Consider the following 72,089-nt stretch of genomic DNA (forward strand, 5'->3'; position numbering starts at 1 on the left):
CTTGCCAAGTTCTTCAGCATTCGATTCGGATTTAAGAAACGAACATATTTCTTATGGAACTCGTGCTTTGGAAAAACGATGGACCAAGTATTTCTGCTTATGGATTTTTCCTGCCCTACAGCGGCTTTGACATTGATCTAAATGGCGCCACCATGTGGACTGAACGTCCTTTTGAATTAATTCATTGTCACAGTTCTCTGGTGTGGCAACACGAAAACGGAGAAGGAACCGGGAAAAATATCCGGCATAACAGAGCAGCTACAAACGAATTATTAGATAAAGTTCGCCACAGTTGGAATTCTAAATAGATTGCGGTATGCTTGGAAATATGCAACGGACCACATTAAACAGGCTTTATGGCTTGCCCTGCAGTTAGTAACCACAGCAACAGAGACGATCCCGTGTCATTTGCTTTGAATGCCACAGCCCCTTAATCCGGCACAACGCTGATCTCAACTCCCTCTTCCACACAACTAAAAGCTACAGTCAAATCTTTATTCACGGCCAGTATCATCCATGATTAAAGCAACCCCGCAGGCAACATTAAACTTCCATGATACCAGATCGTAACTCGCTTGGAACTCTCAATCGCTTAAAATCTGTATCGGGTTCCGGCTATCTCCGGTGGGAGTCTAACCAGTGTGTAGAAGCTTCAGGCCTGATTATCCCCTCACCACCCCCCCCCCCACCCTCCCTCGCAACAAGGTTAGAGGTGACGTCCATGGCGCAACAGAAGTTCAAAGCCAGGAAACAAGCAGGAAAAGAGAATGCAAACTGGTATTAAAAATATTGTTGTACAAATGAAAGCTGTAACAGTTGGTGCTAAACTAGATCCCTACAAACCCAATCAAACGTAGTAGCGTGTTTACCAATCGGGGAATTAAATTCGCCATATTAACCGAATTGCAGGGTCAATTTTTGCTTTTACCAGATGAACTGCGTTGTCAAGTGAGTTCTGCAATTCAACCAGTTTTGTTTCTGTCGAATTGTGTTCAATTCTGCCATTGAGAAGCAAAACTGGTGTTGCAATTGCCCAAAGTCTCATTTGAATTTTCCAGTGTTTTCAGAAAAGAACTAAAAAGCATACCATGCATCTAGAATGATGTGAATGTTATTCCAGCTTTTAATGATTGTTTATTACGTACATGGAATGCACAATAATACAGCTCTTTGCAGGTGCTTTACCTTTCGCCTTGAATATCCGGCAAAGTTGAAGAAACCTACATTGATCGTCCGCAAGAAAAAAAGCAGATTTTCCGCCGTGTATCCCACTGTGCGCTCTCTCAACGTATACATGCAAATCTTACACCCTTTTTGTCAAACCGATAAATATAAATTATATACAAATGTTAAGCAAACGTCGGCATCACATTTAATTAAACAGCATTTGATTAAGACCTTCCCTTCAAGGAATTCGTAATTCTTTTCAAAATCTAAATGTTTAATGTAAAAAAAAGGCACCACGATATGCGGTGCATCTTCCAGCCTCTTTAATACATTTCAGTGTTTTGCAGATTAATCTGAAATTACCTCCAAAAGAGGCAAAAGCAAACACTCGGCCACTTTCATCTGTCATTTTATGTGTAACTCCAAGGAAATCGCCTACTTTCGTGAGGGTAATGACGGAGATCACAACGAAACATTTAAATTAAATTGGTATAATAGGGGAAACTATTTTTAAAGGCTGGTATGCGTTATCAGGTAACGGGTAGGCGAGAGTTGTACAATGCGGCCTATAGGTATATCGGCCTATAAAAAGATTATACGGTGAAGTACAGGAAATGTTACCATTGTGCAATAAAACACGTATGTGTTCAAGGAAAATAAGTTTCTGTCTTTGGTTCACACGGATTAAGATGGCTTCGATATTGTAAGTACTGCAAACTTGTCATCTCTTGAAGGAATCCGTGAAAATAATAGATGCATGAGCAGCAGTTTTTAAACCCTAATCCTATTTAAATCTGTAAATACACATTCATACTGTACCAAAAGAGCGAACATTTACAATACTTTGTGCTCAAGTATGCCATCATGGGTTAGTGTCTCCTCTTTTGAAAAGTTAAAGTAAACCTGCATTTGCAAATTACGACGCACAATATGTCAAGTACAAGTAACACTCACGGATTGTTCAGCAAGCATAAAATAGCCTGTTTTCAAAAATCGCATTATTCCAAGCTATGTTTTTAACGGTAAAGTGTTTATACAGAGAGTACCACGGCAAAAAAGGTACAAACTTCACATTCGAAACAGAATTGAATCACACTTGCTTATTTTGGCGGCGATTATGAATTTAACACAAAAACGCCTTTGAGTCTCATCAGCAGCCATCTTATGAGAATGAAATCCAGGTTGGGTATTTACATGCATGCTCTCCGTTTGGGACAGTGAAGGTCTGGTGGGGACTACTCATCGTTATTTATGGGGTGAAAAACACGGATTTATTGTAGAGATGCAGGGTTTTATCTGCCTTTCCTATGGACAAGTTTCAGTGTCCTAAGCGGTGATGAGCAGGCATTGTTTAGAGAATTGTCGCGCAAATTTCCTCCCTTTACAGAAGGTTCAGTTGCAAAAGCACGAGGCTGCTTGTTACTCATTCTAACTGAAAATAAAAAATATATATACCCAATAGTTGTGATTGATAGTGAGCGCCACTGAAAGCTTCCTAATCTAAAGCATGCGCACATTTTATTACTTTGTTTTTATATTGCAGCTGGTCCACAACAGTCCACTCGTTCTCCTCGGGCTCCCATATACAGGTCCGTGTTCACATCGAAGCTGCATTCTTCTTAGAATTAAGACAAATCTGTTTCGCTGAACTAAATCCAAACATTCACCTTGGCATCCCAACAATAATCTCTTGAGACGCCCTTTGTACAAAGCATGGAGATCACACGAATGGGAATATAATAGTGTGTGTGTGTATGGTTTGTGTATGTGAAATAAACGATGAACATTATTTCCAGTTAGTTTTTTTAAAAGTTGAATCTAGACGTCCCATTTAGTTTTGCAAAGTTGTCCGGCCTGTCAAAACTGTACCAAAGTGTCTGCTCCCAAACTCGAACTTGAGTTCTGTTTTACCTCTGCATTCTGCCCTGGTCGCTTTCTTCGTAGAAGGCGAAGTTAGAAGGAGAAATGCCTCTTTGGAATCTCAGTCTAATCTCAAAGCAATGGATTTGTGGTATAATATTGAAGGCGGTCCCTGTTTAACTTCTTTTCCTTCATCCTCCTGTTCTGAAACCAAATTTTAACTTGCCGGTCGGTTAAATTGAGCATCCGGGAAAGTTGCAGCCGCTTCTCTTTGTTGATATAAACACTGAAAAAAAATTCTCTCTCCAGCTCTCTGATCTGGTACTTGGTGTAGGGACATCTCTTTTTGCGTGTACGCTGGCCACCTGCAACAGGTAAACAGCACGTTAAACTTTGATCGTTGGAAGTGAAGGGGAACCATCACCTTCCCATGCGTTATATATGTTTTACTGTGAACGCATTCACAGGGGTTGGGGGGGTTATTGGGTGGCTCTCCATAGCTCCTGATTTTCACACAAGAGTCTCCCCCCACCCCCACCCAGCAGTGCCAAAGAACCCAATTGTTCGCTCAAGCGTAAAAACCTCTTTTCATTCATATTTCACCAGTCCTTGGGACAAAAGATGGCTGCCTCGATCTGTATTGGTTCTAATGGTTGTGGAATTGTTAAGTTGAAGCTGGAATACTCCCGTTCCAATTATATACTTTAAAGTTGCCAATGAGCTTCCCGCAGCCTTGCACTGGCTACACGTTCTTTTTGAAAAGGCAAAACGTTTTGTCTCAAAAGGTGAACCGTTCTACTGATCGTGCATTAAACCCAGAAAATGGGTGAAATGGAGGAGGAGAACAGAAAAGTGTTATTTTATCTGAGGAGTTCAAACTAAAACTCGGGAATGGGAAACTTCAGCTGTCTCTTTTTAAAGAAGGCACTTAGAAGGACAAATCAGTTCCTTAGGAGAGGGGGGCTTAATTCTATAGTCATTCTGGGCTGTAAAACTCAGCATGCAGCAGCCTTCAGGAGCAATATTGCAGCGTTCAGACTGACTCGATCAAAAGTCCAGCTATAAAATGCGATTATTAAATAAAATACGGCCACCCTGCTCTGAAATAAGTTTTTATGATGGAAAGCTCCATGCTAGAGGTATTGCAGTATTTATATAGCTGTTAAAAATGTCACTTTTCCCACATTATGTTTTAAAGCGGTTACTTATGGAACGGAATACAACCTATAAATAGAGTTTCTGTGTCAACACGTGTGTTTTTATAGAACTGCTGAGTGCATTAATATACGCAAATATCGCAAGCCGCTAAAAGCCAATCTTCATAACTTCGCACCTAATCCTAAAATGATCAGAATTTCTAACCCCAATGTCACTTTTTTGAGGTGCTGCTGGACGTATTTTAATGCAGCGATTGGCTGGAGTTATTTCACGGCCAATTTCAGAGCTGAGCACGTGATCCTGTCATTTATATAAAAAAAGTTTTGTTGGGAAATCTACAGGCCATCCATAAACCCTCTTATATGCTTATAAAACAGCACATAAAAATTTTAACAGCAGCGCGCGAGATCGCAAAACTTTCCCTCACAACTGGGCTCTGACTCTACCTACTGGAGTTGCTGCCTTTCTCCTCATTGTTGCCGGAAGAGGACTCCGGGCTGCTGCTCCCGGGGCTCGTCTCTTTCTCCACGGACACCCTGGAAGTCTCCGAACTTGAAGTTGCCGCAGACGGCACTTTATCCGGACTCTTCTCCCCGCAATACTCCGACTGCTGATTCTCACTGGAACCGTAGGCAGTCTCGAAAAACTGATCAAATCCTTGCGGTAGGACACCGTTCCTGCCCACCGGGTTGTAGAAGCTGGAAGACGCGTTGGAGCTGGGGTGATAGACGCTGGCGCTATTTTTCATTAACATCTCGCCCATAGTGCTGGCAGGAAGACACTCTCTGTGCATCAGCTCCTCTGCGGAGTAGCAGTGGGGCAGATTGCCCCTGTGATGCCACTTATTGGAAGGATCGATGGCATAGTCTCTGAAGGTAACTTCTCGCACAGGTTGAACCTGGGGGATATTAGACGAGTAAGAGTATGTCATGGGGCGAGAAGCCGGGGTTTGGGGTAAAAAAGAAGGCAGGCTGGAGAAATCCGGACCCGAGACATAATAGGTGCAGCTAGGCAAATAAAGATTCGAGCCACAAGAAACCCGCTCATCAAAATCCATCATCGCTTGCTTGGGGTCCCCTAGCGCAAGAATAGCTTGCATTCGCCCAGCTAAACATGGTCCTTAGATGCTGCTGCCTCTTTGAAGCTGATCCGCGGAGTAAAAATTTGGAAACGTAAGCTGACGTGGAAATGTATCTCCATACATCGCAGGGACAAGTTAGTCATGTGACCAGATGCCTGGAGAAATTGACATGCATCACTTTGGATTCCCCCCCTCGCGCCAGGAGCGCAAAGCTCTTTACATCTAAGCCCTGCACATTTCTAAACAGGGGAATGAAAGCTCGAATAATACTGTGAAGGTGTTCAACCTTCACACCAGAGACGCATTTGGCACATTTACTTCACGTCGCTCCAACATGCTGATTAGAAGCGAGGGTGGACGTGGAAATAACACGTAACGATTTCCGCAGTGGAAATGTAACAAAAACTGTATATTTTCCAGAGAGCACGGTTTGTGACCTCTCTCACATATATTGGTGCTGCCGGAATATTGGTCGGCATTTTTTATTGGCAAATAATCCCCTTTGCTTTCTCTTTTCTTGCTATTGTAATGTAAGCAAAAGGTGCAATAGACACAGTTCGCTTTCACAGAATTTGTGAAATGATTAATGAATAATGACTAAAGCTCTATAAGAAATGTGTATAGAACGACGAGAGTACAATCTTTAAATGGCTTTATGCAAAACAATCTCCCTATCTTGTTTGAAGTGGATGAGAGCACACAATGATCTCCAGACCGCACTGAGCCGTGGAGACGCAAAGTTAGACCGCTCCACAAGTTCGACCTGGATTAACGGTTGTTTGCGTTTTTGTGAGTGTTTCCAAATCAATATTAGATCATTTATCCTCTAAAAAAATTGAATCCGTACAAATCTGACAGATGTGTGAGGTGCCTTGGATTTAAAAAAAAAAAGATTATTATGCTGCCTCTTGCTTGTTACAAGCGGGCATGGTCACGTTCAACTCCATCACATGCAAACCCTCCGGCTTCTCAGCAAAATTAGATAAACCACTTATCCGCTTAGGTGGCCACCGAGAAATATTAGCCACGATGCGTGGGCCAATTCTACATTTTAGACAGAATTTGCGCGAATGCGTTATTCCAAAACGAACACTTTCTCTCATTGAAAATAAGTTCAGGATGAACAGCCAGACGTGGCCAAAAGCGGATAAAGGGATGTTTTATTTGACATTTGCCATGGGTGCATTTCTCTCTCTCTATATTTCTATGAAGTGTCAACAAGGACAACTGAATAAGCACCATATTCGGATTTAGTGCAGGTTGAGATGTATTTTTTAAAAATAGTTTCAGTTTAGCGAGGGTTATATTCATTGAAGGGCAACCAATAAAGTGCATTTTATTTCCGCACACTATCTTCGTGTAGCAATCTTTATGATTCAATACACGCGACGCGCCTTGCGAGGAATCCTGATGTGTCGAAAGAATGGGACTGTGGAAAAAAGCTGAAGTTAAACTTTGCCTTAGGATTGGTCACAAATTAGCTTTTTGATGATCCAAAAAACAACTGCGCAGCGCCAAAACAAACATGTTTCCTGGGAAAAAAAGGACCTTTGCCATCAACATTTGCCAAGAAGACCTTCCATTTAAATTAAATCCCATGCAGTTAAAATATATTCTGCACTGGGAGCATTATTGGGTAAGGAGTTGACAATTTAATCTTGCTTTTCCAACTCTTTCATTATATAGAAACCAATGCGATGCAAATATCTTATTCATTTTTCTAACCTACTGTAACTGAATTCAAACGCTATAAAAATAAAGCCAGCGCACAATTCAACAATTGTGGACCCTGAAATCACTGAGAATATTACTATAATTTGATATCAGCACATTATTTTATAATCAGGCTTTGTAATATGCATTATAGAGATTATTATGCAGTGCAGTCATTGTTCATTACACTGACCTATAGAATTTGCATGGCCCCACTCCTAGTTATTTAAAATCTCGTTAGAAAATACATTTATTTGTACTGAACAGACTGGCACAGTAAATGCATAACACGTGAGTCGCTGCAAATTTAACTGTTTAAGAATAAGATCCAATTCAAATAGTGCATAATGGTTTTGCAACTGAATAGGTGCACTGAGCGAACTCCGTGTTCAGAATTACTGCAGGGCGATGCAGGATTTGTTTAAAGGTTTGGGGTTTTTGGGGAGAAAGAACATCCGAAAGGCAGTGGCACCATCTGTCGCTGTATGAATGGCCAAATTCCGACACATGTACAGTAGTCTTTATAATATAATTAAATACAAGGCACCTCTGAGAACCGAGAGCGGGCGGTTTAGTTTGACCTGCGGTTTTGTCAGCACTTTGACAACCAGCTTCACCAGAATCCCGCAATAGACATTATAGTGGACCTGGGGTAAGCTGAAGACGCCACCTACATGGAATCCCTGACATTCCCAGCTAACGCGAGCAACCAGGCGCCCCCCAAAAGAGACAAGGATGCGGCTTTGTTTTGATAAAATCAGGCTGACTTTTAGGAAGAGTAAGGCTTTTTTGTTTCTAACTGTGTATTGCGTCTTTGCTGCGCGTTAGATTTGCAAACTCTAGTTTCTTGTCTCCGTCCTCTCGCTCCCACACGGGTGCACTCTCAGTAAATATGTCGCGGTGTGTTCTAACCTAGTTTGCCGCTGATGTTTCAAAGGCAACAAAAGAAAGGGACGGATGCATCGATTCAATAGCCACCCAAAACGAAAAGGGAAGCTGGCGATGGTGCTTTCGATTAAATAAAAGCCGATACATGAGCCCAGATCGCTTCACTACCTCAGTCGCTTCGCCATTTTCTATCCATCTGCATTTCCCAATTAACAGCCCTCTATTCAAGGTTCGCTTTTTTAATATACTGTGACTCTCAAATACCGCTTCTGGATCAAATTGACTCGTGTCCTCATTTTTAGCCATCACTCGTATACTTATTTCCAAGAATGGGTCATGTAATACTAAAAGAGATGTTTCCAAAGATGTAATGGCCTACCTTGTTGCTGTAAGATCAGGCATGCATTGCAGACATTCGGTTGATATTCGATGTGAATGAAATGTAATGTAAATACAGAAGTTTAAGGAGATAGTGAATTATTGCGACGCAGGCTATTTTCCTGCAGGAGTCCAACTCCACGGGAGGGCTGAGACCCGGATGAAGCTGAATTTCTGCACACTGATCTGTACTTCGAAGCCTGGTCGCTAAAAAAAATCAGAAACGCAATCGGATATCAAACTAGTCTTAAAGTTTGGAGGAAAAAAAAGCAAGCATTAAAATAAGATTGTGGTAAGAGAAAGCCTTCACTTGAGTTATTTGACAGCTTTGCAGTTTAAGGGCGAACAGCCTGCTTAACATTGAACTTCAACTCGGCAAACTGCTACACAAGCCGAGGAAATGTATTTTTCAAAAAAGATGAAAGCTGTATCGTGTGAACTCAAATTGAAGCCATATTGAAACTTAAGTCAAATGTTCATCCAAGAAAAAAAGACAAACATTTGGACGAGCCCAGTCGACACTTGTTAAGTCGATCGTGTCATTAATTGTAATGTAATGAAGCAGTGAATTAAAATATAATTGGTCGTGCATGGATTCATTCATTCATTCTAAACTATCACTATCCAACAGTTAGAAGTTGATAACTATATTTGTGGCCAATAGATGTTTTTATTGTCACCCTATAGGTAATCAATACGGCATGAAAACGGCCAGCCATATTGTTCTTTGCACATTTTTGCAGGAATTTGTATTCGGATTAGTTCTTCCCAGGAATTGCACTGCACATTGTTTATTGCAGTGCAAATGAAGGCACATACGTCTCAATTGCCTGCAAATGCAAAGGCACTTAACTGTAGTACCCCCCCCCCCCCCCCTCGCCCACCACCCGAGCCAATTTTCTAACGTGGAATGATTTAACTACACCGCCACTTTTTGAGGGGGAAAGATTGCAAATGAGAAGAGCATCTCCATGGATAAGTGAACTTGAACATTTCCTGATCAAGCCTCTAACTATAACATGGAAAATACCGCTGGGGTTATTGTTACAGAGCTGTTGCTGCCTTTTAACGGAACCCCTTCACATTGTTGCAATACTTTTATCACAATTATCAATTCAAACATTGGTTGACTTTGAAACTAGTACGGCTGCGTGCATTGAAACATTCATATATTTTCGAGGCGACATTATTCCACGTTTTCAAATGAATGGTGTGAAATAAAATAAACTGCAAACTAAAACCCTTTCTTGGAGGCGTTGACCGTGGGGGTGGGGGAGCGCTAGCTATGTGTTGATTTTTTTTTTGGGGGGGGGGGGGCTCTGCAATGATTTGATTTTCCCCTGATTACCCCTCAAAATATTCACGAATCTCAGAATCCAAACTGCAAATATTGGCCTCAGCGAAGTGCGTGTCTTTTATCGAAATCCATGTGTTTGTTTTATGTGGGTGGCTGTTTAGTGGCCTTGCTCAGTGGCAAGGACAAGACAACTGTCGGCCATTTTTATGCCTAGTGTCTCGGAAATTTCGCTGAAAGTTCATTCAAGAGAAAGTACTTCAAGAAACGAGCACCTTACTGAAATAAGAAGGCTTTGTAATGATCAAGAGCGTGTTTCCAATAAGAATGAAAGGACACCCCAAGTAATAATAGGCATCGCCCCCAAGTGAGTCACATTTGAAGATGGAAACTGAGCCAGAGTTTTATCTTATTGTTCCATTGTTATATTCTTTGCTGGGCCACAGTAAATGTATCAAAATGATCCTGAAATGAGAGATTCTACATGAAGCACTGTGATTTACAACTAAGCCAAATTAATACTTTTAATTTGTTTTTCTGATCCCTTTGTGCCCCATAGCTCAGTAGTAGTCTCGCAGGGGAGTGCGTATTTAGTAAGGATTGGCATGAAGGCCACACGGTTTGTAAATTATAAGCGAGCATTTTACACCTTTGAGAAATTTGAGAGGACCGATCCTTCTTTCTCTCTGAAATGATATACCAGACTACAAGTACATGCCAGGATCTTTGTCTATGTATGTATGTAGGTATGTGTAACTAGGAATGGGTCAGTATTCCTCCCATTCCTGCTTCTTTTTAGCTGCTGCACATCTTCCCAATAAAAATTGTTGAATTTCCTTCGCGTATTTTATTACAAAGTTTGGTGCAATCATTTAATAATTTCCGCAACCTGGAGCCCAAAATGTTAAGCTGCCCAACATGTCACGTGGAACACGGGGCGTCAGTGCCTTTTTAACACACTGCATGACAAAATAGACGAGACATTAATTAATCCTGAGCCTACCCCTCTGAATAATTTAGGCATAGCCCTCCTAATACCGGTGTTTTGTTTACAAATGCTCATGAACAATGCTCCACTTCCCGGCATTTTTGAGGCAATTGCGTGGGGTTGCATTTCGAACTGAACATCCCGTTCACACTTTTATACGAAATGTCAATTTGAAGATAAATTGGGAGTTCAGGTCATGTTTTTGAATTTGGTTTGCACTATGATAAAAATAAAATGGAGCTATACCCTTCACTGCGGCAACTCAGGGCCGGGATTCAAGGAAACAGAATATCAGATTGGAACAAACCCAGTCATAGTCCGATGGTGTTTTCGGCGGTGTTTCCTTTCATGAAAACAGACACTAAAATACGGTTGTATGTTAGCAGGACCCTCTCCTCGAATGGGACGAGCGCCAGGCCAAGCAGTCATGAACATTGCATTAGCGAGAAAGGACGCAGAGATTCACTCGAAAGGGCCGCTTTTGAACTTGGAAGATCTTTACTTTGAACTTGGCTCGAAGAACACAGCTTGGAATTTCAGAATGGTCGTCAGTAAAATATGATGTACTCACCTCCAAAGATAGCAAACATTGCTACACGGGCAGGCGAACTATTTTCCTGCATGTTTCGGATAGATTCTTCCAGCTTTCTAACCCTGAATCTTTCAGAAATAGCCGCTGTTCCAAAATGCACAGGTGCAGTGCGTTCCTAATGCCTTTTTAAAAAATCTTTTCGATGCCCAGTGGGCGCACTCACATGAACGCAAAAGCGGCAGTCTTCTAATTGCACCTAATCTCTGTCAGGTTAGCATATCCCAAGCCGTGGTGTGATGCCGTTGTCTCCCAGATGAACATTCAGGACCCACACACGTCGCATGTGTGCGCACTAAACTTGCAATGTGACAAAATGACTGAACCCCTTTCAGCTGAAAGAGCATATGGAATAACAATGCAATACTGAATTTGTGTTCAATGTCAACAAGAAAACTAACCGCGTCTGTGTACCAGAGGAGACAGAGAGAATTGCATTTTAATGAAAGTTACAATTAATGAATTGCATGCGCGTCCTTTCTGATACTTTATTAATGAGTTATGTAAATTACTTTGGATGACAGTGACTCAGAATGCGGTTACATATATTTTCTGATTGTGGGACTTAATAAATGTTTTGAGGTCAATGGGCAAAGTTCAGGTGGCGATATGCTGCTTCATTTTTTAAGAGTGTGTTTTCACATAACTGTCAACAAATTTGCCACTGGAACGTATATTGTATCTGCCCACGTAGAGCTGGAAAACTAACGTTTTACTTCTAATTCATTAACTATTAGAAACAAATCACATTAACAAAGGAGCAACATCCATTCTATGATATTGCATTCTGCAGGCAGATAAATAAATAAGACCTCCGATTTCAAAAATGGACAAGTACCAAACTTCGAACTTGACGATAAACAACATTTTGGCCCGCACAGTTTCGGTAAATCATTAACCAGTACGGCACCACTGAAAGACAGTGCTGTAAGCATGCGAAATAAATAGTTCAAGGCGATTGAAAACAACACAATTGGTGACAGAAATTAAGCGTGCTCCATTGAAGAATGAAAATATATATATTTTTCTTTCGTGACACACAATCATTATTGCAATCTCAGACTTTGAGGTGTAATTACATGTAATGTTTGACTTTATGTCTACATAGAAAGTCCGGTAAGTGAAATGGATCGACGTATAATTTTAAGGAAGTCTCAAGTTCTATATTGTACAAAGTGTATTAGGTTGCATCCAAAGATATTTTTGGGCGTGTGATATTATATGTTAAGTGGAATTATAGCGGTATATGTATGCACAGTTACCTAGAATGTACTCAAGAATGTTTGCAAATACTCGCAGTTATTTTTTTTAGATTTAGATTTAGATCTAAAATTTAGATTTTAGATTTTTAGATTTAGAAATGAAATATATTTCCCCGCGAAATGCAGCAAACTCTAATATATAATGCTTTAATTATCCTTTGCTTTATTTTGTAAATTGAAGACTGATTACTCAGATAAAAGTGAAACATTGCATGCACAAAATGTCCCGTGGCACAAACTAGCCTAAATATCATCTCAATTGTTATTAGCTTAATGTCGTATGTGTGTGTTTGTGAATATACGTATATATATATATATATAATGTATGTGGCAATGCGAAATGAAACCGTTTATTACATATAATATATAAGCATGTATTTTGCCTGTTTAGTTTATGTATATGTAAATGCACATATATATCAAAAAATATTTATATACATCAATTAATATGCACACACAACGTTAATATTCGCAAATATACGTTGGCGGGTACGTGTAAATTCAATATTTGAGGCTGCATTAATGGCCTTAGATTTTTTTTTACATTTTAGCATTTGTGCTTTATTTTAGACACATAACTAAGTAGGTCACCTGTGCTATATGCATTCCTATATATCTAATTTCTGAAGGGTTAACTTTTCCGACCCCTGATGTCTTATCTAGTGTACTCTATTATTGATTTGCAGGTATATTCTATTCTTCATGCCAGGAAAGCAACGAGTCAATTACCAATGTACATCCAGGCAGATTTGATGTAAATGGAACCAGATATATTACGAAGAAAATCACTCCATTTAATAACATATGTTCGACGCGGCTAAATAGCATTTGGTTACACATTTTTAAGTAAATTCACCAATTGCATAAGTTGTCTGGCGAAATTTTGTTTTAAAAATTATAAAAAGCCTTTTTACAAACGTGTATGTGCTGTTCTTTGGGGGGCGGGGAGAGGTGGTGAGTGCGGATAGTATTACACATTCACTTTAAGCAGCCCGTGGCTCATCCTTGAAGTCAGGTCAGGTCATTTCGCTAAATGTTGGTTTGCAGTAATCACACTAATCATTAAATGCACACTTCCATGTTTCCGATTATTAAGAATATCAAATTGTGAATAAATGTATAATGTAATACGAAGTTAACATGGAACGCAAACACATAACCCGTGTTTTGCAGTATATATATATTACAGTATCCTACACTGATTGATTTGCGACCTCAGAAATGATTGTATGACGGCAACCGCGTGAAAAGAAGCAAAATAAATCAAATAAACTATTTTTTTAATGACGATAAATAAACACATCGACTACAAATTGAACAATCACTCCAACTTCATTTACTAGAAATAAAGGCACATGGATGTGAATATTTTTATTTTTGTTTCTAAGGAAGTGGAGTTAAAACCAGCGAAATAAAATTCAAAACGACACAGAAAGGCACATCAGGTCTTAAACGCCTGTCGACAATGACTTCTTTGTTTCTTTTTCTAATGTTGACTTATACATCAATAAATAATAGGCAATGCTATAATTATAGATGATTCAGTGCATACATTTAGTCCCTAAAAGTTAGTTTAATAATGTTTCATTTGGTGTATTTGTATCGCAATATGATGTATTTTATAACATTCTAAAGTGACGTGCTGACTTGCCCGTGAGTGCGGCACAGGAGACCATTACTGAGGCTGTTTCCAGCGCGAATTCAATGATCCAAATGCATTATTGTTTTTACAATAAACTAGTTTAATCGCTCGTGATCGCCACTGTACTCATAAAAGGTACGTTTATTTACTGTAAATAGAGATTCACAGTTCAGGATGGATGCATTGGCACAGAACGATTGGCAGAATCGAAAGCTCAATGATTATGTTGGAGAATGTCTGTTCCAATTGATTGCACTTTCTGCTTTGCTGCCCTTACATCATGAGGGCAACATTGACAATATAATTAATTTCACTTGAACCGTTATCTTCAAATAAATTAATAACACGAAATGACTCTGGTAATCGGAGATGTGCCGTTGGCTGCTCAGTCTCATCTTTTACCTTTAGCTTATTTGATCTAAAGCACAAGAACGACAAAAAAAACAGGCTGAGAGAAGGTTCTGCACTGGATGAGCCTCTTTGGAAAGCATTGATAATTGTCAGCTCCATCTATAAAACCAAGCAACAATGGTTACCCCTAACTAATAAACACTGATTAACTATTTTTCTTCAATTTCGTGCAAATAGAAATCTTACGATATACTTCGACTCGGTGGACCTAGGAAACAACGACATTGGACCATTAGGCCTGCCTTGATCAGAGTGAATGTGGGTGGTTCTCCTCAAATACTTTCCAACAAATATTTCAACGGATTTTACTAAAGGGTGGCGTGATTGGCTCGAAAGAATCATGTGACGAATGTAGAATTTTTTAATCCCACCACATTTTGACAAATCAGCTTTCATTTTTGGGATAGACATCTCCTAGTTTGCGGTTTGGGCTGTGTTAAGAACACAAGGGAGAATAAATGAATTAACAGTGATTAGAAATAAATGGAACAAAAAAATCTATTGTTTACATAAGCAACTCACTTAAGCTCGTCGCAACTAATAAGTGCAAAGAACGTATTTTTACAACATCCACGCTTAACACAGCACTCTTTGCATGTCTGTGGGATTTATCTGTAATTATGTATTTTTAAACGAATGTTTGGTTGATGCAAAAATACAAATGCAGATGGAGGGATGACTAATTTCTACAGAAAGAAAACGTTTTGGAATTTCCCATTCAATTACCCACACGTTAGATTTGAGATGATGTATGCTTCATAAATATCTAGGTACAGTTCTTAAGATCTCGGCTTATTCCCAGCCAAATTCCATGATACGACTGGCACGAGAAAGAAAAACAACTGAGAGCCTGCCTTAGTTTTGTAAAGTGCAGCATGTTGAAATATGCAACTTAATGATCAGGAGTATGAACGTTAATTGATAAACCCGACCAACAGATTATCAGGAGCAGACAAACGAGCTGCAGATAAAGACAGAGTGATCAAGTGATGAAAGAATGAATGTGGACGGGTACGTATATAGGCTGATCAAATATATATATTTAAAACGTCATTAAAGTAAAACTATGCTTTTCACAAATATGATCGTGGTCAACTTTATCTGATCAGTATGGTTGCTCTGAGAGGCTGAAATTTAAACCAACATTAAACCATTATTGTGCAAAGCACGTCACCATAGGCCCTTACTTATATCGATTCTACACCTTCGGGCTTGTGATCCTAGTGCAATACCCGAAGTTGGTGATTGTTTTTGAAGGTTTTTTTATTTATGATAAACAAATGATTCCCGACGAGCCGTTGAAATGGGAACATTTAAAATAATTTCTCTGAGCATTTGCACAATTTAGACAATGGATAATTAATTGTTAGTGTCACTGACCTACATGTGACGGTCCCAGTTCACCCTTTGCTCTTTTATTGTTGAAACAATTATGTTTGGTTGCTTGCTTGTCCAAAGCCCGTATATATGAATATCCTCAGATTTAACAGTAGATGGCGCGCTTGCTCTACCAATACACTTCATGACTATTCATGAGCTGTTAATAGTCAAGGTCAAAGACTATCTGTTTTCGTCAAGGTCAAGGTTTAAGCCCCCCTCCTAACGCCCTGCCTCCATATTAAAACGAAAAGGAGAGCTTATATTTCCAATCAGAATATGGAGAAAATGTATTGTCTTTAAACTTTCAGCAGAACCTAATACAAACTTAGGGGTATACTTCCAAAAAGCGTTTCTATCATAATTATCGTGATACGTTTACTGGTTTCGATTAAAAGCAGCGGGGAATACTCTTGGATGCCTTTAGCTCTCAGCAATTTTGTTTTGAATATTTCTAAAACTTTAGTATGGAAGCATGATTTCAAGGTATTTTAAACGTCTAAACCAATGGCCTGGGTGACATCAAGAATAAGTCTAGCTGGTCCATACATATTGCTTTACATTTTGTATTGAAAGCTGTCAGTTGGCGTCATGCTTCTTAACAAAAAAAAACGACGCTGTTGTTTATGAACATCTTTTATTCGTGAAATAATTTGTTGTAATGCAAGTAATTCACTAGATGAAAAAAGACAATAGGGTATACAAATTAAACAGCTGCATAATAATAATGCAAGACATTTTAATTTCATGATTATCATTCGTGATTTATTTTTTTAACTATTATTGGTATATATTAACTAAGCAGGAGGGTGCATGCAGATATAATAATGCAGTATTTAAAAAAAATACAATTGCAGGCAGATGTTATCATCTTTAGGAAGAAAGCTGTGCGCCTTAAGTCTGCGTGGAGACTCTTGCTATGTGAAGTGGGTAATATAACAAGCAGACAGAGAAGACTTAATATTTAGTTCATTTACACGGGAGGGGGTGATTCTATGTTTGCATACAGATTTTTCTTCCGCTCCGTAGAAAATGGCAATCTACTCTGCTATTTAATTGCGAGAGTCTGGATGCTCCTAAATATATACAGAAGACGAAATGCAGAATGCTAGAATAGTACGTGTTTACTTTCCCATATACACTGCTGTTTAGAATATAATCTTCTTTCTACCTGTACATTAATATCTTTAGAGATAGCGCATCCCATCTAAAGAAAATGCAGTGCGTAAACATACATTTTATTATACATTTCACGATATATCCCATAGTTTACCTGAGGAAAAAAAATGATCATGCACTCTAGCTTTTTGCTAACCAGAACCTTTTCCAGCAAAACACATTTTCTTTAGGTGCTTAGATAACGTTTGTGTGAAGGTACTGCACAAATCAAATTGGTACATTTACTCTTGTGAGGTGACATCTTTTTATGCAGTAGACAATCAGCCCCGCATGTTTTCTACATTTCAAAATAGCAACACCTTCGGGTCTTGATTAATGTGCTTGGTTTACTTTTTGCTGCACATTAGCTTGATTTAAGATAATCTTTATACAATATCTCTCCGGGGGATTCACTTGTGATTTTGCCCTTTTAAAAAAAAGAAAAAGCAATGAGCAGACAGGGGGAAAACATCTAGCATCAAGAAAATGAGCTGTGGTGGGTTTTTTTTTCTTCAGGCTGAAATCAGTTATTTTTTTTTCAGATGAAGTCCGCACGTTTCTCGGATTGTCGCACTAGCTGTTACTTTTCAGCTTGGTCAGAACTTTCTTTTCTTTCACTCGTCTGTTTTGAAACCAAATAGTGACTTGTCTCTCAGAGAGGTTTGTTGATGCCGATATCCTCCTTCGCTTGTCCTTGGTGATGAATTTATTGGTGGCATATTCCCGCTCAAGTTCTTTCAACTGCACTTTGGTGTAAGGCACTCTTTTTTTCCTCCCACGACGAAAGGAACTCGCGTCTGAAGGATGCGAAACCACGTCTGTGAAGAGAGAAACACACCTTATTATCCGTGGCATTGAGCACCCGTCACCGGGCAAAACACGGTAACTGTCGCCGGGGTCCAGATAACCATTGTGCCAAGAATATCGAGTGCACTTTTTGCAATGCATTTTACAGCAGGAGATATAATTCTGAACATGCGGGAGAATGGAGAAGTGCTTCTGAAAAATCATGCAAAAATAATATTAAGCCATTAAAGTTTGTGGTAACATAGCAATGCTGGTAGTGCGGAATTACGCATGTAATTTCTGGATGCTAATCTCTGTTATATATTATCTCAGTTACCCGTATGTATTTACACACCGGAATGCTTTGTTCTATTCATTGTGTTACTTTCTCCTGCGAATTGAAAGCCTCTTGTGTTCCTCTATACTTACCTGGCAGGCTTGATTTCCAGAGGTGGGTAGCTTGGGGCTGCTCTTTCGAGCAGCAGACTTGCCCGTTCCAACCATTGGTAATAGCCCAGGGCTGGTAGCTCTCCATGGGTAACAATGTTTCATGCCTCGGCTCCCCCGGAGCGCTGATGGTGGGGACCACAGGTACATCCAAGTAACTGGGCATCGGTTGGTATGGCCCCGCGTAACCTTGGTAGAAAGCGAACTCCTTAGCCCTGGAGGTGAACTCCTCGCCGGCGGACGTGTCCATGTATTTGTCGGCAGGGTAGCCAGACAAGGAGGGGGGCTGAGCACACGACTTGATGCTGCTATGGTGGCTCATTCGGCAGGGGTAGTAACTGCTCCCAAAGTATCCATAAGGAAGGGCGGCACTGGACGAAGTTTGAGCTGCAGGACAAGGGCTGCACTGTTTGACAGGTTCAGCAATGCCAGGGGCTGGCACCTCACTCGACGAGTAGGCAGAGCTGGGGGCGAGGGATGCTGGATGAGCCATCAAATTCCTGCATTGATTTGCTGTGAAGTTCCCTCCTGAAAATCCATCCATGTTTTTATTAATTTCATCCAAGCTATTGTCGTAGACGAACATCACCGTGTCGATCCAGCGGGGATGAAGTATCACGGACGCTGTCATATCACGTCCACCATTGAGACTAGTGGCCGTTTTAAAAGCCCCTAAGACTGAAAAGAGATACTGAATCTCTCAGACTTAGCAGCATTGACGCGCCAGTGTCGCTGGAACCTGCCTCCCCATTGGCTGCCAGGTGGCCACGTGATATGCAAAGCAGATGATAAATACATGAAGAATAAAAAGGTAGATACTCCATTAGTTTAATCAAGGAACGCTTGGGCATTTACGTGAATGAGTGATTGGAATTAAACACATTTACTGAAATAACGAAGAACTAACAGCGCACAAAATAAACCAGCACTGCATGGGCGTCGGGTTGGTGGCGGTAAATGAAAACGCATGGCCAGACTGAGAAAGGCAATATTCTGCATGTACACAAATCAAGACAAAGCGAAAACTGCTGCCTTTGACAGGAATCAAAATGAACAATTCACACTATTAGAGGCTTGACCACATAAACCAGTTGAAATTTCGGCGACCGGTTTTTGTGTATTTGATCATTATGCCTACGTTTGGGGTCACTTTTGCATAAAGATTTATACAATTCATTTTTTAAATTACAATCTGTACCTCTGATCAATTAAAGTACACTTTCCTCTCAAAGAATTGTCATTTCAGCAAAACCTGTCATTCGGATGGGTTGAATGACACTTTCCCCGGCTCTTTCTCTTTGCATTTAACTTCATAAATAAAACCTCAAGGTGCTTTAACCCAATGAGAAAATAACATTTGAAGAAATAGGTAGCAGCAGAATTTTATGGTGAAAGGGAAACATCTGTATGACCTTTCTAAAGCTTCATGACATAACTCGTTCGAGCAAATACAATAATGCCGAAAACAGCCCGAAATTATTCCAGAGCCCCAATTCCTTACTCCGCAATTAATAATTGAGAAAATACATCGCTTCACCTGGGCTATAATATTTGTCATTAAACTAAACTGCAGAGCAAAGTGTATTGAAAGATATCACTTTACATTTCCGAATTCTTCTCATAGAGCAAAGAAGTTAGTTTGAATTTCCATTCGCACTGGCCAATTAATGTTTACTTGCTATAATAAGAGCAACGTTTCTCGTCAGTTCCAAGTATAGAAGTGCTGAGATCAAAGGACGTTTATAAGACAGATAAGGATATTCACTAATTCCTTGTTTGCCGTTTGCCAGCCGTGATGCAAAAGTATTTAAATAAATGTCAGCCTTCAAACTTCCCCCGCTAATGCAGCCGATTCGTGTTAACTTGCTCGGCACAAAATGTGTATTCATTGAGCAGGACCATAATTCACATAACTGGATTTCACATTGAAATATCAGTGCATGTGTTTTATGACTACCTGGCACAATTAAATTCATGGAAAAGGGATAAAATGTGAATTATTTCACAATATCTAGCACATTGTTAAATATGTGCTAAAATCCATAAATATGATTTGTCTTATAATATGTAGCACATTGTTAAAAGTGTGATTTGATAGATATACATCAACCATATTATAAATGCATTTGCAATTAATTTGCTACAATTTGGCCAAAAGCGTGAGGATAAGTGATCTTACTACAGCCACATAATACATGATGAGGAATGATAGCTGGTGTAGATGCATTTAAAAAACACAAGTGTAGCCGTTATCATTCGGTTGGCATGGGTCGTCACAAAGGGTGATTTTTAATGCAATTGCAGTCACATAATTGCATTTCAAGTACTGTAATAAGTGGAATGAAAGCTCTTTCCTATCAGGCGAATTCGTCAAGCGTGTTCCACTAAAGTTGTTTGTCCTGTTTTTTTTTACCTCCGGAACATGACTGTGTAGTGATGCAGCTGTTTAGAGCAATCATTTTACAATGAAATGCTCCCTTCTTGTTCTTTGCAATTCCTCCCCCTCTCTCTCTCTTTAACTCTCTCTTTCCTGTTTATCTCTTACTTTTTCTCCCCTCCTATTCCTGCACCTTTTCTATAATTTTTACAGGGTTATAACGCTGGAATCCTACAGATGCTTGAGAAAAAGCTGCACGGCCTTCCTTTCAACTTATTTTCGAAATTGGAAGTGATACCAACCCTGGTGATTTAGGAGCCATTGGTTCTGTGCTGCTCCTTGACATCGTTGCTGAAGCAGGGAATCTGAATGTGGAATATAATAAACATTCTCCGCCGAATAACGTGGCATGAAATAATGAGGAGAACACGTCTCCCTGCCGTACCTAGAAATTCCATTACCGTCCCCTCCTCCCCCCTTTTTTGGGAATCCACCCAGAGTATTCACCGTCTTCTGGGATTCTAATTCTGTAAAGATATCGAGGTACTTCCACAACGTGAGCTTGAGGAAATGATGAGAAGCCGGATCGGGATATTGTTACTTTTGTTCTCTCAATGTACCTTTAATGAAACACTCCGTTAATTCCATGAGCGGTGAGTATCGGTGCAGTTTATACATCAGTGATGATTATGTGATAGCATCACTGGTATCCGAGTGTATCTGCCACTGACTGGCAATGCGTCCTCGTGTGATTATTAGCTGCTTGAACTCCTTATGAGAATCTAATATAGTTGGTGTGGCTTGAATTTCCCCCTGTATTATAAACATGTGGTTTTATTAGAAGTTGTTTTGGTGATTCAATATTTTGAAGACGAGCATTTCTTTTCATCGTTAAAATCGCATCCGCAATGTTAAACTCACAATGTACAGCGAGGAGGCTTTAAACATTGAAATATGTACCCCCCCCCCCCCCCCCCACTCCACCCGCCCTATGACCGGATTAAATACGGGGGGAAGAAAGCGATCGCCGGCAGTATTGTTTTGGATTACACTCAATTTGAAATACATTATTCGAGCCTCCGTCTTACACAGCATCGCATATAATTCCCCATTCTTGAATTGAGAACATTGCCCCTCCCCCAACAAAACACATGTTAAATTGAAACAAACATTCGGCGACATACTTAAGTGCTGATAGAACCGCTAGGGCCTTCCAATTCCAAGCAAGTATTGTGCTGTGGCTATGTATGCTTTACAAATACAAACAGTTACATATTTAAACGGCCACATTTCGGGTTATACTACAAAATGGCAGCAACCAAATGGGCAGCTCTTTTACATACGGGTTAGACACGGCTAAAGGCCAAGGTCAAGTTGAAAGTTGCTGTCTAGCCAATGTGAGTGCTGTCATTCACGCGTTGACGACCCTGTCTGAATTCTTATAAAGGCAAGCCGTGAGAATTGACTTTTTCATTGCCGTTTTGTTTGTTTTCTTTTGTTTTCCACTCACAGCCCTCCAAATGAAAAAAAAGAGGTTCCACTGACCATACCGTCCTCATTTCCAGGCTGTTTCTGCATGGCTGGCAAAAGGATGTGAAATGGATGCAGTCGTTTTAAGATACATTGCAAATTATATAGTATTGCATCCGGTTTAAATGCACTGTTTACAAAACCTCTTGTTTTGAACTGACTGTTTGCACTGGAGGCCCGTCAATATCACTGGAAAAGGTAAGGTATTCTATAGAGGATCATATTACGCTAAAGTACTGAGGGGCGTGATGTGATGCAAAGTGTAACCTCCAAGATTTGCTTTCAAACTATGTACAGATCAGGACATCACCAATAAGGAGTTTCTGTCCAGCGAGGTACTGTACACTACAATTCCGGATGTGCTCACGAACTGCAGGACGATAGCACAAATACATGTTTCTTTCAAATAACTACTTTCTGCTATTTCGTTCAATAAGGTCCTTATGAATGCTTAGAAATGTATTACAGACTACACATGTTGAAACACTCGACTATTCTAGTGATTGTTCTGTCAGGCTACAATGGTGGATAACTATCGCCTAGGTGCGCTTTATGTGCGCCTGAAGTCAAAACGGTAGCTGGGGTAAAACTGCAACAACGTTGAGTGGACAAATACACGGTTGTACAGAGAAGCTGACAATTTGATGCGACCTAAAACATGTCTAGAGTTTCTAATCAGTAAAATGGAATTCGCACTTTGGTTAATTTCTTTGCATCAACATGGGGTTAAAATGTATTGGCTTTTGAGATCACTGAGATTTGAATTTGTAATTTCCACCTAATGTAAGTATTTACGTGATCCAGGAAACTTGTGTATCTAAATTCTTCAGTATGACAAAGGGTTCCATGTTAATCCAATGGAACATCTCTGAATACTTTATCAATCGTGTTTCATTGGAATAATACAGTTAAAAAAGGTTCAATATAAAGTTGTCATAAAATAACATAGTAATGACACATTAAGTGTATAATTGTTCAAACTCGAATTTTTCCATAATTAAGCTTTCGTCCAAGGACACCCTACAATTAAAATATTTTGTGTTCCGTTTTCTGTGGGCGGTATATGACAGGTTTAGACTATAGTGTCTAAGAACTAAATTGCCTTCAATCTATGTGTTAGTTTGACATCAGAACACTTCCAGAACACTTTGTGACAATGTTGTTTGTTTTAATATTGCACTTGTTTTCAAATTGGCTAATTAGTTTTGCATGATTGCCAACTTAATGCATTTGAAAAGGAAATGATATGCACATACTTCGAGAAATGTGCGAAAGCAGATCATGTTATCATGCATTCAATATTTCCATTATTTGTTCCGTTCATTTGTCAATTCAAATTTGCCAATAATATGTAATGATTTAACGACTAATTTAATCAATAATTTGATGGGTGTCTTTTCGATTTCTGATTTTCTATCACACGAGCTATATTACCGTCACACCACATTCCAATATCGGCTGTCCTTCACTCACCGCTGCTTCCAATGCCTCAAAACTTGGGTACAGCAAGTTAAAAATGTAAAGGCATTTCTGAAACAAAACAAGCAAGAAGATATTGATCCTTGCGATGCTCTATTGCAGATTTATTTTTTATGTTTATTAATTTCAAGGCTATGACCAAATTGATCACAATAAAGTATTACATTATTACAATGATAATTTTGCTAAAATAATCAGATTACAGCATTTCACTGTAAGTTTTATCAGTCGTATTTGGAATATTTATACCGGTATTAGGTCAACCCGGGCACCTCCACACTTCATTGTACCCTACCAGGCATTCCATGTCACTTTCCTGAAATATTTAGAAATTCTATCCTGGAGTTCGACTGAGAGCTATCAAAATGATTAATAAACCTCGCTTTCCACGAGCTACTTAACTTACAATATCATGACATGCATATCTGTAAAGGTATTTACACTACTGAAAAATATGCGCTTTATTTTTTTCTTTTAACTGTGGCACATATCGAGAATATACAGCCACCATTGTGAAGGCTGCCTCCTCACCCGCACCATTGAGAAACTGCGTAAGACACGCTCTGTAGGTGTATCCTACATCCTTGAGGAACGTGTACTTCTAAGAATTGGATTTGGTATAGCTGGGTCTGTCAATATTTCATACGTGTCTATATCACTTAGAGTTTCAAGCCGTTTCAGAATGCAGCCATATTACAAATACTCTGCATATATATTTTGTTCGCTTCATTGGTCAATGGTACAAATCCATAGACAACATATTAGAAGGCGAATAAACTTAGCTTTTCACATGTATTGGTGACAACCCATCATCCGAATAAAATGGTGTATATTCTTATTGTCAATTATAAATATGAACAATATACAGTACTAGGATTGTAAGAAGTGACAGCATTGAATTGTTGGTACGCATCTGACTAGGTTCTTTACTTTGACGTGAGCTTCTTACACTTTCCATTCCACCACCTTTATTATACACGGTATTATGCCATTGTTGCAAAGGGAAGTCAAGTGCATTGTAACAATTGTCAGTGAAACTATTGCGATATATTTATCACTGACAAATTGAACAGATAATGAGATTATGAGTGAGGTTTTTGGAAAAGATGAGAAAAATCAATTACGTTTTACCAAAACTGTTCCAAAATATTCCAACAAAGATCAACGGAAACCATCGTTCAGACCAAAACACTTGAAACATACAATGATGAACTTGCAGCCTTGCAAATGTAAGATTCAATTCAAAACTTACCTAATTTCAAATGCTGAGAACCAATAGGTATATTTGCGGATAACACCGTTAGATTCAAAATACTGTTTACATCGTTCCGGCTTCAAAGCGAACTACATGGTCAATTCCTCGTGATGGTACCATTTGTAAACATTTATCGGAAATATTTACACATATACACATTTTAGTTATAAAGGTCCGGTTTAGCACAACTAATCATTTATTCCAGCTTGCTGGCGACGAGTGAGCCTTTATTGTTCTTGATACTGATCTTGAAACCAGATTTTTTGCCATCCAAAGAAAATGTTGCCGGAGTGGACTCCCAATACACATCTGCGCCCGCCTGCAACATTTTGTTTTTATGTTGAATCTCCTAGCCTTTACCTGTTGTTCTACCAGTACCAGTTCGCAACAGTTTTTTGTGCTATTGTCGTATTTCAAGCCTCAGTCAGCAGGTTTCCTAGAAAGCCCTGGAAAGAGTTGTGCAGTTTGCTATGATGGATTCTTTTCTTCCCCTGTGTGGACTGTGCTCGTGGGTGGGCAGACCAGGGCGAGTGAGCACTTGGGCTGTAAACTAATAATATCGCATTATTCGATTCGACTATTTTTATTATTTTTATTATTTATTATTTACGGCCTTACAATGTACGAAGAAAACATCGATTGCTTTAATTAAACGTATATAAAGTTGCATCGTGATATTACCGAGATTATAAAAACCCAAAGCCGTTAAGTATGCACAGTGAATACATATTAAAAATTTCCAGTCCACATATGAATGCGCAGATGTCAGCTTTGAGGCAACTTGAATTTACGATCTAAAACCACGAACATTCTGTAAACAATTGCCACCTAAAACTCTATATATGGTTTTAAATTAATGTAAGACCCTTCAGGTCTACAGCAATAAACGCACGCAAGGAGATGCAATCAAAATTATACGAAATTATATAAGTGTCCCCTTTTAATCAACATACACCAACGTTCATAATTTGTGGGTTTGCGCTATTATTAGACATGGAAATATACACACATCAATGCCAAACAGAAAACAAGAAAACAACACATTGCTGCACTGTGATATAACTAGTGCCCACACTGTATGAAAACCTTGTTACATTTACCATGTTAATTGTCAAATCTAAACCCCGAAGTTAATTCATTGTAACCCATTGTGCGTGCTTGTAATTGCGAGACGTGAAATTAATTTCACAATCTTTAACAAGACGCATCATTTATTTGTTCTCCTTGAACGGCACATGATTGGCAACGGCATCATTTTGTGTCCCACTCTGTAACTCTCTTATATATCCCTGCTATGTACCAAATGCTAATTAATATATTTAATATTAGATAATAACCACATTCTTTACAAAGATTGTTTCCTGTGGGTGCTTTTTTTTGCACAGGATGATGATGAGCTAGGTGTAAGAACTTCCAATCAAGGTGTCTTGTCCTATTTAGTGTTTATTGTCTTGAATTTTCACCCATAACATTTGATTCCTTGTTATTGCTGCGTGCGCAGGCGATTAGCTGAAAGGATTTAGAACAAATACAGGTGCATATATATTCCCCACCATCTTTCTATTTTGTACTGTTGAATATACTTTAATGAAACTATACATTCCGCCTAAATACATCATTAATCCTTGGGGGGGGGGGGGGGGAGCATTTTGTATATATTCAATGAATGGGCGATTTTATATACACGAATACTATTCCTTTCAAATCAATTCACCGGGTCCTTGGGAACAATTTACACGATGACACGGAATATTTAAACAAACTATCTCCTCTGCGACTGGCTTCGGCTTTCTGTATAAACATATCGAAACAAACATCTGCACATTTTCGTTCACAACTGCCTCTGAAAGTCTTCAATGACTTTTATACGTTTCAGTGATAAAGGTGGGATAAAGGGATGATGGCTTGGTTTTCTCTGTCTTCGGGCCTGCAAGTAAGATGTTTCTCGCCCAGTAACAAACATCTCATCACCCACCCAGCGAATTGTTTAAAAATTATGTCATACATTAAGTCGTAAAGTGATAATCTGTTAATATTGTTTTGGGCACTTGAGTGGGGGATAGTATCAACATAAAGTTTTACTGTCGCTTTTAGATTGAAACGTTTTTTTTTTGGTCAATTTATGATGCCTAAATGCAACACTCTGTCAACATTATACCACACACGATCTTAATCGTGAACTGGGTTCTCCGTTGCTTCGTGGAGGCAGAGTGAGGCAGATATTCAGCAGATTGAAATGAAGTGCTCTACACCGAACATTAACTTAGGTTAGACATGTGCAGTAAGTTGCATCAGGCAGCATAAGACATACTTTAAAATTAACATAAATGATGTGTTATTATGCAGAGGGGAAATGAGGCTGTGACATGGCGCAAACCTATTGCATAGTTTTTCCTAGTACTTTTATGCATGTGGAACAATTTTCGGAATCGTTTTGCAATAATAACCTGGCCTGTGTACACTTCAGCAAAATGTCACCAGTCATTTTGTTTTGTCGTTTTAGTTCATTATCTCTTTGTCGAATCTTTCTTGGCCGAATAATGTTTTGATTGCAATGTTAGAAATTGATCAGAAATTAATCCCAGTCACTGGTTCTGCCCCAGCCCCTGGCAAAGGGAGGGTTATTAATTACTCCTTCGCTCCGAGTAAAGAATGAGTAATGGTAACGGATTATCTCCAGGTCTGGTTCATTAGTATCAGTTTTAGTTTGACCAGCGAGATTAGAGGGTCGTGGGAACCTATAGCTTCCTGATAAGCACGGGTGACCCCAGCATGTTCAGCCCAGACCCTGCTCGGCTAAGAAACTGTCCTGAAGCGCTCAGATGCCGCCAGAAGCAGGCACCCCACAATAAGAAGACTGTAGAAAACTGGATCGCAGCCGGGAGGTTACTACCAAACATGAAACGCACATGGAAAAGGATCGTGTCTGACTCTGTGCAGAAGGAGCTAAAGTAATGTACATAGATTTCACATCACCAGGCGGATCATTTCTATATTTCCCCTTGTAGTAGCGCAGCTTTCCCACTAGATGTCTGCAGAGTTACTTGAAGATGTTACAAGAATCCTTCCTGAATTTAGAGTTTGTCTCCAAAGATTGCAGTCACGGTGCGTGGTCAGCATTCGGATGTGTCTAGGTAACCGGTAGCTGTGTACACAACTCAATCTTTTACCATGCTACCAAAAGCCACCATTCCGGTCACTGGTTAACTATCCTGCTCCCAAGCAAATGCATGATTGTATTACAAAGTACATGTTTAAATAGCAAGGCATAACCGCGCCGGAGGTTAATCTTTAATCTGTTCGAGTCAAGGACACTGAGGCGGCAACCGCATTTATATTGCCAGATGCAAAGTGTGAGCCGAGATCAGACTTGTTAATTTGCATGGAAGTCCAGACGCACGTTTACCTTTGAACAGAACGGCGCAGTTTACATAACAAGGACAGAAACGTCTGTGTTGGAGCTGAGTATATGAAATATGGCTGGACAAATGGATCTGCTCCAGCTAATTTAATACAGAGACATGGGAGGTTTGAGGTTTATTGGCCGCTACAATGGGCAATGTACCTAGGCTTTCTTCAAAGACACCTACATTAGACTTTTGAACAAATATTTAGTCTCGAAGTAATAAAATACTTAGTGCCGAATAAATGCAGTGTCCTTGGTGCCCTGGTCTAGTTTAAACGTGCTGAAGCAGTTATCCTCTTCCATTCCTGTATTTTTTATTAACATTGTTGTGTGCTCAGTGTCCATTTACTCAGATAAATCTCTAGCCTTTAAGTAACACGTTTACTTTGTGAGCCTCGCGCTACGCTACTTCCGACGGAATAATTAATAACATGGCTTTTAAATTTCTATCCATTTAATTGGAGACAGAAAGCGCAGCCATTGCCCGCTGTATGTGACTACAAAATGGTTTAATTTAGGCTTCATTTCAATCCATTTTTTAGTAAAGTAAATTATTGCCGAGCTCCTAAAAGAACAACACCAAGTTAATCAATAATTCACTGAATCAATAAACAGAGCGTGTTTTTGTCGAAATAACTCGTGATTTGCATTTCAAGCTTTGGAAATTTTGGCACAAACTGAAAGTTTCTTTTGTCGAAATTTATGTAACACCTTGAAATTGATTCGCGGACATTTTTTTTAAGCGCCCTAATATTTCTGGATCAGATGGATCCAATATGTACAAACTAAAAGGTTTGCAGTATATGGAGAGGAGAAGCGGCAGAACAACTCCCAGTGAAGTGGAACATGGAGCAGCATTAGCTTGGTCAGCGTTTAGATTCGGCTGCTGGTTGCTTCTGATTGCTTTGGGCCATTTTGCAAAAGGCCCACCTTCGCCACATTTTTTTGCTAGACTTACGGGGAACGTGTTGCCTGTTCGAAATTCGAAACAAATCGGTTAAAACATGGGAGCGAGGGCAAACACACCCGCAGCTGATCGACTGTAAAGCATTCGACTATCTCGGTAAGGTGTTTTATGGCCAGTAAGAGTGTTATGAACAATCAAGAGCAAAGAACAAGGTGCTGAGATTATTGATCCTTTCATCATTGGTGGCGTTTCTCACAGTCAACAGTGGGGCAGAAAATTCCCATATCCCAGGAATATTTGACCGTTCTCGCGTGTTCCCAAACCCATGCCGCCGCTGCTCACACGTTAATTGCAACAGTTTATGCTCTGGTTACAGAATGGTTATTTCAAAATATTTATTTTAATGGCCTGTATGTTGCGTTCACATTTCCGAGAATTTACTAATCCCATCATTTCATGTAACGCTCGTAAAATCTTTAAACGAATGGAATTTGCAGTTCAAACGTGTGGTTACTTCCACATTGCCATGCACCCCAGGAAGTCAAAAATCTCCTGAGTGACTGTGTTACCATTACAGACTATAAAAATGCACTAAAAGCTATGAATCATTGTTGAGATTAATGTCAGCATATAGCGTAAATGAAAGAGGAGCATTTCAGCTCAGTATTTGATCATTGTGGGTTGGTTAGTGTAACATTCTATACATTCAATACCAATAAATGGCGTTATCCTTCAGTGCCCCATGGAAATCTTATATCAATTCCACTTGTATCAAGCAAAAAAATATATTTCACTGTTTAGAAATCTCCCCTATGTAATAAATGTAATGCTTTTGTGAGAATGCTTTCGGGTGAAACACACGCTCCCTCCCCCATAACAAGTACAGTGTTTTTGACAGTAAGTTACGGGTTGTTCTTAAACGTGTATTTTATTTACAGCGCAATTCTAACGTGCAGATTTTGCGAGGCAGACGAATTTGGATACATCTGTGTGCCTTAATTAGTTTAGAAGGAGATGAAAACCATTAAAAAAAATATGCCCTATTCCTTAATTGCAGATAACTTTTTGCACTTCAATAATTCACTCGCTCATCGTTTCCGGGAATTATAATATTTATTTTTGAGAAGAAACTCGTGTTTTTTCTTGTTTCGACCACCTCTGAATTTGCAGCGCGTCTCAAAATGGTCGACAAACAACTCAGAACCCACCTTTCGATTGTTCACAACCTCCTGAAATTCTAATCGATTTTCTGTGAAGTTCATTTAAATGGTCTCTATGCAATTCAGCGTGGCTCTTAAGGAAACAATCTGGAGTGTGCTTTCTACGCTGTAGTCTTCGTTTGTATAATATGTTACCTGAATTACTTTAATATCATTATCGTGGACATTTCCACTGCTCTTGCAGTCTTAACAGGCGTGGCGCACTTTAACACTAATGTAACATTGATTAAATAGTCGACATATTTAAATTGTTTGTTTCAATCATAATCATGGCAGCACCTATATATATATGTATAAACTATTTTTAATAGCGATGTGAATACTGTAAACGCCACTGCTAAGAGCAGTTTAATTGGCACGAGGAAAACATGTAATCTGTCTAAACATGTAGGTTTTGCCAATTGGGTATTATTTCTATTATTGTTCAGTACCGCAGATCAACAGTAGGGGGAGCACGAAGACAGCGAGTGATACCGGGGCTGCCAGGGAGCATGAAGCACAGAAGTGGAGAGAGAGTCTTGGTAGTTTCCTTGAATCGATGCCGAGAAGCTAACGTGTGCTTGCCTCGCTCTCAGGTCTACGGTAGCATGTTCAGAGGTCTTATTCAGCCTTGAAAGAATTGCGTGAACACTTGATCTTTTAAGTCACCCTTTCAGGATTATTTCAAGGGGGCTTCAGTGCTCACAGCCCATTGCCATTCGATATGCAGGATATTATAATTGCAGCATCTGTTATTGTTTATAATTTCCATGTTTACGGGTTTTGCGCGTTTGCTGTGATGCACAGCGTGCAAAGTGATCGATAAATATTATAATAGATAGTCATGTATAACATACTTAGCAACATATTGTCATTTCTCTTTTCAACGGTTGGCAAATGATTTTTGGTAAATGATATACATTCTTTCAATTACAATGATCATGTCGTGAGGATGGAATTTCAAAAGACACCAAACGCGCCTTTTAATCGCACCCATTCCACTGTTTATCTGTGAGCAGCTGTTGCAACAGGGAACTAATTAAGCGTGTTACAATTAGTATCGATCCAGAGGGAGGACACTGAATACCCAGCCAAACTCCTGGGTTAGATACTGATAGAGTGTCAGGGGAGCGGGAAACTGGGTCTCGGCCAATCTCAGACGCAGCCAATGTAAGAGGGCCAGATAGGGGGGAACTCAGCCAATGTCAAATACGGATGTGGCAACAACTTGCTTTTATGGAGCACTTTTAACCAGAGAAAAGGTCCCAAGTTGCTTCACAGAAGAGCTATCGGATCAATATTAACACAGAGGCAAAGAGAGACATGTAACCGAAGGCTGTGGGACAGAGGCAGTTTTATAGTCCCTTAAAGAGGTCGGAGAGGTGGAAATATAGAGAGGTTTAATAGGGAATTTCAGAACTTGGGGTCTAGACCGCTGGAGACAGAGTCATCAATAGTGAGGCAAAGAAAGTTAGGGGTGCGCAGGAAGTCAGACTTGGAGGGACGCAGAATATTCACACGGTGTAGAGCTGAAGGTTACAGAGATAAGGACAGGCGAGGCTATCGATAGATATGAACATAGGGATGATCATTTCAAAATTGGAGTGATTGCTGCATCAATATGGACCAACGGGGGCAGAGGGACGGTGAATGAATGGGCCGCGGGAACCATTGGGCAGATGCCTTTCTTACATTTTTTACATTTGAAACAAGACTATTGTTAAGATTGTAGTGCATACATCCACTCCGTCTGATATGTGTGACAACGCGACGCCCTGAATTGTCTTGCACAATACCTGCAATGACATTGATGTCAGCGCCAATACATGTACTTCCCTGCAGTGGAGAGCTTGTGTTTCTTGCCTCCATTCATTGTCTGGATACCTTTAAATGTAGCTTCGCGGAGTTTAGTGCACGCGGTTGTAAGCTCAGCACCTGATTACTGAACGCTTCGGATTCTTTTTTAACCTTACTGCCAGATTCATGCAAAGTGACAGGTAACCCCTTAGAATATGAAAATGACTAACCAATACCGAAGCAACCAGACCCTGGGGAAAGTGCCACTGAACTCGATAGCGATGTACTCAAAAAATGTCACACACATGACATTGGAAGAATATTCGGGAACCCTCCATCTTGATGTCAAGCAATCTCACATACTAGTCTGTGAAAGAGTAGTAGGGAGCTAGCTAGTGACCCACCAGTATCGTATATCACACAACAGATACCAGAGGAGTATCTGGAAGTGTATAGAGGCTCCAATTCTAATCCCTGGATAATGGCATATACAAGATTCTGAAACTGAAGCCATATAATTAACACTCAGTTATTCCCGGACCCCAGACATTGGCAGATTATACTGGACTACAGAGTTAATTGGCATCTAATGTCGTAAAGCACATAACGATAGGTATTAAGTGACAAAAGAACCGATGCTCATTTACCAGAAATAAGCAAAGAATCAGATGCTTCAGACACAGTTACTGCTGTAGATTGTCCATCTTTAGAATATCAAACGGTCAAATAGCTAATATCTAGCAAATCGAACACATTATTCGAACGGGAAAGATCAGGCACCAGTCGTTCCAATACACAGCAAATTTCATGGACAGGACACTAGAAGAGCGTTTGGAATCTAAGACCCGTCCAATTGCACAAAATCAAGAGTAGCAAATATGATAAAAGCGAATTCCGAAACAACAACAGAAAGACGGGACTATCTGAGGAGGTCTGACAGCATCGGTGGAGAGAGCATGGTGCTCACTTTTCGAGGCTGGATCACCCAGACTGGAAACAGTAGCTTCCTTCTCTCCCCTCAGATGCTGTCAGACCTGCTCAGATAGTCCAGTCTTTCTGTTTTTGTGTGAAATGTATACTGTTGGAGAGGGTGGGGGCGTTCAGAAGTAAACTACGGAGCCCACCTGGCGAATTCAATACATATGTGACAAGGGAAAGTTACTGGCAAACACATCCCAGAAGATAGAGAAGGATGGCAAAGCAAATTGGGAGAACGAGGTGGCTATCCAGAATGCGAACCATGCGTATAGCGGGGACACACATTTTAGGTAAATTTAGTGGTTTCGTTAAAGTGTATGTGTGTGAGGTGGGGGGGGGGGGGGGGGGGGGGGGGATGATAGAGCTGCTGGATGGACTCCAAGAGGACCCCCCCCCCCCCCCCCAGTGACATTGTTTGAGTGCATCTTCATCTTTCCAGTGACTCTCTGATGTCCGCCTCAGCAGACCTTGGTTTAATATCTTATCCAAAAGATGCTACACGTGACAATGCAGAACTTACTCTGAATATACTGGTGATTATTTGCTCAAATTCACACCGGGTATCGGACCCACAATCTTCTGACTCCTGGAGGAAAAGAGCAGCTGATTTGATATTGGGAAATGAACAAAGGGATTTAAGAGCTGCTCCATCTTTGCACACTCCTGGCAGGGAACAACATCCACAGGGAGTGCACTGCGGTAAGTTTTCCGCACTGAGCCTGTGGTGTTCCATTCATTCATTTTAATACATCAAAAATCACAGGCTGTGCACCTACAATTTCCTGCAAAGTGTTTCCTGTGACTGCTGCTTCCTGCTGGGATGCGGATTCAGCCCTTTAGGGTACAGGTACAGAAGTCATTAAAAATGAGCTCGCAGGTGCAAAGAGAAGCATTTCAATGTTCAAAGAATGCTGAACCTCACAACGAAAAGTGTTACATTTAAATGGAGGATAGCTGTAAAGAGCCATTGGACCTGATTCTAAATATTTTGCTCCGTTTGTTTGCACTTTCTATAAATTACAAACACTTTGTTCATGCCCTGTTGTCTCTCCAGTTGCTCTTCTTGAACTAATGACTATTATTGTTATTCGTGTAATTGCTGCCACTTTCATCTTGTGCTTTTTTGGCCAAGATATTCCTTGGATCAACTATTCACCTTCAGAATGGGAGACTTGCCTTGCACGAGGCGAGGAAAGCTCTGATTGTCATTTCCCCTTCTTTCATTATATCGTGAACATTTTGCACCTTCATAAATATGTAACTCTTCAAAACTGGATTCAATCAAATTTGAAAAATGAGCAGTGCTATACTGTTTCATTTAAAAACCCTCAAGTTGCTTCTCAAGATTGGCTGATATGGTCAAGGATAAGGATGAGATATTCTCAACGAAAATGTTAATTGGGACAATAGGTGGGAGCCAATCAATTGATGGTCTGCAAGGAGCCGTGAGAGTCCCTTTCAGAGTCTCACTTAGGTTTGGAGCTGTCCCATGGGCATAACAGGAAAGATTGACTGTGACAAGTATTGTGTTTAACCAAGTTTATTGAATGTTGAATAATGATCATAACAATAATAATTAAAAATTTTTTAAAAAATAAATAAATTTAGAGTTCCCAATTATTTTTTCCAATTAAGGGGCAATTTAGCGTGGCCAGTCATCCTACCCTGCACATCTTTGGGTTGTGGGGGTGAAACCCACACAGACACGGGGAGAATGTGCAAACTCCACATGGACAGTGACCCAGGGCCGGGATTCAAACCCAGGTCCTCAGCGCCGTAGGCAGCAATGCTAACCACTGTGCCACCATGCTGCCCTCATAACAATAATAATGATGAAACAATCATAATTGATCATAAGACTTCCCGGTGGAGCTGGCTTCCACATTGTTGGAGGAGGTGCTGACGACAGGGGGACTGGAGAACGGGGTAGTGTCAACGGTTTCCGGGGCTATTTTGGAAGAGGAGAAGGGATCCCAAGGGATCAAGGCAAATTGGGAGGAAGAGTTGGGAGGGAGTATGGAGGAGGGTTTCATTGGTCATAGAACTTACAGTGCAGAAGGTTCTGGTGTGAGGTGCTCCGGAGGGTGAACGCCTCCATCTCATGTGCGAGGTTGGGGCTTATACAGCTGAAGGTGGTGTATAGAGCACACCTTACAAGGGCAAGGATGAGCCGCCTCTTTGAGAGGGTAGAAGATGTGTGTGAACATTGCGGTGGGGTGGTCTGAAATCACGTTCATATGTTTTGGTCCTGTCCAAAACTGGAGGATTACTGGAAAGAGGTGTTTAGGGTAATCTCTAAAGTGGTGCATGTGAAATTGGACCCTGGTCCTTGGGAGGCCATATTCAGGGTGTTAGACCAGCCGGGATTGGAAACGGGAGTGGAGGCCGATGTTGTAGCCTTCGCCTCGTTGATCGCCCAAAGGCGGATCCTGTTAGGATGGAAATCAACGGCTCCACCCTGTGCTCTGGCATGGCGGGGGGACCTGCTGGAATTCTTGACTCTTGAGAAGGCCAAATTTTAACTGAGGGGAGGGATGGAGGGGTTCTACAATTCATGGGCGTTATTCATTATGCACCTTCGGGAATTGGATCACATTTAACATTAGGGGGGTGGGTTGGGACAGTTGGGGGTAGGGGGACTATATGTGTTAAAGATGACCATGGGTGATTCCTGATTCCTTTTTGTCATTTGTTTATGTTAACATGCGGGCTAATGTTTGGGGGTTTGGTGGGAGGACGGGATTGTTGTTATTGATATGGGGATTGACATTGCATTCGTTACTGATTATTGTTTATTGTTGGGTGTAAATTTGGGAGAAAATGTGAAAAAGGAGAATAAAAATATTTTTTAAAAAAAAATTGAATGTAAGAAAATAAAAATAAATCAAAAGAAAGACTGAAAGCACAAACAGTTGTCCCAAATAAATGTGCCTCATGACAGCACCCCATATTGGTACATATATTACCATCTCCTTAGTACATACATTGCCATTGTTTGAATTGGTGATTCAGTGCTAGAATTCCCACCTGCCATACGGAAGGCCTGGTTTTGATTCCCAGCCAATGCAAGAAAACTGGCTGGATTCTCCCAAAATGAGACTATGTCCCCATGCCAGCGTAAAAATGGTGGTGTTTTACTCCAGAAGTTCCTAGAAAAAAGTTGAACTAATTCAATGCCCTGCAGAGGGCTAACAGGGACCCGGAATGAATCTTGCCACTTCAGCTGCAGATAAGCACTTCCGGTTCGGAGTCCACGCTTGCGCACGGCGGCGGCATCCAGCGGCTGCACCCGTGCCGTGCTCCATGGCGGATACGGACTGCGGAGCCGCACCGAAAAAAGAGACGCCCCGATTGGCCGTGCACCCGAGCCTCAATGCCCACGCAGTTAATCCCAGCTGCCTATAATGGGGTGCCTACTATAATGGCTGCCTATTTGGGGCAGCACGGTAGCATAGTGGTTAGCACAATGGCTTCACAGCTCCAGGGTCCCAGGTTCGATTCCGGCTTGGGTCATTGTCTGTGCGGAGGCTGCACATCCTCCCCGTATGTACGTGGGTTTCCTCCGGTGGCTCCGGTTTCCTCCCACAGTCCAAAGATGTGCAGGTTAGGTGGATTGGCCATGATAAACTTCCCTTAGTGTCCAAAATTGCCCTTAGTGTTGGGTGGGGTTACTGAGTTATGGGGATAGGGTGGAGGTGCTGACCTTGGGTAGGGTGCTCTTTCCAAGAGCCGGTGCAGACTCGATGGGCCGAATGGCCTCCTTCTGCACTGTAAATTCTATGATAAGGCCACCCCTGATCTCCGATTCACCCGCCCCCGACCAGGGCGGCCACGGACTAAGTCCACAGCCACCATGCCATCATCCCGACTGGCAATAGGTGGTTAGTTCCACGCCGTCAGGAACTCTGGCCAATCGGGAACGGAGGATTGCTGGCAATGCCCCGCCGGCGGCACGGTGTATTCCGCATTCACGCTGATTTTCAGGGCCCGGAGGATCACCAAACCGGCGCCGGACCCGATAACTGTGTGAAAGTGGATTCTCTGCCTCCGCGCCAGCTGTGATTACGGCGCGGGGCTGCGGAGAATCCAGCCCAACGTCTTTTGGGGGTCAGTTAGCTCAGTTGGCTGGATTGCTGGTTCGTAAGTGGAGCGACCTCAACAGGGCAGGCTCAATTCCTGTACCAGCCAACTATTCAAGAAGGCCCACCTTCTCAACCTCACAGCGCCAGGGACCTGGATTCAATTCTGGCCTTGGGGGACTGTCTGTGTGGAGTTTGGACATTCTCCCTGTGTCTGCTTAGGTTTCTTCACACTGTCCAAGGATGTGCAGGTTAGGTAGGTTGGCCATATTCAATGTGCGAGTTACAGGGATAGGGCGGGGGAGTGGGCCTTGATAGAGTGTACTTTCAGAGGGTCAGTGCAGACCTGACTGGCTGAATGGCCTCCATCTGCACTGTAGGGATTCTGAGGTGTGATGACCGTCAAGTTAAATCACCACCATTCATCTCTCTCATAACAGCACGGTAGCATTGTGGATAGCACAACTGCTTCACAGCTCCAGGGTCCCAGGTTCGATTCCGGCTTGGGTCACTGTCTGCACATCCTCCCCGTGTCTGCGTGGGTTTCCTCCGGGTGCTCCGGTTTCCTCCCACAGTCCAAAGATGTGCAGGTTAGGTGGATTGGCCCTGACAAATTGCCCTTAGTGTCCAAAATTGCCCTTAGTGTCCAAAATTGCCCTTAGTGTTGGGTGGGGTTACTGGGTTTTGGGGATAGGGTGGCGGTGTTGACCGTCAGTAGGGTGCTCTTTCCAAGAGCCGGTGCAGACTCGATGGGCCGAATGGCCTCCTTCTGCACTGTAAATTCTATGAAAAAAAAACAGGGGAGAGCAGCCTATGCTCCTCGGGGACTTTGCAGGTGGACACTATGGTCAGTCACTCCATTCCTGGCCCCTCATCCCATCTTCGATGGTGACTATTCCACTATGGCTGCAGCAGTGAGTCCTTGAAGCAACCTTCCTCTTAAGCCAAGTTTTGGCTCCATTCCAGGTCTTTCAAAGCCTGGTACTGTAGTATCCAAAACAAATCTCAATTCTTATCAAACCTTCTCACAGGCACTGCAGTATCATGCAGGGTTCGCAATATCCAAGTTGTTTACCCATTTTATGACCATAGAATCCCTAAAGTCCAGAAGGAGGCCAGTCGGCCCATTGAGTCTGCACTAACCCTTTGAATGTGCACTCTACCCATAGTCACTCACCCAACCACCGCTCCCTACCCCCCTAACCCATAACCCCATCCCTGGACACTAAGAGGCAATTTAGCATGGCCAATCCTCCTAACCCGTACATCTTTGGACTGTGGGTGGAAACCGGAGCACCCGGAGGAAACCCCGCAGACACGGGGAGAATGTAAAAACTCCACACAGACAGTGACCCAAGGCTGGAATTGAACCCGTGTCCCTAGCACTGTAAAGCAGCAGTGCTAACCAGTGTGACACCGTGCCGCCGTGTCTTCTCATCAGCCATCAATCAGGTTGGTTGCCCATCAATTAAACTTCACCTTCCAATGCTTCAGATGACCACCGCATATCAGTGCACCCTGGCCTGTACTTGGAGTCATTGAATGCAGTAAAAAAATTACTTCTGATAAACAAAAGGCAAGTTATTTTATTATTCCAGCCTCAAAAATGGAAAACAAAGATGTAGTCCAAATATCAGCTGTGCATGGCCAGTACGGAAAAAAAGGTGTGTTCATGCTCCACATAACTTTATACCCCTCTTCATCTAAGCCTAATAGTACACATTTTTATTCTTTACTCCTTCACGTGCTTATCCAAACATCCCTTTAAATGCACCGATGTTGTTTGCCTCAATGATTTCTTGTGTTAGCTTGTTCCACATTCTTACTACTCTTTGGGTAAATAATTGTTCCTCTGTTCATTGCTGGAAACACATGGGCCAAATAGTTGGTACGTTTGTGTTGGTGTATCTTGGCAGTTTCCTTAAGTTGTGCAATTTGTTTCCCACATCTATTCCCACACCCTGTGTGGAGATTTTAATGGAGTTTTGAAGCTGGTCAGCACTGTCTGATGGACTGTGTTGCAGTATTGTCTTTTGAATAAGCTGCCCTGGAAGGATAAACACAAGGAGCCCCTCCTACACCCTCCTCATGCAACAGCAGTTCACAACCAAAGGGCTCAAGAACAATGGGCCGGGTTCTTCGACCTCACGCCGGGTCGGAGAATTGCTGGGGGAGGGGGCCCGAATAACGCGACACTGCTCCGACGCTGGTCCACCATTTCTCTGGCGACAGGACTATTGGCGCCAATGGCACCGGCGCGATCGGGGGCTGCTCAATGCGACCCCCCCCCCCCCCTCCAGCGATTCTCCACACTCAATGGGCAGGGCGGGGCGCTATATAACTCCGCGCTGAGCCCTATAGGACTCCACCATGTTGCACGGGAGCCGGTGCAGAGATGGCAACCCACGCGCATGCGCAAACCTGCGCCTGCCGTGCTGGTGCCCGATTCGGCAGCTGGAGCTCTGTGAGCCGCTCCAGTGCCGTGCTGACCCCCTGTGCGATGCTGGATCGCTGTTCCTAGGGGCCAGATGATGCCGTCGTAAAACGCTTCAGCCCCAGGATCGGAGAATCCCACCCCAGGTTGCTCCATCACTAAGCTAATGATTAGGTTTCCTGATATTATTTTAATTGTCAGTAATTGGGATGTTGTCAGGCATGTTTATTTCTCAAATAATATTTGTAAATATGTAAGTGTGTATTGAGAATTATTACAGCTCCTGGGCGGCACGGTAGCACAGTGGTTAGCATTGTTGCTTCACAGCTCCAGGGTCCCAGGTTCGATTCCCGGCTTGGGTCACTGTCTGTGCGGAGTCTGCACGTTATCCCTCCGGGTGCTCTGGTTTCCTCACGCAAGTCCCGAAATACGTGCTGTTGGGTGAATTGGACATTCTGAATTCTCCCTCTGTGTACCTGAACAAGCCCCAGAATTTGACAACTAGGTGATTTTCACAGTAACGTCAAGCCTACTTGTGACAATAAAGATTATTATTATTATTATTATGGGTCCTCTATCTTTATGTAGCTTTATCCACTTAATTTCCCCATTACGCTTTCTCAGCAGCCATCAGACACATAAATACCTTCCTGTGAGTTCACAGCAGCAGGCCCAATATGAACCAGGAGGTCTCTTAAATCTTAAAATTCAACTGGCCTCTAAAGTTTGGTGGGGTCAGCCCTCAAAATCCAGACAGCTGTAAATCTTACTGCATAGGGCTCCTGCTGGGTTCAGACACACATCCAGAAATCAGTCCTATTGCATATATGATTGTGGAAGATATATTGATGAGGAAAAGAACCAAAGACATTACAAGTCCAATTTTGCCAGTCTGAACACCACTGGCAGCAAGTGTGACTGGGAAAAATCAGGTTTGCGGTTTTGTGTGAGATTCTTAGTGTACCTGCTTTTCTGATGGGTGATTATGGGGACTAGGAGCAAGCACACTGCTGAAATGCATAGGTCTCACTTAAATGTCTAAAATATTTAATTTGAATCATATGTTAAATTGTACAAGTTTAGATGAAGCTCCATCCACAGAATTATCCCCCAAACTTAGCAAAGTGAGTTCTGAACAGGTGAGGCATGTTGTGTACTTCTTCTTAATGATTTTTTAAAAATAATTAAGATAACTTTTCAAGTACAGAAATTTTTTGGTTGGAGTCTCTTTCTTTTCCTTCATTAATCATTTGGCAAAGTTTAAAAAAAATAAATTTAGTGTTGCCAATCCACCTACTCTGCACATCTTTGGTTTGTGGGGGTGAGACCCACGCAGACATTGGGAGAATGTGCAAACTCCACACGGATAGTGACCTGGGGCTGGGATCGAACCGGGTCCTCGGCGCCGTGAGGCTGCAGTGCTAACTGCTGCACTGCCATGCCGCCCTCATTTGGCAAAAGATTTTGGTGTCCTTGCTGTTTCCTCTTTGCAGTTTTTCAATTTTCTGTACTATTCTTGTCACTGTTACAAACTTTTATATGAATACAAATAGCATCTAAAGAGCTAGGGAGGATGGGGCAGACTATATCAATGGTAATATTTTGCACAACTGAACCACAGAACTTAAGGTGAACCACTGCAATTATGTTCCTGCCGTAACTCTAGGACCTGTGTTTCTTAACCATATTATTAGTACCTGGACACATTTGGGACGACCTGACATCATTCCAGACTACAATGCCATTTTCTGCAGCTTGACATATAGATGACCCCATGGTCTAGCATTGCTCTTCCAGTTGCTGTAAAGGGCACCATAGGATTAAGTTTCCAGGCCACCAATTGAGACATCTGCCATATAAGTCAGTCTGCAGTGCATTCCTCCATAAGTAAAACATAGTGAAAATGGTTATGTTTTTGGACTAGTAATCCAGAGGCTTGGAAAATCATAGCTGTGAGTTCAAATCCTGCCGGAACTAGACAATATAAATATGGTTAGTTTAAAGAGTATGACATGAAAAGCTGGTATTAGTAATGATGAGCAAATAACTATTTGTTTATTGTAAAAACCTACACAGTTCATTCATGTTCTATCGGGAAGGAAATCTACCTTGTCTGGCCTATATGTGACTCCAGATCCACAGCAATTTGATTGACTGTTAGCTGCTCTGTGAAACAACCATAACCCAGTCAGGTATCTCCATGGCAAACAGGGATGAGCAATGATTAATGGTCTTGCCAATGATACCTTCAAGGTATGAAGGAATCTATAAAAAGAATAACCACTTTTCCAGTATAAAATACAGTAAGTGGAGAAGACAAAGAGTTTTGAAAAGAACCTGAATTTATATGTCACCTTTCATGACTGCAGGTCATGCCAAAGCAATTTACAGCAATGTAATACTTATGAGGTATAGTTAGTGCTGGCCTAGGAAACATGTCATTTAATTTGTACACAGCATTGACCACAAACAGCCATGTGATAATAAGCAGACCATTTATTTCAGGAGTGGCTGGGAATATTTATTGGCCAGGACACAGGGGGAAAATCACCTGCTCTTCTTTAGACAAATGCCATGTGAGCTCTATTCTCCATCTGAGATGGGACGCGGGGCTGAGGTTTCATCTCATCCTTGGCAGGATTCCAAGTGCTCAAGGCATTAAATTAGAACCTGCATATTCATCGCAGCTCCTCATTTTCGACACAAAAACGAAGGATTTACACTCAGTTGCCGCTCTGTTGGTATCTGACCGCAGGAAGTGCATCATGCACATCGGTGGCCATTATCCAGGAAGCAATATAACACGTTCAATATGTGGCAGGTCACAGATCTAGCATTTTTGGAAGGACAATATATATTTTGGAATGGCTATGAGAAGACCAGGGCTAATCACTAATTCTGTGGTAACTGCTTCACTGAGGGGGTGCTATCGAGAAGAGAACTTAGGGCTGGAAAGCTAAGAATCTGTGGCTTTTCCTCAGTTGCCAATTTGACCCACTGGTAAGGTATTGAGTACTCTGTGTAAAAGAACATTGCAGGAAATGATGCCTTCCAAAAAGGGTGGGTATTCCAATTTAGGTTTATGCCATACTCGATGGATCTCACAGAAAATGTGTGCATCAGCGAAGACTATTATTGTCACCCTCCCCGATATCAGCAAATTTATTCTTGATTTTCAGACAGGTAGGTAGGACCTGGATTACTGCCTTGACTCAGTCAATGATTTCTCACCATGCAGCTTTCGCTTTTGCTTTTACTGAAGCAGGGCCTTTAGTTCTAAATGTGAATCCTTTGATGCATTTTCGACGGAGCAAACTCCAACCCTGCCACATCAAAGGGAACAATCTTGTCCAGATGTCTCCACTGCGCAGTTGTGTGCAATTAACTCACATTTCTGCCATTACTGCAAGTTATTCTTTCATGGTGAATTGGAATCCTTTAAGAGCTGCTACCTAGGTAGATTTTACATTCTGAAGCCAAGTCTACTAGCAGACAGCTCTCGTTACCTTTGCTTTTGCCGATTCAAATTAGAAGATAATCCCATCATTAACTTCTGCACTAATGGACCAGCACAACTCTGTCTATTTCTGCAAAATCAGGGCTTCTGTTTAAAGTTAATGAAGTACCACTGGCTCCAAAAAATTAAAGTAGGTGTACTCAGTACACGCAAGTATTCTCTAAACTGCAAATAGCACACGCCTCTCAAAATGTAGCTGGCCCAGATCTTCTGTCCACCAGACAGTTGTACGCCAGAGGTACCTCAGAAAGAGCACTGATGGACCCCTCAGAACTCCCCTTGCAAGATAGCACAGGATTTGCTGAGGAAGTTTCAGCTTCCACTGGGCAATTACTCTGCATCTGGAACCCTCTGAAACTTTAATTTAAAGCAAGGTTTCAACAAATTTACCAGAATAGATCACAGGAAAAATTAGAAGGATTAAACCCAGTTGTAAATTCTGGGAACTACGGAATGACCAGATATTTCCCCCAATCTCCCCAATCCACTTGACCCCCCCCCCCCCCACTACCTCCAATGCCCCCCAACTAACTCCCAGCCTCTCCGACCACCCCTCCACTCACCCAACATCCCCAATCAAACTACCCTCCTGTCATGTTCTGTTGACTGGTCGCTATGAATGATGCACTACAGAACATCTAGTTTAAATAATTTATTGTGAAACAACTGCGTGGCAGGGCGGCACGGTGGTGCAGATGTTAGCACTGCTGCCTCACGGCACTGAGGACCTGGGTTGGATCCCAGCCCCGCGTCGCTGTCCATATGGAATTTGCATGTTCTCCCCATGTTTGGGTGGGTCTCACACCCACAACCCAAAAGATGTGCAGGGTAGGTGGATTGGCCACGCTAAATTGCCAATTAATTGGAAAAATAAATAATTGGGTGCTCAAAATTTATTTTAAAAAATGAAACAACTGCATGTTAAAGATAACAAGAATCAATAAAATAACAAACTACTCACACTAACCAACTATTATAGAGCTACTGCAAAATCCGTCTAGCCTCCAACACAACTTACTTCCATCTCCCCAGACACTGGGTCACATGATGGGTTTACACTGCCACCTGGTGGTCAGAGGTCATGTATAATATTATGTACAGAATTTCTTTATGCATATCATCATACCCTTACCCGTTGAATGCCCCCAAGCCCTCCAACCCCCCGACCACGCTAACCCCTCACTGACTTCCCTTACACACTTACTTCCTCTCCTGACGTGTCAAAATGACATTTAAACAAATTGACACTTAAACATGCCCAAACAGACAGCCTGTGCCACAAAAGGAGGACATGATTCCACCCTCCCCCCCACCCCCGATGCTTCTATATTATATTGAATGCCTCCAGGTATAGCTATACTCCACATTTTTCAGCAGGCCTAGGTTGGAGATCCTGGCGAGAAATGTGGAGCTCCAGACCCAGGTAAGGAAATTGGAGATAAATAGCAATCTGACGGTGATTGCCGCTCAGTGGAAGATTTGGCCCATCCAATGCGGGTTTGCTCAGTGTATTTTAATGTACCCATACGTTACACCCCTGGAGTCTGTCATATAGAGGAGATTTTAACTATTTGGTATTAGAGTATGTCGTCTCTTACCTACTTCCTCCACTCTCACTCAGCAAGTGCAAGGAGCACATTTGTCACGACGATTGAGGCTAACTATTCAACTGCCTCTGCTACTTTCTTCCCTTTCCCAGCTACCAAGCCAAATTCATTCAAGATCCTCCCTTCCTCCCGAGGCCTGAACTCTCATGTTCTCTAATTTCTATCCAATCTCACCTCTCTGAGCCCAACTTGTGCATCTCTCTCTTGCTCTCTCAAGCCTATTCCCACCAAACCACTGACTATTGAACCGCCCTTACTGATGCCCATTAACTGATGCTGTCCAAGTTCCCTTTTCTTAGGTACTGCCACCTACTCCATTAATTCTTCCATCTTCACCTCCTCTTCAAAAGAAAACCATCCTGTTTGCCACAAATGTTCGCCCCATCACCAGTCTCCCTTTTCTTTTCTGCATCTTTGCTCATTCTGTGGCCTTCCTAATCCATGCCCGTTTTTCTCACATCTTGAGTCCTCCAATCAAGTTTCCACCTCAATACGCAAATGTCCCTTCTCAAAATCACAAATTGCATTCTCAGTGACTGTGACTATATCATAGAATCATATAATTTGCAGTGCAGGAGGCCATTCGGCCCATCAAGTCTGCGCCAGCCCTTGGAAAGAGCACCCCACTTAAGCCCACACCTCCAACCTATCCCCGTAACCCAGTAACCCCCCCCCCCAACCTTTTTGGACACTGAGGGCAATTTAGCATGGCCAATCCATCCAACCTGTACACCTTTAGACTGTGGGAGGAAACCAGAGCACCTGGAGGAAACCTATGCAGACACAGGGAGGGCATGCAGACTCCACACAGACAGTGACCCAAACCGAGAATCGAACCTAGGACCTTGGAGCTGTGAAGCAACTGTGCTAACCACTGTGCTACCGTGCTGCCCGCATCCCCCTTCATGCCTCCTCATCCTTCCCAACCCATCTTCAGCCTTCAATATGGTTGACCACAGCATCCTCCTTCCCTACCTCTCCACCGTTGTCCATTTGTCTCCCTGGGCAACTGTCTGAGGCGGACTATTTACAACCTTGGTGTCTTATTTGACACCAACTTGATCTTTGACCCCATATCCTCGCATCACCAAGACTGCCTCTTTCCAACTCCATAACATGGCTGCCTCTACCCTGCTTTAGCTTACCTTCTCAACCATGCTTTTTTTAAATGTCAAGATTAGACTGTTTAAATGCTCTGCTGGGGTCCTCCTACCCTGCATCTTCAATTAACTTGAGCTCTTTGGTAACTGCTGCCCATGTCCTTACCCACACCAAGTCCCACTTACCCATCACCTCTGTGCCCACCGACTACATTGATTTCGCAATAACTTAGTTTTAAAATTCCCACCCTTGTTATCCTTGTTTTCAAATACCAATACAGCTTAAATTTTAAACGGTGCCATGCAATATTATAATATTTGAAAGATTCTGTACAAATGCAGTTTGCCTTTGCTACTGTTGGATGGTTTAGCCAAACCCATCAATGCGACAGTGGAAACTGATATGATTTGACAACTGTCATGGAAGCTCAGACTGTTGCCACCTCAGCTGTGGGGACTGTCATGTTAGGTACACTGGTCTAACACTGGCTGCAACTGGATGCAGCGTAGATCAGAAAGATACTCCAGACCTTGAAGTTAGTTCAATCAGGTTTATTGAACTAATAGCACAGTTAGCACAGTTCTCTGTGAGTTCGAATCTCTGCTAACTTAAGTGTGGTTACTCTGTCTAACTGAACCAGACTAGCTCTTAGCCACGAGATTGTAACAACACCCTTGACTGACTCTCTAGATGTTCATCAGTGGAAAGAGGTGGAGTGTGAGTGCCTTGTGTCTTTTATAGTCAGATCACACCCCTGAGTGTCCTGCCTGCTTATTGGTCATGTCCTGTTCTCTGTGTCCATTAGCTGCTTGTCTGTATATCATTATGTGTGTGTCTGCATATCATAGTAAGAAGTCTTACAACACCAGGTTAAAGTCCAACAGGTTTGTTTCAAACACGAGCTTTCGGAGCACGGCTCCTTCTTCAGGTGACAGGGACCAATGGTGAAATGGGATTCCAGAGAATCACATCTGATCTCCAGCAATACACTAGTAGTGTCATTCTAGGAGAATGACCTTGTCCTCATGGTAGACAATCATGAAGATCTCTGCCAGAAAGATGGCTTGTCTACTTCCTCATCAAACATTCTACCGGTATCCTTCAATTGCAGGTAATTAGACAGCCCAAAAACCTGCAAACCACACCAAGATGCTGCAGTCTTAAGCCAGTTCCTTCTATGACCAGAGCTGCTTGAGTGGGGCCCCCGAGGCCAAATGGTGCCCTCAGTAGAAGCTTAACAGCCTTCCGTCTACTAAACTGTAGCCACTGAGGAAGCATCATATTGGAACACTGAAATTAAAAAATGCTTGCTAGTCAGGCATTCAGGGCTTCTAAAAGAGTGATCAGATTTTTTTGTCAAATTCTGGCAATTTCCCAAATTGTTAAATTTATGCTGTGATCTAGATTTGGTGTTGGCTTTTGTCTTTGTTGTGGAGTGATCATCGGTCTAAGAAGTTTTGAATGAAGGAAGGCAATCATGTGGTGGCTGTAAAGATTGTAACACTGTCAGTTAAAGGAGAATGGGGGTGTGGACCCACGCTAAAGACGCCTCAGTGAGCTTGCTGCTGAGGACTCAGGCAAGTGGAAGTTGTGGTGGACTCTGGTGCCCCCTGCTCATCTCCCCCTTTCTCTTCCCTTTACTGCTCCACTTCCCTCTTCCTATTCATAGTTCCTCTATTTGTTGCTCCCTAGGTGGTCATAAAGGTTGGTCCCTAATGTTTCCAATATTGCCGAGCATCTAGAAAAAGATGTCTACCCACTCGGGGCATCCAGCAAAGCTCCCCCTGCTGTCCAGGTAGTGGAAGTATTGCTTGAACATACAGATTGTTTGATTAATGATGCTTGTGGTGGCAGATTTATTCTCATTGGAGGCATGTTTTGCAGCAATTTGCAGGTTCCTCATTGTTGCCTAATAGCTTGCTGTAAGTTGATAGCCTGGGTTGGGATAAAAGTGGGACAGAGCACTGGCACAGAATAAGATTCATGCCTGCTGGCAAGGTAGCCTGCATGATGCACTGCCAGTGGTCACAAAGTGACTGTACATCGGGAGAGTGCAATTCCTTTCAATTAATAGAGAAGCCAGGCTAGTAATGGGAAATATGAAAGAAGAAAAAAATGGACATGCATTTATATAGTGCACCCGTTTCCAAGCCTTGGGCCGCGACCTCCTTTTGTGTAACGGAATGAGCAATTGGAGCTGTGGACTTCCTGCCCCCCAAGACTGCGTCCTGCACTGAGGCTGAAGCGGCCTCTGGCCCTGTCCTTGCCTTGCTTGTTTCTTGGTTTCAGGGTTTCTTTTCCCCGTCTCAAGACTACAGTTGGTTCATCTTTTCAGTGCTGCCATGCCTTTCCACTGGCCACCACCTGCTGGCTGATCTGTATGTGTTGTTGGGCGATTACAATGTGTGAATGGGGGTGGGGGGTGGGGGGGGGGGGGGGGGGGGGGAAGGCTGATTACAATGTGTGTATATGGGGGTAGCGGAGAGGGGTTGATTAGAGTGTGTATGTGTTTTTCTCCGTGTGGTGGAGGAGACAGGAGAAGAGCTTCCTTGAGGCTTCTGTCCCTGTGGAAGATGGAGAGCTTGGCTGAAGCCTCAGTGGCCAGTGTCTGCAGCACATTATGCTTTATGCCTGTGCAGAAGCATTCCACTTTCCACTTCCACATTCAGGTAAGTTAATTACCTTGCAAATTAAATCCATTTTATTTTAAAGCTGCATTGGGTGTACCAGAATCCAAAGTGAAACAACAGCCTCAGGGTCTTTAAGTATCATCTTGTGTTATTTAAAATCCTCAGTAGAATATTAAAAGTTTATTTGACTCACCTTACATTCAAATCAATGATGCCAAGATGGTCTTCAGGGAACCTTGGTATGACGTTGCTATAGATCAGTAACACTGAACATCAATAGTATCCACTACTTTCTGGCCAAGGTCCACGAGCTGGAGTGGCTCAGAAGAAATAATGGACTGGTGAGTACATAAAGTAGTAACATCTTCACAAAGCACTTTAACAAGACAGATTTTGATACAACATATGACAATGCGCATACTTTAATAATTACTAAATATTACTGCTTCTTTATTGTTTGGATTTTGCTAATGCTCAAGGATTAAATGGGGTCACATTGGAAAATTGTTTGAGGAGCACTGATATGATGCTTTTCATGGCCAATGGACATGTCAAACTGCTTTACAGACAACAGCGTACTTTTTAAAATGTAACCACACCAAGCAAATTGCACTCAGCAAACTCCCACAAAATAAATGGGAAAATGACCAGATAATCTGCTGTTTTGTGATCTTAATTGAGGGGTAAACCGTGGCCAGGATGCCAGGGATAAATCCCCTGCTCTTTTTCAAATAATGCCATGGGATCTTTTACATCAGTATTTTTCAAGCCTTTCTTCCAGTGACCCACTTTTTGCCAACCTGTCAACCTTCAGGACCCCCGGCAGCAGACGTTCATGGCACACATCACGTTTACTTACCTTTAATGCAAAACTGGAACCTGCTTGGTCCTCACAATCTGACTCCAATCAGGAAGAGAGGGCAATGCACAAATCAGGTGCAGAGTTTAGGCAGTTCCTTTGTGCCGTCTTCACCTTTGTGAGATCAGCAAATCCAACCTTGCATATGTAGGTCACCGTGAAGGGCAATAGCAACAAAATGTGTGTTTTACTCAGTTTTGGATTCTGCAGGGGGGGATGGGACAATTGGGCGCGGCCGTTTTGGCGCGGCCATTTGGACGCAGCCGTTTGGGCGCCATGGGACAATTGGGCGCAGCCAATTTGGCGCGGCCGTTTGGGCGCAGACGACAGAAAACCTTAAATTAGTTCATTTAGTTTAGTTCATTTGGTGATTATGAGCAAGGCTCCTCAAGTACTTAAATTTTCAAATATAAGAACACTTTCATGTATTCTTTTATCTTTATTGTAAATTAAAAACCTTAAATTAGTTCATTTAGTTAAAAACCTTAAATTAGTTCATTTAGTTAAAAACTAAAGTTAAAAAACCTTTAGTTTAGTTCATTTGGTAATTATGAGCAAGGCTCCTCAAGTACTCGATAGCATCCATGTTTTCAAATTTAAGAACAGTTTCATGTATTCTTTTATCTGCATCTCTATACTTTTTTAGTTTTTGTGGCGGTTCATGGCCGGCTAGTAACCTTTCATAATATGCATCTCTACCTTTCTGTACTTTACGCAGGCCATCAATTAGTTTCCATATGGTGGGATGATGCATGCCAAGTTCATATTTCAATCGACGGTGGGCTGCCTCCGCATTATTGTTTGTGCGGTCTTCCCCGTTTAATGTTCTCTGATAAAGGTTCCAAATCTCAGGGCGAAATAAAGGTGTTCGTCTACCATTTCCTCGTCTGTTCAGACGACCAACATATGTATCTTCAAACCAGTTCAGTAAATCTTGAAGTTCTTGCGGCAGTTGGGTCGCTAAAGCATCCAGATATTTATCGATTTTGTTCAAAGGGACGAAGGCAATGGCAATAATCATTTTAGCTTTTAACGCGAAATCTGGATCAGTGTTATACAAACTACGGAACCCCATACTAGCTAGATGTTTTTGCATTTTTTGAGCTAAATGAAAAAAACATCCTTTTATTTGAACATCAGGGAATATGTCTTTCATAGCACTGTGCGCAGCTTGTTCATAATCACAGACGATTGAACTGGGTTTCAAGTTGGGTTCGATTTCTTTCAATAATGCGAACATTCTCGTATATGTGGTGCGTTGCTTGTTGGGCAAACGAGCATAAACCGTAGGAGTAACTCCTCCGTGTTTTTTTACCATAATTACATATATCTGAGAAAAGAGGCTGGGAGCAATACTGAATGTGCCATCTGCAAACCACATATCAGATGTCAATAAGTGCTGTAGCCAGCTCTGTCTTCCGAAGATTAATATCCGGTCGTGACCTGGTCCGCTATCACAAAGTAAAAAATTTTCTTCCACTCCTGGTTGAGGGACATATATCCTGTAGCATTCTGGCACAATCAATTGTTGTAAATCACTTGGATTGGTGGGGGCGTTCAATACATAATTACGCTTTCTGCTTATCATTCTCCTCAAAGCAGATATATTAGGAATGGCTGGTAGACTAGCTTGGGATATGTCTGTCAAACATTCATTAACAACTACAGTCGGTGCCTCAAGGGTTTCCTGTGCTCTCTTTTTTATTTTAGTTTTCACGAGTGCAACCTCTACTTGTGCAGCAGAAGCATCATGCAAATGGCTGTTCAGCTGCCTCACCACGTTTGCAGCTTTAGTATGGAGACGTGCTTTGCACCGGTTTTTTTGCTCACAACGCCAAAATTTCACTTCGCTGTCACCTTTGCTTGTTTTGTCAAAGACGTAAAGGAATCCGTTATGAACAAATTTTTCTTTACCACGTTTCGTTGATACTGCCTCAGCCATCATATGGGTATGCGAATTGGTTTAGTTACAAAATATATAAAAAGATGGTGATAGAACGCACCAGCACCCAACTCAACGCACCCGCACCAGCAGCCAACTCAACTGAGGCTAATTCACAAATAAAGAAATGTTATTTTGGTGCCAAAACGTCAATAATGCCAATATATCACGCCAATATATAAACAGATGGTGATAGAACGCACCAGCACCCAACTTTACGCACCCGCACCAGCCAACTCAACTGAGGCTAATTCACAAATAAAGAAATGTTATTTTGGTGCCAAAACGTCAATAATGCCAATATATCACGCCAATATATAAACAGATGGTGATAGAACGCACCAGCACCCAACTCAACGCACCCGCACCAGCCAACTCACCTGAGGCTAATAATAAAGAAATGTTATTTTGGCGCCAAAACGTCCGGCGCCAAAACAGCCGGCGCCAAAACGGGTTGGCGCCAAAACAGCCGCGCCAAAACGGCCGCGCCCAAATGGCTGCGCCAAAAAGTACCTAACCCTGCAGGGAGACGCGGTGCCAGAATGCTGACAGTCTCATGAGCTTTTAGTGTGCTTTTCATGTGCTACCACAGGTCAGGTACAGTAGCTTAGTCCTTTCATTTAGAGTCAGCTGTAAATAATAACTGACTCTCGCGTCTCAACCTCAAAACAAAATTTTCCTCCACTACTTCTCTCTTTGCCAGTACTTCGCTGCGTTTAGCACGCCTGGGCTTTACGTCCTTATTTTCACTGGCACAATTGACAAAACCAAACCTCAAGAAATCATCTTCATACTGCTTTGTTCCTGAGTTAAGTTTCTACTTTGTATGCTGTTAACCAGAGGCCCTGGAGCTCTGTACAGAGTTAAGACTAGCACTGCTCGTCCTGACCTAGACACCCAGGAGCAACTCTCTTCAGCGGATTCAGATGAAAGATCCTGGCCAGTAGGTACACTGCCTGTTTGTGTTTCTGGATGTCACTTACTTGTAAAAAAAAAGACCCATTTTAACAGCCCTCTTGCCTTGCTTGCCAGCAGCTCGAAAATGGAAGAGGTTCTCCTCCGTGAATTGGCGCCAAAAGCACGTTCATACTGGGCGCTTGACATCAAGCGTATCGGCAGGGTACGTGACCTTCTCACTGCTGCCGCTCTTGGCTAGAAGACTGAGCACGCCTCATTGCTTTTTCATTTAAAAGGTGGCACATCCAACAAAAATTCTGATAACGGCCGTTGAGCGCTTCTCCCACGATTGGGACCATCGTGGGAATGCCGCGACCAATCGCTTCATAACCCTCCCAACACCAACCCACAACACACCCGCTCTTTGAAAAGCCCTGTTTTACATACACCCAAGCAGGACAACAAGGCCTTGGTTTAAAACCTAGCTGAAATAAGGCTCGAGTGTCTGCTTTGATATTTGTGCACGAGGTCAGGGATGAAACTTGAACCTGCAGATTCAGAGGCAGATGCGTTACCAACTGAACTATGACCAACACTTGAAGATGTAATACAACATGACATTATCCACGTACCCTGCACTATGAACACAATGTTAATACATTGGTGTCCTGAGATGTTGTTGACGTCACATGTTGCAGCTTGAATGGAGTCTATAATACTGAGGGTCAAGGTGACCTTGACAGCACAGGCAGTGCTGCCCACGCCTTGGCTTGAGTACATATTTGTGGTTGCAACAAATGGCATGGTTCAGTGGCAGTCTCCTGAGTGAAGAAAAGTACTTCCGACTTTGATCCTCTGAAAAGCTGATGGAGGAAAACAACTCCCTGTGGATATAGCCCCTGTTCAGTACCCCATTCGGCTTTTCCTGCTATGTGTTATCTTCCATGGTATTCTCTCTTTTCCTCCAGCACAAAAGGCAATCAATCCTATGACACCCACATCCAAGTTTGCAATCAAACTACTTGTGAGTCAAAGAGAAACAAGAATCGTGCCAGAAAACATCTCCCTGTGCAAAAAAAACGAACTTTCCAGAGTGATACAATGCAATGAGAAAAGTCAAGTCGCAGCCAGGAATAATAAAGTAGCAACTAGGCTGTAAGCACTGCATGATCCATGACTGGATCTATTGAGAGGGCCTTCCTATATCTTACAGCCCCCCGTGCTATGTCGGTTCAGCATATGGTCAGGAAAGTGCTTGCCTGGTAAATCAGTGAAGGAACAGTAATATATTTCCAAGACTGGGTGGTGAGTGACTTGTAGGGGCACCTCCAGGTGGTATGTTTCCAACTATTTGCTACCCTTGTCATTCGAGATGTTAGAGGTCATTGGTTTGGAAGATGCTGCCGAAGGAGCCTTGGTGAGTTCCTGAACTGCATCTTGTAGATGGTACACACTGTTGCCACTTTGCGCTGGTTGTGGAGGGAGTGAATGTTTGTGGATGGGGTGCCAAACAAGCGGGCTGCATTGTCCTGGATGGTGTCAAGCTTTGTCAGTATTGTTGGAGCTGCGATCACCCAGCAAGTGGAGAGTTTCCATCACATGCCTGACTTGTGCCTTGGAGATGGCGGACAGACTTTGGGGAGTCAGGAGGTGAGTTACTCACCACAGGATTCTTAGCGTCTGACCTGCTCTGGTAGCCACAACAGTATTCCTTGGAATTTAGCAGGCTGCTTACCACCCAAAAAAGAAAAAACAGGCACTTCCATGGTCCAAGTTTCTAGGCCTACACATTTCAGTAAAATTGAATCAATTTTTCATGAAGAAGAATACATATCCAAAACACATGTCTCTCTCTACTGATAAAGAATAACCTGCTGTGGTTTTCCAGGTTTTTCTCTTGTTGACCCAGATTTCCAGAAACTGCAGTATTTTGATTTTACTCAATCTATTTTATTTAATTCCTTGTTGTTTCATTGAACGTATCAAAGTATGTTAAACTACCGCTGTAAATAGGAGAATATCATTCTATAGATTAAGGAGATGAAAATTGTTTCGGTACATGATCAGGATCAGGGATTGCGATTACCTCACTCAGTCACAGTGAGCAGACTTTTCCATTTTTGAGATGACGTGCCATGACAAGCGGACTTTGTGGTATCTTTCTTGCTGGGCGGCAAGCTGGGAATTCGCACTCAATCTTTCACCCTCAGAACCTCATTAATTAATTAAACTTTGGCGAGGTGCTCTCCGGATCACGTGGCAGGGTGGGAACTGATTTGACCACCCCCCAGCCCCACCCCAACCATAGCCAGGTCCAGGAGCGATATTTAAACACCACCTGAACACAGATATTTAGTCTCTCCAGCCCAACTGTGTGGAGGAATTGTTTCAAGGTAGCTGTATCCACGAACAAAGCTGCACCAAGGTTAGCAATGACTCCCTTGTGGCCCTCGTCTATGGATCCTGCCAGCACACCAATGTGCTCTGCTCTAAGGGTGGATCTAGGAGGCCCACCATCCTCACCCCACCAGCCCGAGAGGCGGTGACAAAGGAGATGAGTTTATCGGGCACCCGTCCGAGAAACATCATCCAGTGAAAGTGGATATGCTCATTCATTCCAACAGGGTAAGGTAACTTTCAGCTCACTCCAATCTGACATTCCCATCGTGGCACCATGCACTCAACGGTTACACTCATTCAGGGAACTTGCACAATATCATCATGGAACACATTAGCTCTAACAGTCTCAAGGGAACTTTAACATCCCCACCATTTCATCTATCTTGTTGCAAAAAATCCATCCTCAGACCTTATTGCGGAGGGCTCAGCTCTCACACAGAAGGCATGCATACTTCCCAACCTTTTCTCCCCATCCCTTCTCATCACCTTGCATCCATTTGTCTCCATAATAATAATAATTGCTTATTGTCACAAGTAGGCTTCAATGAAGTTACTGTAAAAAGCCCCGAGACCCCACATTCCGGCGCCTGTTCGGGGAGGCCGGTACGGGAATTGAACCCACGCTGCTGGCATTGTTCTGCATTACAAGCCAGCTGTTTAGCCCACTATGCTAAACCAGCCCCTTAACAAGGGGGAGAGATCGCAGTTTGGAGGAGGGAAAACTGACATCCAGGAGCTTGCCATTTTTGAGGAAGATGCAACCAAGTTGGAGGGGGAGGACAGCACGGTAGCATTGTGGATAGCACAATTGCTTCACAGCTCCAGGGTCCCAGGTTCGATTCCAGCTTGGGTCACTATCTGTGTGGAGTCTGCACATCCTCCCCGTGTGTGCGTGGGTTTCCTCTGGGTGCTCCGGTTTCCTCCCACAGTCCAAAGATGTGCAGGTTAGGTGGATTGGCCATGATAAATTGCCCTTCGTGTCCAAAATTGCCCTTAGTGTTGGGTGGAGTTACTGGGTTATGGGGATAGGGTGGAGGTGTTGACCTTGGGTAGGGTGCTCTTTCCAAGAGCCGGTGCACACTCGATGGGCCGAATGGCCTCTTTCGGCACTGTAAATTCTATGAATTGCTCCTGTGGGGAAGGTGAAATCAGCCTCTCCCAGCCAGCCAGTTGTGATAAGCCCTCCTTGGGTTCATCACATTCTGACATTCTCTGTGTGACTTTCAATGTTGTAGTATGCCTCTTCCTGAACTAAATCTATCTGCTATCTCTTACAGGCAGCAGCAGGTCCAGACAGACCAGCAGAACCAACCCACGGATCTGCTCCGAAACCACTCCGGGAGAGGATGATGAGGATATATATGAAGAAGAATTGACATTGTGTTCACCTGTACCCTCCACTAGCGCAGAGACACACAACCGGGTGTGTCATAGATCTAGATTAGGCTCAGGGTCACATTCTGGGAAACACCTCACTGACGTGCCTCTGCAGCAGTTACAGGCAGTAACATCCCAAATGTCTGGCACTCTGAGGACTGCTGGAGAACAGGCACAGCTGAGCCTGTGGAAATGGCCAATGCAAACATGCTGGAGATACGTCAACAGGCAGCGGAACATCAGGTGGAGTTGTGAAATGTTGCCAACAGGCTAGCAAGAATGATGGATTAGCTTATCTATGTTCTGTTTCAATCATAGAATCACTACAGTGCAGCAGGAGGCCATTCAGTCCATCGAGTCTGAATCAGCCCTTGGAAAGAGCACTCTACTTAAGCCCACACCTCCGCCCTAACCCCATAACCCTACTTAACCTTTTGGACACTAAGGGGCAATTTTTAGCATGACCAATCAACCTAACCCGCACATATTTGGACTGTGGGAGGAAACGGAGCATCCGGAGGAAACCCATGCAGACACGGGGAGAAAGTGCAAACTCCACACTGACGGTCACCTGAGGCCAGAATTGAACCTGGGTCCCTGGAGTTGTGAGGCGCCAGCACTAATCACTGTGCCACTGTGCCGCCCAGTCCACTATATGGCACCACATGTGAGTGCCTCAAGGTTTCCATGGGAAGGATGACAGCCACCTTGAAGCCCTTGATCCAGCGGATTTTGCCGGATTTGCACTCGGACCTGCCCCTTCTCCTCCTGACTAGGCAGGTGCCCTAAGACACTCATAGGGAGGAGGACCAGCAGCTGGAGATCCCGGAACGATCCACCCAGGTGACCCCACAATTCACTGGTGGAGGAGGCTCCACAAATTTTCCCATCCTCAATGATGGAGGAGCCCAACACATCTGTGCAAAAGATAAGCTGAAACATTAGCAGCAATCTTCAGCCAGAAGTGCCATTCACGCCTCCTTTGGTGGTCCCCATCTTCGCAGTCTTCAGCCAATTCGATTTACTCCACATGATGTCAGAAACATCTGAAGGCACTGGATTGGCAAAGGCCGTAATGTTATTCCAGCAACAGTATTGAAGACTTGTACTCCAGAACTTGTTGCACCCCTAGCCAAGTGGTTCCAGTACAGCTACAACAGTGGCATCTACCCGTCATTGTGTCCTGTACACAAAAAGGACAAATCCAACCCGGCCATTCATCTTCCCATCAGACTTCTCTCAATAATCAATAAAATGATGGAAGGTGCCATCAACAGTGCTATCAAACGGCACTTGCTCAACAATAACCTTCTCATTGACATTCAGTTTCAGTTCTGCCAGAATCACCAAGTTCCTTAGTTCAAATATGGACAAAAGAGTTGAACTTAAGAGATGAGGTGAGAGTGACTGTCTTTGATATCAAAGCAGCATTTGACCACGCCTGGCATAAGGGAGCCCTCGCAAAACTGGAGTCAATGGGAATCAGAGGGGATACTCTCCACTGGTTGGAGTCATAACTAGCAGAAAGGAAGGTGGTTGTGGTTGTTGGAGGTCATTCATCTCAGTTCCAGGACATCACTGCAGGAGTTCCTCATGGCAGTTTCCTAGGCCCAACCAACTTCATCTACATCTTCAATGAACTTCCTTCAATAATAAGATAAGAAGGGGGATAGTCACTAATTCAGCACCATTTCCTAGGCCCAACCAACTTCATCTACTTCTTCAATGAACGTCCTCCAATAATAAGATAAGAAGGGGGATAGTCACTAATTCAGCACCATTCAAAACTCCTCAAACACTGAAGCAGTCCATGTCCAAATTCAGCAAGGCTTGGACAATATCCAGGCTCGGGCTGACAAGTGCCAAGTTACATTCATGCCACATAAGTGCCTGGCAATGGCCATCTCCAACATGAGAGGATCTAACTGTTGTGTTATGCTGCTGTGGATAACACAGGCTGCTACTTGATGCAGTCTTAACTAAAGGATGCTCCAGACTCTGAAATGAGTTCAACATGTTTATTGAGCTATTAACACAGTTCTCAAATGAGTTCGACTCTCTGCTAATCTAACTGTAGTAACTCAGTCTAACTGTACCAGCTTGCTCTAAGCCACGTGCTGGGGTGTGATGCTGCTGATCAACCATGTCTAACTCTCTAGATGTCTGTCTGTGGAAAGAAGCAGGGTGTGAGTGCCTCATCCCTTTTATAGTGTTTATGTCATGCCCCCTTGTGGTGATGCCACCTCTGAGTGTCCTGACTGTCCATTGGTTGTGTCCTATTCTGAGTGTTCATTGGTTGCATGTTTGCGTATCATGACACTAACCATGGTCGCATTATATTTAATGGTGTTGCTGTCACTGAATCCCCCACTATCAGCATCCTGGGTGTTACCATTGACCCAAAATTGAACTGGACTAGCCATACAAATAAAATGGCTGCAACAGCAGATCAGAGGCTGGGAGTCCTGCGGTGAGTAACTCACCTCCTGACTTTCCAAAGCATGTCCACAATCGACAAGGCACAAGTCAGGAGTGTGATAGAATATTTGCCACTTGCCTGGATGAGTGCAGCTCCAACAGCACTCAAGAAGCTTGAAACTATCCAGGACAAGGCAGCCCAGTTGATTGGCACTATTGCTTCTTTCGCCAATTACCTTAAATCTGAGCCCTCTGGTTTGGATTGGATTTATTGTCACATGTACCGAGGTACAGCGAAAATTATTGTTCTGCATACAGTCCAGTGAGATCATTCCATACATGATAAACATAGGACATACGATAGATAAAAAATGTAAATACATAGGAGCAATACGGTGATGCAGTGGTTGGCACTACTGCCTCACGGTGCCGATGACCAGAGTTTAATCCTGGCCCCTGGTCACTGTTTGTGTGGAGTTTGCACATTCTCCCCATGTCTGCGTGGGTTACAACCCAAAACAATGTACACGGTAGATGAATTGGCCATGCTGAATTGCCCCTTAATTGGAAAAAAAGAACTGGGTACTCTAAATTTAAAAAAAAATTAAATGTAAATACATAGACACAGATAACGGGCGGGACATACAAAGTGTAGTGCTACTCATAGAGAAGATGTGTGGAGAGAACAGTTCAGTCTATAAGAAGGTCATTCAGCAGTTTGGTAACAGCGGGGTAGAAGCTGATTTTGAACCTGTTTGTGCGTGTTCTCGGACCTATGTATCTCCTGCCCAATGGAAGAGGTTGGAAGAGAAAATAACCAGGGTGCGAGGGGTCTGTTATTATGCTGCCCACTTTCCCAAGGGAGTGGCAGGTGTAGACAGAGTCAATGGCTGGGTGGAATGCAGTTTCACGTGATGGGCTGGGCTGTGTTCACAACTCTCTGTAGTTTCTTACAGTCTTGGGCTGAGCAGTTGCGTGGTGCATTGACAGCAATCTCTCCCTCAATGTCAGCAAAACTAAAGAGCTGGTCAATGACTTCAGGAAGCAATGTATCATACTTTGCTTCCTGAAAGTATGATGCACCCTGTCTGCATCAATGGTGCCGAGGTGGAGATGGTGAACAACTTCAAATTCCTAGGTACGCACATCATCAACAACCTGTCCTGGTCCACCCACGTCGACGCTACGACCAAGAAAGTACAACAGCACCTATATTTCCTGGGGTAACTAAGGAAATTCGGCATGTCCATATTGACACTTACCAATTTTTACAGAAGCACCACAGAAAGTATCCTATCTGGCTACATCACAGCCTGGTATGGCAACTGCTCGACCCAAGACCGTAAGAAACTACGGAGAGTCCATCACGTGAAATGCCTCCCATCCACTGACTCTGTCTACACCTCCCGCTGGCTTGGGACAGTGGGCAGCATAATCAAATACCCCTCCCACCCGGTTTATTCTCTCTTCCAACCTCTTCCATTGGGCAGGAGATACAAAGTCTGAGAACACACACTGACAGATTCAAAAACAGTTTCTTCCCTGCAATGACCCTCTTATGGACTGAACTTATCTCTCCATGCATCTACACTCCATATGCTTCACCCGATGCCTATGTCTGTGTATTTACAATACTGATCAGCAAGAAGATGATGTTTAGGGTGATGAAGACGGTTACGGACCCAGGGGGATGGTACGTCATGGTCAGCGGGGATCTGGATGGGGCACTGGACTGGTAGTACTAGTTAATGTGCATGCGCCCAACTGGGACTACACGAGCTTCATCAAAAAGACCATGGCAGAAATCCCCAACACAGCGACTAATCATGGGGCGGTCCTTCAACTGTGTACAGGATCCAACGACTGACAGATCAATCTCCAAAACGGGGAAAACCTCAAGCATGGCAAGGGAACTCGGTCACTTTAAGGAACAGATGAGAGCGGTGGACCCCTGGAGGATCACCCACCCAGGGGAGAAGAAGTTTTCCTTCTTCTCCCCAGTGCACAACGTATACACCAGAATTGACTTCTTTGTGGTGGGGAAACTGGTGCTTCCGGGGATAGGCAAAGTGGAATACTCTGCAATTGTGGTATCCGAGAACGCTCCACACTACATGGATGTGAGGCTGGAGGCGGGCAGGGCCCAACGCCCCACATGGTGGTTGGACATTGCCCTAATAACAGTAAAGGCCTTCAAAGAAAAGATATCGCGGGTCATAGCAGAGTACAAGGAGAACAACCAAAACGGGGAGGTCTCACCCTCCACGTTCTGGGAAGCGCTAAAGTCCATAGTAAGAGGGGAAATTATCGCTTTCAAACCTCAAAGAGATAGGGAGGAAAGGGCTCCTAGGCAGCGGCTGGTCGACTCCATACTTGATGTAGACCGAAAAATACTCCGAGACCCCAACCACAGAGTCCTGGCGGAGAGGAAAGAGCTACAAAGGAACTTTGATCTGCTCTCCACCAGGTAAGCAGTGCACCAACTCCGCCAGGCACGTGGGCCCCGATATGAACACGGAGACAAAGCCAGCCACCTGTTGGCACGCCAGCTGAGAAAGCAGGAATCCACCAGAGAAATTGCACAAATCAGGGGTAACAGAGGCACATTAGAAATAGAACCAGAAAAGAACCTTCTACCAAGAGCTGTGCACCTCAGAGCCCCCAATGGGGGAATCTGGGATGAAACGGTTCCTTGATGGACTGGACATACCAGTCGTTGGGGAGGGTAGAAAACGGGGCCTGGAAGCGCCACTAGCACTGGGAGAGGTCATGGACAGCATAAGCTCCATGCAGGCAGGGAAGGCACCAGGACCAGACGTTCCCGGCGGACTTCTACAAAACGTTGCTACAGCACTGGCCCCGCACCTGTGGGAGATGTTCACAGACTCGCTAGCTAGGGGCACACTGCCACCCGTTCTAGCACAGGCCTCAATCTCGCTGATACCTAAGATGGACAAAGACCCAATGGAATGTGGGTCATACAAACCCAACTCACTGCTGAACGCAGATGCCAAAAAACTGGCCAAAATCCTAGCCAAAAGGCTAGAAGGCTGCATACGAGAAGTGGTCGCAGAGGACCAGTCGGGTTTTGTCAAAGGTAGGCAGCTAACCTCGCACATCAGGCGCCTGCTAAACGTGATAATGACCCCCTCCAGGGAGAGAACACCGGAGGTGATCGGCTCCCTAGACGCAGAAAAGGCCTTCGACAGGGTCGAATGGAAATACTTCATACAGATACTGGAGCAGTTTGAGCTTGGAACAGGGTTCACCGCTTGGGTAAGGCTCCTATACAGCGCTCCCATGGCGAGCGTATGAACAAACAACACCAACTCCCGATACTTCCAGCTGCACAGGGGCACCAGACAAAGATGCCCACTGTCCCCGCTGCTGTTCGCACTAGTGATCGAGCCACTAGCAATTGCTCTCAGAGCAGCAAAAAGCTGGAGGGGCGGCAGAGAGCTCAGATTCTCACTCTATGCGGATGACCTGCTCCTCTACATTTCAGACTCACAAAGCAGCATGGACGGAATCATTGCGCTCCTGAAAGAGTTTGGCGCCTTCTTGGGCTACAAACACAACATGAGCAAAGCGAGATCTTCCCGGTACACCCACAAGTAGTGGGGGCAGCACTAACGGGACTGCTGTTTAAACAAGCCCGACACAAATTCTGCTACCTGGGGACCCAAATAGCCCATGGCTGGAAAGAGATGCACAAATGGAACCTCACCTGTCTGACAGAGGAAGTAAAAAAGGACTTGCAAAGATGGAAAACACTCCCACTCTCCCTCGCGGGGAGAGTCCAGACAATCAAAATGAAAATGCTGCCCAGGTACCTCTTCCTACTTTGATCCATCCCGATCTACATCCCCAAGGCCTTTTTCAAAACACTAGACAAACTAATCATGGCATTCGTATGGGGGGGGGGGGGGGGGGGGGGGGGGGGAGTGGGAAAGAATGCTAGGTTCCCAAAGAAGGTCCTCCAAAAAACAAAATCCAGGAGGGTGCTAGCCCTCCCAAACCTACAATTCTACCACTGGGTGGCGACGGCCGAGCAAATCAAGGAGCCAGAAGCCGAGTGGGTTCACACGGAAGAGGTCTCCTGCAAGGCAACCTCCCTCCGGACCCTCGCCACGGCGACACTCCCATCCCCACCCAAAAACACTCCAGCAGCCCAGTGGAAATAGCCACCCTCCAGTCCTGGAACCAACTAGGGGGCAATTTGGCCTGACCAAAATGTCGGACAAAGCTTCCATCTGCAACAACCATAGGTTCACACCAGCACTGACTGACGCCACCTTTAAAAAATCGGGAGAGGACGGAGGGACACTGACAGTCAGGGACTTATACACGGACGGCAGGATCACAACAATGGACGAACTGACAGAGAAATTCCAGCTAGCCAGGTGGAACGAGCTAAGGTACCTGCAACTCAAAAACGTCCTACGAAAGGACACAAGGACGTACGCACAACCGCCACGACAGACATTACTGGAAGAGTTACTGGATGAAAGGATACTAGATAAAGGAAACTGTAGCGACATGTATGACCGACTGGTAGAAAGGGCCAACACCGTACTGGACGCAACAAGAAAGAAATGGGAGGATGACCTGGGGATTGAGATAGGGTGGGGACTCTGGAGCGAAGCACTGCATAGGGTCAACTCCACCTCCACGTGCGCAAGGCTCAGCCTGACGCAGCTAAAAGTGGTACATAGAGCCCACTTAACAAAAACTCACATTAGTAGGTTCTTTCCGGAGGTGGAGGATAGATGTGAACGGTGCCAAGGAGGCCTTGCGAACCATGCCCACATGTTCTGGTCTTGCCCCATACTTGCGGTGTACTGGACAGCCTTCTTCGAGGCTATGTCCAAAGTGGTGGGGATGAAGGTGGAGCCATGCCCGATAGTGGCGGTCTTCGGGGTATCAGACCAGCCAGATCTATTCCTGGGGAGGAGGGCGGACACCCTTGCCTTTGCTTCCCTGATCGCCTGCCATGAAATCCTGTTCAGCTGGCGGTCAGCAGCACCACCCAAAGCTGCAGACTGGCTGTCCGACCTCTCAGAATCTATCCAAACGGAGAAAATCAAATTCGCCATCTGAGGGTCAGACGACGGCTTCCACAGAACGTGGGAGCCATTCACCCAATTGTTCCGGGACCTGTTTGTGGCCAACAAACAAGCAGAAGAATAGCCATGTAGCCAAGAATCATGGGAAACTAGCCGAGGCAGGGGAAGGAGGGATAGACCAGGGCGGGGGAGGATAGCAGCTAAACCTAAGAGAAAAGAAAGGCGAACCACAGGAGAAGGGGAGAGGGGGGAAGGGGGCAGAAAGGGGGAAGGGGGGGGGAAGAGTGAGGAGACAGGGAACAATAGAGGAGAACCAGAGAGGTGGGGGGGAGGCAAGGGATTGACAGCCGGAAGGAGGGCATGTGAAACGATAAGAAACTTGGCATGTACAGGAGCAGAGAACAAGGAAAATATGTGCGAAAGACAGGACGAATGGCTGACGCGAAGATGATCGAGAGAAGACAACGGCATCGAAAACCGTCCGGGAGAAGCAAGCGACAACACCAACACCAGATCCATTTGCGTATTGCCCTCTGTAATCGTTCTGTAATGGTTTCCCTGGCACCCAAATGTATATGTACCCCCCAGTTTCCTCCCCCCCCCCCCCACAAACACATGCCTACTTATGTGCTAAAAACAGTATTGCCAATTGTACAGAGCTGCTGTTGTTGAGCTAGCGCATACACTACCAGTGATTTTATTCTAACTTTTTTGTGGCTGTTTATTTTGTTTTTTGTGCGTGTTCCCTTTTCTTCTATGTATATATATATATTCTATTTTGTGTACATAATGGTAAATATGCTTTGTTCAAAAACCCAATAAAAAACATTTATTAAAAAAAATGTCTGTGTATTTACTTTGTGTATTTATTGTATGTCCTATGTTTTTTCATGTAGGAAATGATCTGTCTGGACTGCACGCAGAACAATACAAGTTTCACTGTACCTCAGTACATGTTGTGATAATATGTATATTGTATGATAAATGAAGGGTAAACAATTTGATGTGAATGATTCCAACCACTAGATGGAGATCAAGAGCATCCACGTGAATCACGTGATACCTTTATTATGGGAGTAGGTGGTTAGGCGGGATAGAGAGTAGCTATGTTTTCAAAAGCTCTGTATATAGAATAATAGTCTTAGTATATTTTGTAATATTTGTATCTTAGCAAGTTGGTTCGAATCTAGTCAGTTGTAGTATTAATAAAATAAGCTTTATTTGAAACGTAGCTTGAACTTCTTTGTGAGACACTACACTTCAAACCACAAAGCAAAGAACATCACATGGTACCAGGGGTGGTTGCTAAGACAAAAAGAAAGGTTGAACGAGAGAAGTGCAGTTAAAAAAAATTCTCCGTGAAACAAAACTTCAAGAAAATTGCATCAACAATGTCAAAGAACTTCCCAGTCGAAGCGAGATGGAAGGTTTACAAACCCACGGCAATTTCATACTTTGGGTAAAGTAGATGGTAATTGTCGCAATTTCAAGCAGCAGTTTGAGTTGCATATCTCTGGCCTAGACCTAGAAATGGCCAGCGATCAGCGAACGTTAGCGCTGTTTCCACACACGTGACAATAAATCCAAATCCAACTGGTGCCTTGCACATGACAGACTTTGGTTCATTCATGCCGTCCTTAACTTCTGGCCTACATGTGACTCCAGACCCACAGCAATGTGGTGGACTCTTGGCCTAGCAGATCACTCAGTTGTATCCACCAGTTAAGTAGCCTGCAAAAAAGAATGTAACCGGGCAGACCATCCGGCATTGATTGGGCACCCGAAACGACAATGACAAACCCAGTCTTTGGACAGACAGTGTTATAACCCCCACGAGGATCATGGGGAAAAAAAATCATTGATCTCCCTGTGGGATTTGTGGAATATGAACTCTATAGATAGGGGCTGGAGTCTAACCACCTGGGGCTTGTTATAATCAAGGTATAAAAGTAGGCCCCACTCAGGGCCTGATATAATGAATCCTCCCAGCTAGGATGGTACTAGGAGTGAGATGTTGCATTACGCATACTATTGTAAATATGTAAATAAATTAATTTTTGTTATTGACAGCTTCCTTATGGGTTACTATGTTGGTGACGAGAATTTACAGAAACTCCAGACTTGCCTGTCGCTTTGCCTGTCCACCGGATGTTTGTAATGCGTACCGTATGTCGTTGTATCATTTCAAATGCCATTGTTTGGTAAATTGGATGCCTTCGATAAGGGGCTGGAGGATTGGAATCAGTACACAGAGTGCATGGGATGCTCCTTCCAAGCAAATACTATATTGGGGGAAGACTGACAAAACGCTCTCCTTCTGACCGCCTACGGGACCCAGACATTTGGGATCATCAAAAGTTTGACCTACCCGGCTGCACCGAATTCCAGGTCATTCGATGAACTCATGGCAATGGTTTTGGACCACCACGACCCCAAGCCATCTGTGATTCTGCAAAGGTACTGGTTTAAAGCAGCGATATGCTCCCCTGGTGACCCCTGGTGAGTCGGTTCTGGGCTTTTGAAAATCGTTTGCGGCACTTGCCTGAACTCTGCGAGTTTGGGCCGTCCCTCACAGAAATGTCAATTCAACTCAGTGGAAGTTGTTCATGGAAACTGTCTGACCAGAATTCCTCCAACAGAGCAGCCCTTGAGGCAGGTTCATGGCAGAATTCGGTTTTCGGATGCTGCCGTGGCCCAGTGGGCTACTTCAACTTAGGTTGACGGTGAGAGCCGGCCACCATGCCTCCCTTGTGGTCGAGGATCCCATGTGGGTCAGGGCTGTCTGGTGGGGTGCAGGGCACGCCGCCCGTGACTGGTTGCCTGGATGTGAGCTTTGCATGTGGACATGCAGTAGGACCATGATGACTGCTTGGACACGGGAGCTGCTATCTCCATTGTAGACCTCCGCATGTTTTGGTGGCTGCATGTGGGAATCATGCTGCTGACCTTGCAGAATACCAAGGTCCGATTGGCCACCTATCCGGGAGAACCATTGAAATTTGTTGGGACTATCGTGATGCCGATGACGTATGGACAGCAACCGGTCTGCCTGCCCCTGAGTGTACATGGTCTGGGTCCAAATTTACTAGGAAGAGGTTTGTTGAGAGTCCTTCGATTTGATTGGCAACACGTCTTCTGATTGGGCTCCAGCAATCCTTACAATGTGCTTAAGCAATACCTGGAGGTTTTCCAGGAAGGTGGACGCAAAACTGCAATCTTTCCAGGATCTGGGGGTCATTCGACCCGTAAAGTTTGCAGAATGGACTGAGCTTGTGGTGTCAGTGAAGAAACCCAATAAAACTGTCTGGCTGTGTGGGGATTTCAAGTGTACCATAAACTGGGCTTCACAGTTGGACCACTACCCGATGCCCCGGGTGAAGGATCTGTATGCTCATTTGGCTGGGGGCTGCTCATTCACAACGCTAGCCATGAGCTACATTTATCTATAGCTGGAGCTCGACCTGGAGTCTAGAAAATTTGCCATAATAAATACACATCAGTGATTGTTCGAATGCACTCCGCTTTCATTTGGAGTTTTGTCAGCCCCTGCAATACTTCAGAGAGTGATGAAAAAAATCACCAGTTCCATGGAGCAGAGCATATGGGGAATCACATGCAGGTGCTCAGCTGTTTTGCCCACGTGACGTCTGACTGAAACGAGGTAACTGTGTTTTCCATGCCAAGACAGTGACCTACCTTAGATACCGCATGGACAGTGATGGGCTACATCCAGTCGAGGGTAAAGTCCGGGCTATCAAGAGGGCCCCACCCCGTGGAACGACACTGAGCTCCGGTCCTTTTTGGGCCTCGTTAATTACTATGGCAAATGTATCGAAAACCTGGCCTCCTTATTGGCCCCGTTGCATGTGTTGTTGTGGAAAGACCAGAAATGGTACCGGGTGCCTCTCAGGATGAAGCATTAATGGCCGTAAAGAGGCGCTTATCTGCAAAACAATTCCTGATGCACTGTGACCCATCTAGGCCCCTAATTTTAGCATGTGATGCTTCCCCTTATGGCATCAGTATGGTGCTGGCCCAGGAGTGGAGTGACGCATGGTGGAGAGCAGATCAAAGTTCCTTTGTAGCTCTTTCCTCTCCGTCAGGAGCTCTACGGTCGGGACATCGGAGTATTTACGGTTTATCTCCAGTATGGAGTTGACCAGCTGCTGCCTAGCCGCCCTTTCCGCCCTATCTCTTCGCGCTTTGAAAGCGATGAGTTCCCCTCTTAGTACGGCCTTTAAAGCTTCCCAGAACGTGGAGGGTGAGACCTCCCCGTTCTGGTTGTTTTCTGTGTACTCTGCTATGGCCCGCGATATCTTTTTGTTGATGGCCTTGTCAGCTAGTAGGGCAATGTCCAAACACCATGTGGGGCGTTGGGCCTTGTCCAGCCTCACGCCCATGTAGTGTGGAGCTTGGTCTCATACCACAATTGCGGAGTATTCCACTTTGCCTATCCCTGGAAGCACCGTTTCCCCACCACAAAGAAATCTATTCTGGTGTATACGTTGTGTACTGGGGAGAAGAAGGAGAACTCCTTCTCCCCTAGGTGGGCGAACCTCCAGGGGTCCACCGCTCCCACCTATTACTTAAAGTGACTGATTTCCCTTGCCATGCTTGAGGTTTTCCCCGTTTTGGGGCTTGATCTGCCAGTCGTTGGATCCTGTACACAGTTGAAGTCCCCCCCCCTCCATGATTAGTGGGTGCGTCGCTATGTCAGGGATTTGTGCCATGGTCTTCTTGATGAAGCTCATCTTCTTGATGATGCCTGGCGTTGGCTCCCCCCTCCCCCCCGTCAGAGTGTTGTTGCCCCTTGCCAGGGGCCCCTTATTTCTACCCTCGCTGTTGGTTTACCAGCCCGTGTTCCTTGACAAACGTGTTTGCTTCTGCGGAGTGTGGCAGTCACCATTGTGTATTATATTGTATATATGGGTTTTTCGGTAAGGCCCCTGTACTACAGGTGCGGGGGTAGATCCCTGCCTGCTGGCTCCGCCCAGTAGGCGGAGTATAAATGTCTGTGCTCTCTGAACAGCAGCCATTTTGTCAGCTGCTGCAGGAGGCCACACATCTCTGTGTAATAAAGCCTCGATTACACTCTACTCTCGTCACATCATAATTGATAGTGCATCAATTTATTACACAGAGATTTTCCAGAGATGGACCTCCGCATCAAGCCTGATCGCCTGCAGCTGCATCCTCAAGCAGACAACGCCAAAAAAGACTTTGAACATTGGCTAGCTTGCTTTGAAACATACATTGGGTCTGCGCCAGACCCAATCCCAGAAGCGCAGAAGCTCCAGATTCTGTACACGCGTCTGAGCTCCAACGTTGTTCCCCTCGTCCAGGACGCGCTGACCTACGCAGAAGCCATAGAACTAGTGAAGGAGAATTACGCTCAGCAGACCAACAAGATCTACGCCAGGCACCGCCTGTCCACGCGGCACCAACTTCCCGGTGAGTTGGTGGAAGATTTCTGGCGTGCCCTGCTCACTCTAGTTAGAGACTGTGACAGCCAGGCCGTTTTGGCCACTGAACATTCGAACCTGCTGATGAGAGACGTGTTCGTTATGGGCATAGGGTCTGACTACACCTGCCAGCGCCTCTCAGAAGGGGCCACACTTGACCTCGCGGCGACCAAGAAACTAGCGCTCTCACTTACGGTCGCCTCACGCAATGTACAGGCTTATGCCCCCGACTACACGGCCCCCCCCCCTGTGCATCATGGACCGCGCTGGCGGCCACCCCATCATGGACCCCATTAGCGACCGCCCTCAGCCAACCCCACGCCTGCGATGCGCGGCAGCCAACCAACCCCGGGGGACCCAAATGCTACTTCTGCAGACAGACAAAACACCCCCGGCAGCGCTGCCTGGCACGGAGTGTGCTCTGCAAGGCCTGTGATGTGTTAGGCAGGTTGGGTCGACGTGGACTGCACTTGATGCAGTGTAGCGAGAGACAGACCTCTAACACTGGATAAGATCCAACACGATTTTATTTAACGTACTAACTAATATACATGTTCAACTGTGGGTTGACACTATACTGACTTGACTGGAGACCTAGTACTAGCCTGACCAGACTTACTAGCTACCGCATGGTGTTTGCACTGGCTAGCTCACAAACTCTGACTGCCTCAGTGGCTGGGTCCAGACAGAGCAGGAAACCTAGTGCCCTCTGGCTTTGTAGTGGTAGTGTCCTGTCTGGTGATTGGCTGCTCTGTTCTGTGTGCTTACTGGTCATCCTGTGTGTCAATCACTGCCTGTCTGCACTCCATTATATACATAGATGTATATTATGGCATCTCCGCCCCCTTTTTTTTAGATAATAAATATTAAGGTGCGCATGGGTATGTATATGTGCCTGACTGTATACAAAATGTGTCAAAATGAACTTATATACATAGGAAGGTGTCGAGAGTGCAGATATAAGGCAGATGAAACGATATTTACAGAGGTCAAAATGATGAGGTAACAAGATATACAAAAGTTCAGTCTATAAGTTTAGTCTTTGTGCCGGGCGACAAATTCTTGTTGATCGCCACAGGGGTGGATCAGGGGCCACCTGCACTTGGATAGGTGGGGCCACTGCCAATGCGGTGGTCGCGGGGGCCGGCAGGATTGCTGGTTGACCGGTGGTCTCGTGGTAGGGCATGTCTGGAGGAAGCATTGTGGGCGGCGGGGCACTTCGGTCAGGTGGCGGGCGTGGTACTCTTCGCAGTGCCCGTCTGTCGCGCCGTACCAGGGAGCCATCAGCCATGCGGACAAGGAGAGATGTCAGGGCCACTTGCTTGACCACCACAGCTGTGGCTGACCAGCCGCCCTCAGGCAACTGTACACGAACATGATCAGTTGGGACCAGCTCGGGTAGATCAATGGCATGAGCATCATATGTGGCTTTCTGTTGGACCCGAGACTGCTGCATTTTCTGTACGACTGTGAGGTGGTCAAGATCTGGAACATGGATGGCTGGAACTGTGGTCCTCAGAGTGCATTTCATGAGCATCTGCGCTGGAGACAACCCAGTGGACAGTGGGGTTGCCCTGTATCCCGCAGTGCCAGGTTGAAGTCGGAGATTGAGTCTGCAGCCTTGCATAGCAACCGCTTAACAATATGGACCCCTTTTTCGGCCTTCTTGCTTGACTGAGGGTAGTGGGGGCTGGAGGTTACGTGACGGAAGTTGTAGGACGGTGCAAAATCAGACTATTCCTGGCTGTAAAAGCAGGGACCATTGTCCCTCATCACCGTTAGCGGTATCCCATGCCTGGCGAACATTTCTTTGCAGGCTTTGATCACCGCCTTTGACGTGAGGTCGGACAGTTTCACCACTTCAGCATAACTGGAGAAGTAGTCGACCAGGAGAACATAGTCACGCCCCTTGGCGTGGAAAAGGTCGACACCGCCTTTGGACCACGGAGAGGTCACTATCTCACGTTGCGGCAAAGTTTCTTTGGGTTGAACTGGCTGAAATTTCTGACATGTAGGGCAGTTGCGGACTGTGTTGGCTATGTCCTGGCTGACGCCCGGCCAATAGACTGCCTCCCGAGCTCTGCGTCGGCATTTCTCGACCCCAAGGAGACCCTCATGGAGTTGGCCGAGCACCATAGCTCGCATGCTCTGAGGAATCACGATCCTGTCGAGCTTCAGGAGGATGCCGTCCACCACTGTCAGGTCGTCCTTTACGCTGTAGAACTGGGGACATTGTCCCTTCTGCCAGCCATTTGTAAGGTGCTGCATCACATGCTGTAGCAGAGGATCCTTGGCTGTTTCCTCATGAATTTGGATCACCCACTCGTCAGAGGCCGGAAGGTTGGTGGCACACAATTGCACTTGCGCTTCTGTGTGGCAGATGAAGTCAGTTTGTTCACACAATGTTGTAATGGACCTGGATAGGGCATCTGCAACAATGAGCTCTTTGCCTGGCGTGCAGACAAGTTCAAAGTCATAGCGGCGTAGCTGATGTACCATCAATTGAACACGAGACGAGTTGCTGAACAAAAGTATGGCTTTAATATACTAGATGTTAAGCCCTGCGGTCGATTACAGTAGAAGGACGACCGCCGGGAGTACTGGGTATTTATACCCCGCCCTGGAGGCGGGGTTAACTCAGCCTCTCGACCAATCGGGGAGCCGTCACATGACTGGTCTCAACCAACCGGTCGAGAGGCACATGACCGACCAGGGCCAATGGTAAGCCGATGTTCTGCACCAATGGCAGGCAGCAATGCTAATCATACCACCACATTCACCCCTTGCGGAGAAAGAAGGGGGGGGGTGTCAACGAGAGCTGGGGGGTGGGGAGAACTGGTGGTATGAGTAGTAAGGAGAAAAAAAAATGTATCCTTGGCTTCCCACTGGCCCAGACATTTAGCAACAGTACATAGTGTCCATACAAGGTCCATGGTGGTGTTGAAGTTAAATGGACTCGATCAGCCTTTTCGTTGCCCGTGACATCCTGGCAGGGGAGTTGGTGACGTTGGTTCAGCTGATGGTGGTGGTTCAGCTGATGTCCTGGACTCCGGGAGCGGTGGTCCTTGAACTGTCTCCGTACCCCGGGCTGGTGGTGGAGACGCCATGGATGGGGAAGGGGTGGCCTGGGTGGGGCGCTGGAGGAAAAGGGGCAGGGGGGTCTGTGGTGAAGG

General features: G+C 43.9%; 2 protein-coding genes across 2 annotated transcripts; both read right to left on the minus strand.

Annotated features, from left to right (window-relative positions):
- Window positions 1–1,115: 1,115 nt before the first annotated feature.
- LOC119966076 (homeobox protein Hox-A11-like) lies at window positions 1,116–5,340 on the minus strand. Its single transcript, XM_038797267.1, has 2 exons — window positions 4,636–5,340; window positions 1,116–3,392 (listed from the first exon to the last, which is right to left on the minus strand). Exons 1-2 carry the CDS (start codon window positions 5,282–5,284, stop codon window positions 3,160–3,162), a joined length of 882 nt encoding a protein of 293 aa, XP_038653195.1. The 5' UTR covers window positions 5,285–5,340; the 3' UTR covers window positions 1,116–3,159.
- Window positions 5,341–16,436: 11,096 nt separating this feature from the next.
- Window positions 16,437–18,849, minus strand: LOC119965617 (homeobox protein Hox-A13-like). Its single transcript, XM_038796400.1, has 2 exons — window positions 18,182–18,849; window positions 16,437–17,784 (listed from the first exon to the last, which is right to left on the minus strand). Exons 1-2 carry the CDS (start codon window positions 18,828–18,830, stop codon window positions 17,540–17,542), a joined length of 894 nt encoding a protein of 297 aa, XP_038652328.1. The 5' UTR covers window positions 18,831–18,849; the 3' UTR covers window positions 16,437–17,539.
- Window positions 18,850–72,089: the final 53,240 nt, after the last annotated feature.

Source organism: Scyliorhinus canicula, chromosome 5, assembly GCF_902713615.1.
Source record: "Scyliorhinus canicula chromosome 5, sScyCan1.1, whole genome shotgun sequence".
NCBI lineage: Eukaryota > Metazoa > Chordata > Chondrichthyes > Carcharhiniformes > Scyliorhinidae > Scyliorhinus > Scyliorhinus canicula.

Excerpts from the sequence above, each read along its gene's own strand:
- LOC119966076 (XM_038797267.1), bottom strand. The coding sequence starts at position 5,284 with ATGCAAGCTATTCTTGCGCTAGGGGACCCCAAGCAAGCGATGATGGAT. Across the intron at positions 3,393-4,635 it reads GGAGAAAGGCAGCAACTCCA|GTGGCCAGCGTACACGCAAA; the intron begins GTAGGTAGAGTC and ends TACCTGTTGCAG.
- LOC119965617 (XM_038796400.1), bottom strand. The coding sequence starts at position 18,830 with ATGACAGCGTCCGTGATACTTCATCCCCGCTGGATCGACACGGTGATG. Across the intron at positions 17,785-18,181 it reads CTGGAAATCAAGCCTGCCAG|ACGTGGTTTCGCATCCTTCA; the intron begins GTAAGTATAGAG and ends CTCTCTTCACAG.